Source organism: Colobus angolensis, unplaced genomic scaffold, assembly GCF_000951035.1.
Source record: "Colobus angolensis palliatus isolate OR3802 unplaced genomic scaffold, Cang.pa_1.0 Scaffold101, whole genome shotgun sequence".
Classification (NCBI taxonomy): domain Eukaryota; kingdom Metazoa; phylum Chordata; class Mammalia; order Primates; family Cercopithecidae; genus Colobus; species Colobus angolensis.
In genome coordinates this window covers 1,261,666-1,333,754 of record NW_012111031.1, presented here as the reverse complement: position 1 = coordinate 1,333,754, position 72,089 = coordinate 1,261,666, and the positions used below count along the sequence as shown (strand labels likewise).

General features: G+C 38.1%; 1 protein-coding gene across 1 annotated transcript; it reads left to right on the top strand.

The window, feature by feature from the left end:
• Positions 1 to 14,415: 14,415 nt before the first annotated feature.
• On the top strand, positions 14,416 to 64,127 carry RNASEH2B (ribonuclease H2, subunit B). Its single transcript, XM_011939133.1, has 11 exons — positions 14,416 to 14,850; positions 31,731 to 31,802; positions 33,797 to 33,904; positions 35,307 to 35,383; positions 39,609 to 39,723; positions 50,949 to 51,022; positions 52,959 to 53,064; positions 55,485 to 55,566; positions 56,948 to 56,990; positions 61,491 to 61,571; positions 63,982 to 64,127. Exons 1-11 carry the CDS (start codon positions 14,787 to 14,789, stop codon positions 64,096 to 64,098), a joined length of 939 nt encoding a protein of 312 aa, XP_011794523.1. The 5' UTR covers positions 14,416 to 14,786; the 3' UTR covers positions 64,099 to 64,127.
• Positions 64,128 to 72,089: the final 7,962 nt, after the last annotated feature.

Sequence of the window (72,089 nt, the reverse complement as noted above, 5' to 3'; positions counted from 1 at the left end):
TCCAAGACCCGTGCTGACACCCGTGCTTGTCAACAACCTCCTGCTCTGATGTCCTCAAGGTGTTTATTTCATCAGCCAGCAGATGCTCTCTTCTCCCACCAGCCCAGACACCAGTCAGAGTCATGGAAGGTGTTCACTTTCTGCAAAATATTCATTAGTACTTTAGAGAACCAAAGTAATTATCAGAAAACTACCTATTTTCCAAATACCTCAGAGGAAACTGACCATATCTGGATCACTGGGGATAGAACCTAATTAGTTGAAGCCAATGGCAGTCTTCCACCCTCTGAGATTAGTACAGGGACGGGCACCATAATCCGAGATGAAATAAGCAGAATAAAAAGAAGGACTCATGTTTCATGTTACATTGTAAACCAGGAAGTATATATCCCCCATGGCCACTGGCAGCCATATTGTGAGCACAAGGAGAACCAGTCTTAGGATGAAGCTAATGCTGCACTACCTTTGAAATCCAGTGATGCAGATAAATGTTCTTACTGCATACAGAAGCTTGAGTCAGGTATTTTGATTCCTCATAGGTGAAACTACTTAATTAATTTAAGTGGTCTTATGAGTAATTTGTACTCCAGTGTCTCTGAAATGTTCCTAGAATTTAACTACTAATCCCAGGGACTGGGCCAGAAGAAGCTCTAAGTAGTAAACAATATAACTCAATGCTGTCCTCTTTTTCCAGTGCTAGAGCACTGTGATTGACCCAAGGGTGTGAGCTCAACTCTTTTAGTGGGTTATTCTCCCAAGCGAATTATTGGGAGAATTATGCAACTAGACTTTTCCTACCCACCTGACAAATAGGCCCTGTTATGCCCTACAATGTCAAGCTAGGCTCATGCTGGAACTCCCAAAACATGAACAAATGTAGTTTTATAAAGTTTGAGTTGAAAAATGTTGTGGTTTTCTTTTAGTTTATTCAGCTTAATCCCCTCTTTTTAGGTAAACCTACAATGGGGAAATGACTAAGAAACAATAGACTAGACCTAGAGATAGGACAGAGCCCAAGGCTTCAGTTCTGTGCTTGACCTGCTGTCCTGGTACACTGAGGCTGCACACTCACTTCCAGCACCCCTTCTCAATGGCACATGAGCATTATATAAACACTGTATTGGGAATCTGAAATAAAACTGTTAAGAGTCTATAGTTAAGATGTCTGAATTTTTTATTTTTGCCATATTAGCTGTTATTACTGTTAGTGGTGTTTTCTGAGAAATAACTAGCTCACAGTGCTCAGATGCAGTGAAAATCTAAAGGACAAACCATTTGGGAAAGAGTTTAAAGCTCCAAGTTAAGGTTCAGCATCAGTTGTCCTACTGATGTTGAGTGTATCTGATTATATTTAGGCTTCTTAAGTGTGTTATAAAATAATCAAGTAGTCAGTTAACAAAGCACCCTACATTTTAATATAAAAAAGCATAAATAGCAAGATGAATTTTATTTTATGCAGAATCCATATGAAATAATTGTGAAAGTTGTGACTAAAGAAGTCTTTGAAATGTCATTTTCAATATATCCTTGACCTACTTAAGAACAGACACTTGTTTCTTTTTGCCATCCTCAAATTTAGAATTCTCTGGCTGATTTTTAAAGTATTTTGTAGATCACATCAAGTTAAAAAGCTTCTGCACAGTAAAGAAAACAATCAACAAAATAGAGAAAACCCACAGAAATATTTGCAAACTACCCAACTGACAAAGAATTCATAACCAGGAAATGTAAGGCACTCAAACAACTTTATAGGAAAAAAATCTAATAACCCAATTTAAAAATAGACAGAAGATCTGAATAGACATTTCTCAAAAGAAGACATGCAAATGGCAAATAGGCATATGAAAAGGTGCTCAAAATCATGATCATTAGAGAAATGCAAATCAAAACTACAATGAGATATCATCTCACCCCAGTTAAAGTGGCTTATATCCAAAACACAGGCAATAACAAATGCTGGCGAGGATGTGGAGAAAAGGGAACACTCACACATTGTTGGTGGGAATGTAAATTAGTACAACCACTATGGAGAACAGTTTGGAGTTTCCTCAAAAAAACTATAAATAAAGCTGCCATATGATCCAGCAATCTCACTGCTGAGTATAAACCCAAAAGAAAGGAAATCAGTATATCAAAGAGATATCTGCACTCCCACATTTATTGCAACACAATTCACAATAGCCAGGTTTTGGAAGCAACCTAAGTGTCCATAGACAGATGAATAGATAAAGAAAATATGATACATGCACACATTGGAGCATTATTCAACCATAAAAAAGAATGAGATCCTGTCATTTGCAACAACATGGATGGAACCAGAGGTCATTATGTTAAGTGAAATAAGCCAGACACAGAAAGGCAAACTTTGCATGTTCTCACTTATTTTTGGGAGTTAAAAATTAAAATCATTGAATTCATGGAGATAGAGAGTAGAAGGATGGCTACTAGAGGCTGTGAAGAGTAGTGGTGGAGGTGGCGGGGAGTGGTGATGGTTAATGGGTACCAAAAAAAATAGTTGGAAAAAATGAATAAAACCTAGTATTTGACAGCACAACAGCATGACTGTAGCCAATAATGATTTAATCATACATTTAAAAACAACTGAAAAAGGATGATTGGATTGTTTGTAGCACAAAGGATAAATGCTTGAGGTGACAGGTATTCCATTCACCTTGACGTGATTATTACACATAGAATGCCTGTATCAAAATTTCTCATGTACCCCATAAATATATACACCTATGTACCCCCAAAAATTAAAAATTTAAAAATAAATAAATAAAAAGCAATCTGTGACCACCAATTATTCAGCTATTTCACTTCATCACTTCCTGTATTCTCTAAAACATCTGCACTATAGCCAGAAACTTCCATTTAACAACACGCTCTGATATTCAGGAGTACTCCTCCCTCAGGTTTTAGCCTGTATTTAGCCTATACCTGAAATGCCCTCTCAACCAACTCTCCCATGACTGCTCAAGTTCCATTCATGCTATGGGGCTCTTTATAAATGCCTTCTCATTCATGATGAGTCTAGCCCATACTGATTGTCCTTACCTTTTCTTGCTTTCACAACTGTGCCACCAATTGTTGTGTTACGGGTTTTTTTTTTTTTTTCAGTATTTAATGTGTGGATCTTTTCAAATTTGATTATAAGCTGTTTAAGAATAAGTAATGATGTTTTTCTTTCTTACATGCATTCTACAGAGCATCTTGCACATATGGAAGATGAAAGCTCCTCTACAAGCTTACTGATTGATGGATAGAAATAACTAGAGTACAAGTGAAGTGATGCCCTCTTTGCCTTCCTCCCCTCCCCAGGGCATTCATTGCCACTGTCCTGTTAGAGTACCATTAGCTTCTAATGTTACAACAGGCTCTTGACGGCTGAGGATCAAGTTTTTTTGTTTGTTTGTTTGTTTTGGTTCTCTTCCACTTCCTTCTTTCTGCCTTGCTATAGAGTCTGAGTAGATCAGTTAAGATCTTCATGTCTATAGAAATGGCAGACAGAATCTCAAATTTTAAAGGACCACTGGGACATTGATAATCTCTTCTAGTTCCAAGTAGGGTAGGGCCTAAGCTGTTTCAGCAAAGTTCTTGTTCTCAAAATCCCCAGGCAGTCTTAAGTGTCTTGCAGAGATATGAAGTTATTTCTAATATCTAATCTAAATCTCTGTCTGCCACTCAAGTCTGTTCCCTTTATCACAACCCTAAGTGAAAACAGGAACTAGGGCTTTCTTTGCTGAAAACCGTGTCCACACCATATAACTGTTTTTAAAAACATGTATTCCCAGCTTATCTTCTTTACAAGTTAAAGACATGGTGTTATGTTTTATATCTGGTCTCTGTTTGAAAATAAATGGCTATCTACAGTACTGGCTATAAGGAAGTAAGCTCTTCTTCAAACATACAGAAAGTAGAGACACATTTTGTCACATTTGCTTTAAATATTTTCTTTTAAAATTTGAAATATTATAGATAGAGGTGAATGATGCCTTTGTACCATTGCCTGTTTTCCCTTCCAAAGAGTAATGACTATTCTGAAGTCAGGGACATTTTTTTTCCTGGCAAGTTTAAAAATAATATATATGTATATTCACAGAAATACATATAATGAACATATCTCATACACACATGCATATCATATACATGTTTATGTCATGGGATATCTACATAAATTCCATATACAATATGCACCATTTTGAAGTGTTCATATTATTTATGTAAATCATATCACAGTTTACATATCACTCTGGAATCTTCTTATACTTAAGACAGTATTTTTTAAGATTTCTCTTATGGATCTACAGTAATGTGTTACTTAACAACAGGGACACATTCTAAGAAATGCATCATTAGGTGATTTTTATTGTTGCGTGATTATCATAGAGTGTACTTACACAAACCCCAATAGTGTAGCATACATACCCAGGCTGTGTGGTGTAGCCTATTGCTTTTAGGCTACAAACCTGAACAGCATGTTACTGTACTGAGTACTGTAGGCAATTGAAACACAATGGTCTTTGTGTATCTAAACATATCAAACATAGAAAAGGTCCAGTAGAAATACAATATTATATTCTTCAGGACTGCTGTCATATATGCAGTTTGTTGTTGATGAAATGTCATCACGTAGTACATGACTATATTAAAAAACTTGAACCCATCTTATGGTAAATCTAAGAACTTTCTACAGCAGAAAAAAATATCTAAAACCAGAATCTAGTTGAAAATGAATTTTGAGTTTTGAAAGGGCAATTTAACAGTTTGGAAAAGTACCAATGCTTATACACTCGTAAAATCATGCTGCTTTCAAACATTTTAAGAAACTCTCAAAATATTTTGAGGCACGGTTGTAAAGTTTTCACTGTTTTCTAAAAATAAATATATCTAAAGATTGGTCTGGAGATAATGAACCAAAATCTATTAGTAAATTTACTAATTAGGGTCATGTCTATGTGTTTATGGAAACATTAAACATTTGTTTATTTGAAGTAAAATCTCTTTAGCCAACTACCATAAATATTGGCTGCCTGTCAGAAATGAGGTACCCGAATTTCACATGTTTTACATTTCCTCATGGTAACCCAGCCCACACAATATTTTTACATAATGACAGCTGTCAGGAAAGCAGAATATCTTATATATACATTGTGTTTTGATTAATGAGCTAATGGTGGTTCTCTGTTTAAAGTAATTAGCCCCAATGTGGTTTTTAGCCAAAGTGTGCTCAGGGTTGACAATGATGTGATTATGTTATCCGGTTAGCGTATAGCCAAAATGATCACATTGCCTATAGCAATGCTTTTTGAAGTGTCATTACTAGGTTATAAAATCAATTTAATAGATTTTATTAGGGTTGAATAAAGAAAAGAAACCTAATAGATTAGAACAGTACCAAACATACTAGCATACATTGAGCACAATGTGTCTAGGTTTATGAAACCTTTGTTTTAATAATGTATGTATCTTTTGTGTGACTGCAAAGTCATCCTAAAAATGTATTTCTGACTGTGGATTACAGTAAAAACATTTTGAGAAGCCCCAGGCTTCTTTTAGGTTTTTTATTGCAACTGAAATTGTTCTAGCTTTGGCCCTTGGCTGCATAATGATTGAAGTTGTTCTCTTATACACACTTATGCTTCCTTACCACCCCTTGGCCAGCCTGTTGGTGGTGCCCATTTCATCCCTGCCAATGGCATGTGAGGTCCTCACTTCTCCAGCCTTACCTTTTACTGCCCTTTCCCTCTTGTTCAGTTCACAGCCTCCTTTGCTGTCCTTGAACGTGCCATGCAGGCTGCAGCTGCAACGCCTTTCCACTGGCTGTTCCCTCTGCCTGGAACCCTCTTCCCTCTGGTATTCACACACCTAACTCCTTTTCTTCCTTCAAGTCTTTGCTCAAATGTTAGCTTCTTTATGAAGCCCACTGTGACCACTTTATTTAAAATAGTGACCCTCCTCTTTTTTCTCACAGATCTCCTTTTTCTGCTGTATTTCTTTCCTCCACAGCACCAGCCACCGTCTATCTCATTGCAGAATGTATTTATTATGTGTATTGTTTGTCTGTCTCCCTCTACTAGATATAAACTCCAGGAGGGTAGGTATTTTAATATGTTTTATTTATGGATGTAATTCAAGCAACTAGAACAGTGTCTGGCACAAAGTAGGTATCATTAAATATTGATGAGCTAATTCAGGTCCAGATCATGAGAGAGAGAGAAAAAGAGACTGGCCAAGCATCAAATACAAATTTACAGGAGATTCTAGTGCATTCTTAAGTTATGTCCTGTCTTTTATGAAAAACTTCTAACTCTCATTTGAAGTAGCTAGTCTTTTTACATTTCCTCCTTATAGGGCCCATTCCCATCTGGCTCTACAAGATATTAGAGCAACAGCTTCTACTAACTTCTAGGAATTCATCCCAGAAGAGTGTATTGAAGGTTAAAAAAAAAAAAAAAAGGAGTCTCTTTACAATTTATAGTCTTAATATAGCTAATCTAGGCAAAATCATCAAAACATGTGCTTCTGCTGAACTTATTTATCCAACATGGAAAACGAAATAGTAAAAAAAAGATCAGAAAATAAATCTCGGGGATAGTTGGTTTACAACCTAAAACTAAGGAAGAAAAGTAACAGGATCAGTGCAATGGGCCCAGAGTTTCCCCCGCCCCTGCTGGAGCTACCACATTTAGTGAATAAACTAAACTGTGGAGTTGGCTCTGCTGCTGAGGCAGGAGTGTTACGTACTTGGGCCATCTCATTTATTTCCTGCCTGAAATTTTCCAGCACACCCAGAAAGACAGGCTGCTATTTGCACCTAATGAAGTCAACAATGCCTTTGTGTACTGACTCCAAAAATGATAGCTTGATCTGGACATTGCTATATGAAGCATACGTAAAGTAGCTTCTGTTTTTCAAGAGTTTGATTATTATTAAACAAATCATTCCCTGAAAAAAATGGTAGAAAATCACTTCTGAGTTGTACATGGTTACCACAGTAACGTCATTTGGATGTTTGCTCACAGAAGACACATCTGAGGTTAGAAATAAGAAACGGAGGCAACTTCAAATACACTGACATCATAAAATAGCAAGCGAACAAACAAAAAATGCTCAAAAGCTCAGCAAGGGATGTCTAAAGATCTGGCCACTCCTTTTAATTATTGTCCTAACCTCTGTTATTTATTTAAAATACTGTTCAGATTATGTAAAAAACAAAAAAAGTTTTTTTTTCTTCTATCCCCAAATTTATACCTTCTTTGTCCCAGTCTATACTTAACGGTCTGAGCAATTTGAACATCAATTCAGCAGTAAAGCTCCTTTTAACTCAGTGTTTAACTCTGAAACCAGAAATGTTATGCCATAGCTTGTTCATACTTCTTGATTTTTTAAATCTTAATCCACATTTTAATTAGATATCAATGTCTGGAGAGTTCCCATCCACAAGCAGGTGACAAGGAGTCTGTTTCATTACAGGCTTGCCACTTTTTTGTCAATTTAGTTACAATTTAATCAATTACTGCCATTGCTATGGAAATTACTACAGAACAAATAGTGTAGTCCTTAAGTACAGAGCAATCCTTTTACATTTTAACTCAATATTAAATCCTACAGAACGAATATTGTAGTCTTTAAGTACAGAGCAATACTTTTACACTTTAACTCAATATTAAATCCTTTTTACATCTCTGGTTTCTTTCCAAATCCAGAACAAAGGATGCTTGCTTTGTTACAATCTTCACCTCTAGTATAATCTTAATAAGAAATACAAAAGACTCATTTACTCTGCCTAAAGGTTTTGATAAAGATATTTTTTTAAATGTGCTGCATGTTTATGCTAAAAATAGAGAAATTATAAGGACTTTTAAAGAATAATTTGTTTATTAATTGAATTACACTCTCAAATAATTAGAGATATGTAGTGAACAAATGAAGAAGACTAAGTTTTCAGAAATGTTGCTGTTGCAGGATCAACATAATTGCAAAAGTCAACATGAAATCGACATTATTCTGTAGACGTTACAACACTTTCTCTTTAAATACTCAGTCAATATTACCTGTTTTTGCTCTTAAGCAAAACATTGGGTGAAATGCTCACATTACCAGAAAAATTTGTTAATCTTTGGCAAGCAACAAACCATATTTAGTACTTGCATTTCCTGTTTTACAGATGTTTTGTTAGCATGAATTAATAAAATATTACTATTTGAAGAGTATTTTACTTATAGTGAGAAAGCAACAGATATGAACAGCTTTGATTTTAGTAATGCATGTCTCCTTAAGCCTCTTAATTGTAGAGACTATTGGTAAAAGTAATTAAGATTTACCAAAAGCGAATCAGAATATCATTGTTTAGGCACCTAAGAGGAAGAACAAGGTAAAATGAAACTAGAAATTAATAGTATTTCCACCATCAAATTAAAAATATTAAAAATGTTAGAAAATATATCACAGTTGAAATGATTCAAGTGCAACTATGGTTAGACTTTAGTAATCACCCTTTTATTCTTATTATTCTTTTTACCTGTGATCATATTTTCTATAAAAGTTTATATCCTGCTTCGAAAAACAATTTTTTTAAAGTAACCAACATTTTGGTTTCTCCATTTATCATCATGTTAAAAAATGCATAGCTTGAAAAAAATCTTGAACACACTGCATTGTAGAAAATATTAATAGCATATGTAAAAGCAAATTAGGTGAGAATAACTAGGACATCAAGTTATTAAAATTATATGAATTGTATGATGGTTACTAGGGTGCCAGGCAGCAACATATGTAATTATCTGAATATCTGATTTAATTCTGGTAGTCTATCTCTACAGATACTTCAGCCAGAAAAGTATACTTTGGAGTTTGAATTGCCTGAATTTCTAGTTACCTTGATTTTATATAAATAAATGTAAGACTTATAACTCTATACACACATATACGCATATGGAAATGTGTAAACATAGCATCAATACTCTTCAGCCAAGGAAGCCAGAAGTCACCTGTAGTTGAACACGTTTGGCTCATTACTTGTTGCAGCAAGGGAGAACACACGTCACGGGAATCACGAGTGTTTCAGTAAGAGGGTGTTAGAAAAGACCTTACAGGATCTAGGCTTTGATTGGGTGATTTGAGGCAGAGTCAAAGGCAGCAGGGATTCCCTCTAGATTGGATGCTGTTAGAAAGTGGAGCAATTCTGTAATGGGGGATCTCACTTACTCTTACAGAAAGGGGAAATTATAGTGAGAATAAAGTCGTCACTGGTAAAAAAGTAGCACTCATTTTGGCCAAGAGATAGGGTGTTTGGTATTTCATGGGTGGTACAGTGACTTGCTTTTGTCTGTGCTTAGACAAAATTACGAATTGGCCTTGCTTGGTCTTATTTAATCATAGTCTCAAAGTAGCCTGGTCAGAGGCTGGTTTTCTGTGAGATGGTTCATGTCTAATAGGAGAATCACAGGGTAGGCCTGTGAGAGCCAGGCCAGCTTCTGGGTGTCAGGGGCTGCCCTTTTTCCTTCCTCAATAGCTTCAGTCATTCTTATCCTATAATGGGCAGAGCTCACAGGTTTATGTGTGCCTTTTTGTCACACTGCCAACTACAGTTCAATTTTAGGTTGGGTTGGTTACGAGAGAACAGAAAGGGAATATTCTTCCCAGAAAGAATGATTCAGTGCTACTCATACTCCCTGGTCCCCTTTCTACAGAGTTGATGCGCTTGACAGCGAACTCTTCTCCCAATCTGATGCTTGAGGACTATAGTGCTTTCTCTATTGTCACTCGATGAGCATTTGATGGCAGGAAAATTTGGTAAAAGAGAACAACCGTTTCTCCTGAGAAAAATGGTGATAAACGTGGATTTTAATTTTAATTTTGTTTTGAAAGAAGCAGTCTTACAGGTTTCTAATAATATAGAGGAGAAAATATTATTCCACTACCTTTAATACAATGTCTATCTGCTCTAATTCCCACTAAGCATTCCTAAAGGTTATTTGGCACTGACTTCTTCTCCTGTGCTCCACCCAGTTTTTCTTTTTCTCTTTTTTACTAAAAACCAAACATCTACTGTTTCCAGCATTTAGAAGAGTCTCAAATATTCTACTCAGAGGTGTTAAAGTTGCTGCTCTCTTTTTATTGTTTGAAGAACCACCTGCTTGTCTCTCGTTAGTGTAACTAGTACAGACTAGCACTGCAAGTAATTCACAGACTATTTTATGATCAACTGGATATAATCAATTTGTTTTGATTTATAAAATTAGGAATACCACAAGCCACGACTGCCTAGCTATCTGCATAAATATTTACTCAAAAAATATTTGCTGAACACACGCTATGTTTCCATATTACTTTGTCCCAGGCATGGGGACACCAGGGAGGGAAGGAAGGTGAAGAGCCCAGTCTCTGGAGTCCTAAGGCCCGGGTTGGAATTCCTGCTCAGCCACTTGCTAGTCATGTCATCATAGGCAGGTACTTGATCTCTCTCGACTCTACATTCTTCCTCTGTAAAATGTAGGTGACCCAATAATACTCACCCTTAATGCTGTTGGAGGGCTGAAAGAGGTCATTTGCATTAACTGCTCAGTCCAGTGCTCAGCATAGTTAGTACTCAGTGAAGCCATTGTTATTTTTTGACAATATAGTGGTGAATTACTAGATGCTATTCTTCCCTCAAGGAACTGACTGGTTCCTCTAGCTGGTGAAATTGGAGGCATGTCACTTATTCTTGGGGAGGGTATAAGGAGGCAGGAAGAGAAGGCACTTAGTGAGACCTGACGGATCAGTGAGAGTTGTTCTGGCAGTGGTAAAGGGTAAGGGAGAAAGGAAGGAATGAGGCTTGTGGAGAACAGAATGGCCTCAGCATTGGGGACACAATACCAAGTGCTAGATGTGACAGAAGAGAGAACCACAGGCAGTTCCTTGTGGCCACACTGTGGACTGGATGGAGAGCGACGCAGGTAGTGGGAACTGTAGCTGGGGATTCCAGCCAGGACCAGATCTCAAGGGCCATGTGTTCAGAGTTTAGCACCTTAGACTTTACCTTGAAGACAACAGGGATCTGGAGTCAGTCTATCATTAATGGTACCCTTTTCAAAAAGGTACTTATATAATTTTTTTTTAATGATGAAATTATTTACAGAGAGGGCAGAGTTCATCGTTTTCTCATTCACAGAGTATAGTGACCATTACCCGTATGAGCCTGGCCCTCTCATTTAATTTCTCCTGCCCCTCATTCCTTACCCATTCCTTTCTCCCATTCCTCTCCATATTAAAGACACCCATTTTTTGTTTGTTTTTTATTATTTTATTTAAGTCCCAGGGCAGATGTGTAAGTTTGTTACATAGGTAAACGTGTGCCACGGTGGTTTGCTTCACCTATCACCCCATCACCTAAGCATTAAGCTTAGCATGCATTAGCTCTTTTCCCTAATGATCTCCTCCCCCAACACCCTCCCCCTACAGGCCGCAGTGTGTGATGTTCCCCTCCCTGTGTCCATGTGTTCTCATTGTTCAGCTCCTACTTATAAGTGAGAACATGCGGTGTTTGGTTTTCTGTGTCTGCATTTGTTTGCTGAGGATAATGGCTTCCAGCTTCATCCATGTCTCTGCAAAGGACATGATCTCATTCCTTTTTATGGCTGCATTGTATTCGTGGTGTATACGTACATTTTCTTTATCCAGTCTATCATTGATGGGAATTTGGGTTGATTCCATGTCTTTGCTATTGTGAATAGTGCTGCAATGAACATATACATACACGTATCTTTATAATAAAATGATTTCTATTCCTTTAGGTATATATCCAGTAATGGGATCGCTGGGTCAAATGGTATTTCCTGCTCTATATCTTTGAGGCATCACCACACTGTCTTCCACAATGGTTGAACTAATTTACATTCCCACCAACAGTGTAAAAGCGTTTCTATTTCTCCCCAGTCTTGCCAGCATCTGTTGTTTCTTGACTTTTTAATAGCCACCATTCTGACTGCCATGAGATGGTATATCATTGAGGTTTTGATTTGCATTTCCCTAATGATCAGTGATGCTGAACTTTTTTTCATGTTTGTTGGCCACATGTATGTAAAGACACCCATTTCTTTATGTGCTTGACATGGCCTTAAATACACACGTATCCTTGCAAAATACATCGTGTTGTTCTTTATGCCTTTTAAATCTACCTACATGGTATTCTGCTAAAAATAATTTCCTGCATCTAAATTTTTTCTTTTGATACAAAGCATCTGTTTGTATATGTACATCAATCACTGTGTCAAACTTCTGTATACATGGCCCATACACAATACACATTGTAGCATTATTTATAGTAACAGCTTGAAATAACCTAAATACTGCACACTAGGGAATGGATAACTAATCCTGGTACACCAGCAGTGTTAAATATCATGCCTCCATTAACAATGATAGCTCTCAATATGAAGGGGCACATGCTTCTGACAATGTTAAGTGAGAAGAGCAGACAAAATAGTCTAAATTGTGACAACAACCACAAAAATACACATTCATACAGCCAAGGGCTGGAAAGGATCAGAGAAAAATGAAACAGGTATGTATGTCTGAGCACGGGAATAAGGGGTAACATTTCTCATGTACAGTAGCTCCCCCTATTCGAAGTTTCGCTTTCCAAGGTGTCAGTTACCCCCAGTTGACCTTGGTCCAAAAATATGACATGGAAAATTCCAGAAACAAACAACTCGTAAGTTTTAAATTGTGCAGTGTTCTGAGTGGTGTGAATTCTTGCACCATCCAGTTTTATCCTGCAAAGGACCTGAATTCTCCCTTCGCCCAGCGGATCCACACTGCAGAAGTCACTTATGAGTCACTGCAGAAGTCACTCCTCATGAGTCACTTAATAGCTGCAAGAGTAGTGATGCTGGCATATTGTGAAAATTGTTCTATTTTATTATTGTTGTTGTTAATCTCTTACTGGGCCTAATTTACAAATTAAACTTCATCATAGATATACATGCAAAGGAAAAAACAGTATATATAGGGTTTGTACCATCTGCAGTTTTAGGCCTTCACTGGGGGTTTTGGATCCCATCCTACAGGAATAATGTAGTGAGTGCTTCTGTAGGAATAACGGGGTGCTTCTGTAGCTGTTAGTAAGATGATGGTGTACCTGGGGATTTGCGCTATACACCACAGCATCTTCTACAGTAGTTTTGGGGAAGAGGGAAGATCAGAGCGGTACCAATCTGCTGCTCCTTGCCCCAAAACTGGCAAGAAGCGCCTTTCCTCAGCCAGAAAGGCCTCTTCTCCACCAGCTGTGTCCTGCAATCAACTGCAGCATATTTGTCTCACCCCATGGGAAACAGGTTTGAAGTTAAAAACCTTTTCAGAGGGCGGAGATAAATTTAGTGCTGCTAAATTTAACTATCTTCAAGATTAAACATGAAAAGCAAAGTGCATGAGTTATGTATATTATTCTTTCAATTGTGCAAAAATAAGACATTAACTTGTTTTTGCATGGAAAAATTCTGCAAGAATAGACAAGAAATGTTAACAGTTACGCCCTGGGATCTGGGATAAAAGAGAGACATCACACTTTTCTTAAAAAAAAAAAAAAAGAAAGAAATTTAAGTTTTTGTGGATTTTGTGTGTGTGTGTTTTTTTGGACAGAGTCTAGCTCTGTAGCACAGGCCAGAGTGCAGTGGTGGGATCTTGGTTCATTGCAACCTCCATCTCCTGGGTTCAAGTGATCCTTGTGCCTCAGCCTCCCTATGTAGTAGCTGGTATTACAGATGTGCACCACCACATCCAACTAATTTTGTATTTTCAGTAGAGACGGGGTTTCACCATGTTGGTTAGGCTGGTCTCGAGCTCCTGACCTCAGGCGATCCGCCTGCCTCGGCCTCCCAAAGAGCTGGGATTACAAGCCTGAGCCTCTGCGCCTGGCCCATGCTTTTCTCTAAAGTATGAAAGGAATATGTACTTTCTTCTTAAAAACCATGTACCAAACAAACATCACTTTTCAATTAAAATGTTATTTTTAAAAGTTTACACCCCCAAATTTCATGGCTCTAACTTTTTAAATAAATGTCTAAATTTTTAACTCATTACAGCGTTCTCCAAAACAACAAATTCATATTCTGAGTCTAAAACTGTGCACCTTTTTAGTGATGAGGATGGAGTCCAAATTGAGGACATCCCTTATAACTCACAATGCACACATATTCTGACATCAATAGCGACACAGAATGCAACTGATGACCAATATATATTCACAAATAATTGAGGACCATGCCTAAGAGTTGGATTCGGATTCCGACGTGACTGCAATTGTCCCTAACACGGACTAGCTCCAGGAGAGTCCCCCGGCCCCGGGGGTGCGGCGGGCGTCACCCGTTGTCCGGGCCCACACCACGCAGACCCAGTCCTAGCTCGCTCGCTAGACCACGGAGGGCGGCTGGGTGCAGCGACAGAGCGCGGGACCCGGCGACCCCGCCCCGCGCCGCGTCACTCGGCGCCCTGCGGCGCGCTGTGAGCACCTACCACTAGCGGAGATGCAAGGGAGAGGCCGCAGCCCCTTCCAGTTGCCTGCGGCCCCGCGCCGGCATTCAGAGCCCCTCGCTTGGCGCTAAATTTAAAAACGTAACACCAGCAGCAGGCTGGTCCCGGAAACGAAACGAAACTCGGCCCCCGGGCCTCCTCCCGGGCGCTGCTGGTCCCTCAGCGCGCCGCGCCACCCGGAACAGACCCTTCTCCCGCCATTTTCGGCAGGGCTGGGAGACTGAGGCCCGCAGCGCTGGGCCTGCGGCGCCCCGGAAGAGGCGGGCGGCATGGCCGCCGGCGTGGACTGCGGGGACAGGGTTGGCGCCCGGCAGCACGTGTTCCTGGTTCCAGGTAAACACGCGCGCCCGGGCGGTGGGGACTGCCCAAGAGCTGGTGAAGCGGCACGCCACCCCGGGCGCGCTGCCCCCCACCGCAGCAGCTCCCATTCCCCGGCCTGGCGCGGGATGGGATCCTCTCTGGGACAGCTGGCCCCGCATCTTGGTCACACGTCATAGCAAACCGCGGTTTTCAAACCCGGAAGCGCCGAAAAGGACCGAGCGTGTTTCCCGGGCCCTGATCCCCGGTGGCTCGGGTGGGCGAGTGGAAGCCGACTCAGCCTGCGGGGAGCCACGCGGGTTCGGGGTCACCGGTGCTCTGCGGGCCCCGGAGGTTTCTGCCCTTGGTGTCTCCCACCTGGCAGCTGGCCCTGCTTCTGTGATCCTACTGGGTTGGAACCAGGGATCCAGTAGGCTCGAAGTGGCCCCAGACGGTGCGCCGTTTTAACAAGAAAGCAGAGGGACAGGCCTGCGGTGGCGAGGCAGGAGGGAAGCGGGATGGGAGTCGCGGTTAGGCCTAGGGTGGTTCAAAGCGACTCAGCAGGATAATGACCACAGGACTGCTGGAGCCGGGCCTTTCAGCCCCCGTGTGGATGATGACCGGCCATCCAGGACATGCGAGGGCTTGGAACAATGGACAGCCAGTGCCACACAAGGAAGGATCAATTAAATGACACAGTTAAAGGAATTTGGCCTAGGGAATGCAAGCCAGAAAGTTTTGGTCGTTTTGTATATGTATAACACTGGAAAAAAGGAAAATCTCCTGTTCCTTGTATTAAATTTTGAGTTTAGCTCAGCAAATGCAGCGTGTTCATTGCATAAATATACTCCGATACCAATATTCTTTCCCAGGAATTCAGAGTTTTATGATGGTTATTGAAAATGTTTACATGACAGGCTGTGAAGAATATTTTTTGCCTCTAAAAAAAATAAAGTGTACGAATTTTACGTATGCAACTCAGTGAACTTTTCATATGTATACATCACCCTAGTAACCATCCCCCAGTTCGAGATGTAGACTGTTTCCAATAGGTCCTTACGCCTGTTCTTAGATAGCCCCAGGGACCTCTATGCTGACCTCTGTAACCAGAGGTTAGTTTTGCCTGTTTGGATAAGAGTGTACCCCTTTGTGTCTGGCTTCTTTCACGCTGGAAGATTCATCCATGGTTTGTGAAATTCATTCATGTTGTAGCAGTTGTTTGGTTGGTTAGTTTTTTCATTGCTGCTTCTGTTTAATTGTATGAATATCCAAACTATCTGCTCTACTGTGGATGGACATTTGAATTGTTTCCAGTTTGCAACTATTACGAGTTACACTTCTCAGAGCATTCCTTCAGGCGGCTTTTGGTAGACATAGGCGCTCCTGTCTCTAGAGTGTATACCCTGGAGTGAAATGGCTGGTTCTAAGTACTTGTGTGTAGAGCTGTAGTTGACACTGTTAAATGGTTTTCCAAAGTGGTTATACTGATTTATATTCCCACAAGCAGGGTATGAGAGTTCCCATTGCTGCACATCCTCAGTAAAGACGTTTGGGTGGTAAAACAGCTAATGCAAAATTCAGAATTTTGACAGTCTCACAAAGGGCTACCCGTATACATGCTTTTCATTAGAAAAATCATCCCTCTCACTTTGTCACTTCAAGACAATTAGATTTTCAGGGTAGGAACTCTAACCATTCTTTCAGAATCAAGTGCATTGTTATTCAGATATACACGATAGCTGATGATAATTTGAGCTTCTTATTTTGTTGTTCTGTTTAATCAGTATTGACATCGTCGTTTTAAAAGTGTGTTTGTGTCTTTATTGTATTAAACACAAAACCCTCAAAAGAATTAAATATTGATTGTATCCCTGAAAAATGTGGGTTTTAATATATCTACTGCTGGGTTGTGAGAAGAGTTTCTGTTGAGTTTCTGTTCGAAGCTGAGATCTACTGTGACCTTTTAAGGCGTTGGGGGAGGCAAGCAGCTGTTGGGAACTGCTAGAAAGAGCTGTGTGGTCAGGCGGGCAGGAACTCTTAACAGTTAAAAACTTGAGCCACCAATTCTGCAATTCTTCCTTCTGGCCTTTAGTGCCACCTGCAGGCTCTGAGGGTACAACACGGTTTGATAGCGACTGCAGTGCAACAGTAGTTCTCAAACTTGAAGGCATCACTCACCTAGGGAGGTGGGCCTCAGCCCCCACAGGTTCTGGGTCAGTGGGTCCTGGGCTGGGGCCGGAGAATGTGCATTGGTAACAACATCCCAGGAGATGTTGATGCTGCTTGTCCGGAAATCTCTGCCCCCACCCCAGGAACCACTGCAGTAAAGACTTTGGGAACTAGATTGGGATATAGGAATGACCAGCCTCATGTTTGGCCCTCTTTGTGGTGGGCCAGAATTTAAATGGTCAAGGAAGTGCATGTAAGTGCAGAGTACGAGGTTCATCTTCCCAGTTGTCGTTTCCAGAAGGTGAGAAATCAGCCTGCTTAGTTACACGTTTGGGAGTTGGAAATGATATGCCTTCGGCTGAGGGAGCACCGTACCCCAGTAAAGTTGGGCCCTTAATAAAGAAACCAAAGATTATTAAACATTTTTCAAAAGTATTTGGTGGAGGTGGCCTGTATTCAGTTTTAGAAAACTTGGAATCTGAAGAACTTACTCTGTGTACTGAAAAGTGAGCACATGAACCCACAGGCCAACAGAACTTTAAAGGGATTTATCCATGAGACAAGGGTAAAGCTGCCTAACCTTGCAATGATACATTTTTTCAACATTTAATTCATGCTGTTCATCGAGTTGCCTGCCACAGCACTGTGTTATATCTTGAAGGATATATTTAAATGTTTGATTTAGGTATTTTTGCCTCTAGTTTTCCATTTGTTTGGAGAAGCTGACTATCTCAGATAAACAAATCTGGGACTTGGAAGAGAGACTTGTGAGATATTCAGACTTGGGACGTTGGTTTTCATAGGCTGGTGAAGACAGAACCATTTCCCATTTCAGCAAAGGCAAGCATTTCTTTTAGTTGGGGTCGTCTTAAATGTTTCTGTAAAATGGCCTGGGAATACTACCCTGTTTGCAATTTTAATTTATATAAGAGGCCTTTTAATTTCTATAACATCTTTACTTTTTCGAAAGTAGTGTAAGTTTCTGTCCCTCTTTTTCTGCCCTAAAAGTAAATGTTTGAGTCATATTTTTAATATTTTTCTTAAGTCCACTTTTCTTGTTAATGCTAGTAAGTTGGGATGTACCCAGGTGTGAGAGGTCACCTGATTCACTGTGTATAGAAGACTGCATTTATTGCTGTTGGGGGCTGAACAATTAATTGGGTTCATCTCCAAGGAAATGTTAATTGGGAAACTCTCACATTGTGTATGGAAAAAAAAAAGAAGAAGAAAAATCATTTCAGGCCTATTAAAACAAAACTCATTTGGGTTTACTTAGGCTGATTAAAATGTTCCTTAATCAGTTCCCTGATTAAACAGTCCTGAGGTGAAACTGGACCTCAACTCAGATTTTCAGTTAGAAACAAGTTTTGCAATAAAGTTATCCCCCTTTATTTCATGAATATACATGTTAAAAAGTATTTTAGGAAAGATTGCGCTTATTTATTTCCCCACAGAAAGCAGTTTCTTGGAGGTAGAGGATGGGTTGCTTTTTGGGAGATAAGAATCACTGTGTACCTTAGACATTTCAAATACAATAACAGCTTTTTTTTTTTTTTTTTTTTTTTTTTGAGACGGAGTCTCGCTCTCTCGCCCAGGCTGGAGTGCAGTGGCCAGATCTCAGCTCACTGCAAGCTCCGCCTCCCGGGTTTACGCCATTCTCCTGCCTCAGCCTCCCAAGTAGCTGGGACTACAGGCGCCCGCCACCTCGCCCGGCTATTTTTTGTATTTTTTAGTAGAGACGGGGTTTCACCATATTAGCCAGGATGGTCTCGATCTCCTGACCTCGTGATCCGCCCGTCTCGGCCTCCCAAAGTGCTGGGATTACAGGCTTGAGCCACCGCGCCCGGCTAATAACAGCTTTTTATGTGAGGCATCATGATAATCACAAATGCCAGAGCTGTCTCTCCAAGTGGAATGCAAAAATAGATGTAGAAGGATTGTATAAATTCGTGCATTAGAACTATGTTCTAATTAAAGGATTTAAAAAATAAAAGGAAAAGCTAATTTTCTTAATGATGGAGAAAATTTATTTCTGATTATAGTCTTGAAGCTTTTTTTTTTTTTTTTTTTTAATCCACCAACTGGCATAATTGTAGCTTTTTGTAAGTCCAAAGAAATGCCTCTTGTTTTGGGGAAGAAAAAAAAGTAAAGGTTTAAAGTATATGGCAAAGGAAGAACTATTATAGATTTAATTAACTTTTCAGTGACACTAAAAAAGCACTCTTTTCTCTTCTTTACCTAATGGCACATGGTTAATCTCAGAAGAAAAACTTAGCAGGATTTTTGTTCTTTGTCAAAACAGTATGTATGTATATGTTTGTGTTTAGAAATACACCTGAGGGCCAAAAGCTTCCTTATTTTCAGAAGAGATGAACTTCACTTGGCAAATAATAGAGAACCTGGCCAGTTCAAGTGCTGATTTTAGACAACCTCAGAATAGTTGAGCTCACCTTTTTGGAAGATGTGTCATTTACCGAATAGTCTACTGCAGGCAGTCAGCAATGCAGGAATCTCAGAGTTTTCCAGCATAGAGCATGTTTAACATTTTCTACACGAATCCTCAGTCTGTTTTTGTTTTTGCAAAATGTTTTTTGGTGGAACCCAACTGACCTTTCTCAGATGGCCACTGGATTCGCCCCTCTTGCTATCTGTCCGAGCATGTTCTGAAGTGGATGGACTTCAGTTGCCAGTTGGTATAATTAGGCTGTTTCCAGGGTCTGATCTTGTCCCTTTAGTAATTGTTCCAAAATACTTGGGACATTTATAAGTAAGAACTCATGACTCCCACATATTTATTCTCCAGGTCAGAAAAAAATATATTCATTAAAGGAAAGCAAGCAGTGTTCATGATTTTTTGTTTGAGTAATAGAATAGGGACCGCATGGATTCTCCCACATCCTCTGAGCTTTAACTGTGATGCTAAAAAACAAACAACTCAGTCAGTGTGCTCCAAAGCCTGGCTATAATAACACACACTTAAAAGCTAGATTTATGCTATTTATTAGCTCTGTGTCCTTGGACGGTTTACCTCCTCACCATAAAGCCTCACTTTCATCATCTCTACAGTGGGGAGAGCAGTACCAGTCTCGTGGGGTTATTATCTGTGGTTTGAGTTACTCATAAGCTTTCTTACACCTCAGGCTTTTAGCCCTGGGCCTTGGACAGAGTAGATATTTCAATAAATATTTACTGAACGAATAAAAGTCTCACATTCCATTTCTTCCTGCAATGTCTTTGCTTATTCTGCTTTTTCCTCCCCTTCTACTTCTATCCAAATTCTACCCTTTCCTCAAGGTTCTGTTCAACTTTATTTTCCACAAAGCTAAGCCATTTGCTCCAGCTCAACTTCTCTGTCCTGACTTTGTGTCTGCCTGGAATCCTGCCTGCTCTTCACTTTATCTGCCTGGCAAATTCCTACTTATCCTTTAAACCCAGCTCAAGTATCACCTCTACCAGGAAGCCTTCCCATGGGTCTCTCCTCTTGTTACTGCCCAGGTTCGTGGTACCTCTGACCACCTACACATTTCATCATGATTATTCATTTAAGTGCCATTTTTATGTAAATATGTATTGAACACCTGATACATGTCAGGAGCTAGAGAGAGTCCAAGTGTGTTCTCCCTGAGTGGCCATTTCACTTCTCAGTGTGGGCACCTCAGCCTTCAGCTTAGAGCAGAACCTCCAAACAGGAGACCATGTCACGTAGGATTTCCAGGCCTTTGTTCAGAGCTACCTTTATGACTTCCTTGTCTAAAGATGACTGTTTGCTAAAGCGGAATGGGCCACCCCGTGGCAAGGGGATGTAAGAGATTTGGGGCTGCATGTTCTGGTCTCTGTTTCATTATCTGTCCCCGAAACAACTAAGCTGGAGGCTGGCTGAGGTCTCCCCAGTCAGTGCTGACTCCTCCGAGGGCCTAGGTCTCAGCATTTGGTGAGGCTCTCCTGCATGCTTGGCTACCTTTGCCTCATTGTTTTTCAAGTTTTGTGTTGTTGTTGTTGCCCTTTTAACCAGTTAACTCTACATTTACACGTTTTTCTCCTAGAGTTTTTTTTTTTAAATAACTTTAAATAATTAGAATAGTAATACTTAACCCAGTATAGAAATTATAGTAATACAGGAAAAAAAATAAAGAATAAAATAATTTGTCCATCATCCTGCCACCCAAAATAAAAATTTTGGAGATACTTATTTCCAGTCTTTTCAGGTTGTTTATATTACAAAATGAATTCCAGTGTTGTTAAATTTTTTTTCTTATTTTTCTGTTTTTGCCTTTATTTCATTGTTTACTCTTACTACTTATTTAATGTAACACTAAAACACTCAGGGAGATTGGGGTTACATAAAAGTTTATATGGTGCTGTTCTACATAAAGTCGGAGAAAGACAGTTCAGCTGATTTAATAGAGGTAGGGACTGTTTTTTTCCTCTTAATTTTGATAAGGACAGAAACTTACACATGATATGAACCAAGTTGACAAAAAGAATTTGTATTTTAGGCTTTGAACATTGAAGAGGTGTATTACTTATTGCTTCACACAGTAGACAGTACATATTTGGAATGGGTTATCTTTGAAAGTGGATAAAGATTGAAAATACAAATAGGTGCAAAATAGGTAAACATACATTTACAGAGCTATGTTGGACACAGTGGCAAACTAGGATGCTTCAGAAGTCATTCAAAGCAGGTTGCATTTTTGAGGACAACCATAGCTTCCTGCAAACATCCCTTGGTGTGCTTTCCTGAACGCAGATACTGGTTTGAATAGCCTGTGAGTCTGCCTTAGTATGGAAATTGCCATTTTTTAATGTGGGATCAATGCACCTGGGTTGTGTGTTACAAAACCAGACTTGAACTTCTTTGGGAGTTCCTTAGCAGGTTCACATCTTCCCAGGAAGGAGCAGGGGTGGTGGCGTGGGGGAGAGCATAGGACCTCTGGCCCTAGGGTGTTGCAGCAGCAGGAGTCCAGGGTTTCTGCCTGAGTGTTAACTTCCTCTTCTCAAACCGACTTCCTCCATTTAGTGGAAAACTGATTTCACATGATTCCCAAGCCTCAGATCCCCTGGTGTGTCTGCTGGGAGGGGCCTCTCCTCTTAGTTCCAGTTTGAAACCTTTCAAAACAGCCTTCTGACCAGTCCTGCTGTGGTCACATGCAGTCCCACCCTCCACCTCCAACCTGTTACTTCAGTAATCACATACCTACTGTAGCCAGGGAGGGCAGGCTTCACTGTAAGCACCTTTTTCCAGGACTCCTGCATGTGTCAGAGGCCACTCTGCTGACTGAATAATGATACCTCACCACTATGGGAGAGGCCAGAGGACCAGGAAAGGCTGGTTTCAAACTGCTCTCAGTTTGATGACTGGGGACTAGATATACCTCCTTCCCTGGAACCAAACCTGGTTGCTCTCAGTCACCCCAATTGGGTCTGTCTTTTCTAGCATTCCAGAATTTTTCCTGCTTCCCACATAGTTCATGCTCCATCTCAATATGTTTGCTGGTCTTTGTGGCTCTGAGTTGGCTATGAACCTGAATTTTTTTACTAGCTGCTTCTCCAGTGCACAGGTCGTTCCTAGAAATATGGTTGTTGATAGGGACAACCCTGAAAGAATGGAGATTTTGTCTTCTGTGGTCCTGCTGAAGGCTAGTTTTCTAATTTTTATTTTTTTCTCCAAATCTTCAAAAGAAATTATGCTTAGAGGAACCTATTACTTCAGTAATCACATAATTTTCCTGGTGTATGTCTCTCTTGCTTTCTTGGTTTGCCTCTTGTAGTCTTTGAAGAAACAAAGAGCTTCAAAGCCAGGAAAATGACCCAGATGTCTTTGACAGCAGTGCTGATGTTTTGGGAAGGGAAGGCATATAGCTATTACTGAAATTAGTGTTCCTGGAGGCTGCAAGTTACTTGAAAATTATGCTGATTTGTCTTGCATGCATCGTATTTGTGTCCTACCAAAGTGTTTCCAAGGAAGTATCTGGCAAACAGGCAGGAGGGTGCCAGGGGTCGGGGGAAGGGGAGGGTCTGAATATGTTCTGATGGCCGAAGTCTAAAGAAAATGAACTGGAACCTATTTAGGACGTAGTATTGCATAAGCATGAGAGTGATAATCTCATCTCTCTTTTTCTTTTTTCTGTTGGATCTTCTTAAGAAACCTGAATAGCCTTGATATGGTATCTAAAAATAAAGTGAATGGTGCTTTGATGTCTGTACTTTCTCCTCTATGTAACAGTGGGTGTATGTTTCTCAGAGCGTATCTCCTATGTGCCAAAAATCAGACAGGCTTAGGAACAAATGTCCATTGATTCCAAGTCATAAGAACAATTGGCAAAAATCACTTGTCTTTTGTCTTTGAACTTTAAATGCAGTGAAAAAAACTTGTCTTAACCAAGCGAGGGATAAGAAAGAGCTGCCAAGTTTGAAAAACCTGCTTGATAAATAACTTCATATCAGCTGTACAACAACCTGTACTGTATAGGCTATAGATGAAAAATCATGTACCATTTTGGCTTGTACAATACTTTGTGACTAACTTTAAAAAATACAGAATGGTTAAGTCTGTGCATTGATACGTGCTGTGTAACCTAATTTTTAAGCATTAAAATGTCACAGATATCTGGGGGTGCTGGGGAGAAGTACATGCAGCTATGTATAGAATATTGTAAACTCTAATAGGAAGATCAGTTTTCTTTTCTTGCCATTGGTCAAATGTTTCATCTGTTTTTGTCACTAGGTGTTTCTTATATCCCACAACCAGTTGCTCTCTCTTATCCTTCTTACATGTATTTTTGGATCCTGCCCCTTTCTCTTTTTAGCTTTCCCAGCTCTCCCTCCTTTCTCTTGCTTCTGCCCCATGGCTGGGTCTACTGGCTGGATTACGGTAGCTGGAGTGCAGCTGATTAGATGACTCTGCCAGTTTTTGAGGATGAGGAGGACAGGACAAGAGAGGGAAAGTTTTAAATATTTACATCATAGGAGAATAGTCATGTCAGGATCATTGTGTTTCCAAGCTGCAGTTTGTGGTTTTTAAGTTAAGAGGTATGGGACTTCAGATTAAGAGTTTCTTTACAGTATTATAGTTTAAAACGTTGGCTCTGGATAATAGTTGACTGAGCTTAAATCCTGACTCTATAGTTGACTTGCACTCTGACCTTCAGGCAAGTTTTTCATCCAAAAAAGTGGAAATTAATATGGCACTTATTATGTGACCAATATAAAGGACTTAAACAGTGCCTGGTAGACAGTAAATGGCCAATATATATTAGCTGTTATTTTTTATTTTACATTCATTAGACACAGTTGTCTCTTTGTCACTAGTATGTTTTCTTTAAAGTACAGATGTCAGGAAAGTAGCAATCAGAGATTCCTTGTTTTTTGAGGGATTTTTGTTTTGTTTTGTTTTGACAGAGTCTCGCTCTGTCGCCCAGGCTGGAGTGCAGTGGCATGATCTCAACTCACTGTAACTTCTGCCTCCTGGGTTCAAGCAATTCTTATCAAGCGATTCTCATGCCTCAGCCTCCCAAGTAGCTGGGATTACAGGCATGTTTCACCACACCCAGCTAATTTTTGTATTTTTAGTAGAGATGGGGTTTCACCATGTTGGCCGGGCTGGTCTCTGACTCCTGGACTCAAGTGATCTGCCCATCTCAGCCTTTGAAAGTACTGGGATTACAAGTGTGAGCCACCGTGCCCAGCCTGTGGAAGTATTTAGATCAGGATAGTAAAGAGATGGAAGATTTGCTGCCAGAGTTAATGGTGACCAGTGGGACATACAATTGAATCTTTACAGAGAATATAGAGACCATGAGAATAACTACTGTGGAATCAGTTACTTTTAAGGAACCAGAGGGGCAGAGCTTGAGATAATTGGGAAGTTTAACATATTATTAAACCTAAAATGGCCAGCAAGACTGATAGCTGCTTCTCAGTTGTCTGAGTTTTTTCTTTTTTTGTGAAAATACTTTTTTAGCCAGCATGACTATGTCATCTCTTAGATAAAAGAGTAAAAAAAGACAAAGTGTATAGCTACTCTTTTAAAAATAGAGTCGGAAGCATAGTTTTGGAAAAAGGTGTCTCATATGAGTAAATTTTCTAGACAAGTGAAATTTGGCTCTTTTAGTATCAAAACTTGCTTTTATAATTTCTTATTGAGTTTTTTCTAAAACTGAACAATTCATTTATGTTATGTTTATTGAGTATATCTCATGTGCCAGAAACACCACTGGAACTTTACATTATCTTGATTTTTACATATAAAATGCATTGTGTTCTGGCTTTTCAACAAGATACACTGGTTCTAATTTAATATTTTCTTGGAAGACTAATTGTTAAGCCCTTATGTAACTCTGTGCCTAGATTTTGTGACTTTTATATTTTGATCTTATTATTCCCTACATATTCCTGACTTTTTCCACGTAGTTGAAGGAAGGGAAACTGATTGTTAATTGATTGCTTATTATGTGTTCTAGGCACTTTCACATACATTTCATTTCAATCTAACAGAAACATGTAAAATTATTATTATTATACCCATTCTATAGATGAAACAACTGAACCACAGAGAAGTTGAGTATCTTGCACAGAGTCACACTGCTGAGTCAGGAGAGGAGCTGAGATTGGAGTATGAACCCATCTGACTCTAGGTCCAATGTTCTTTCTGTGCTGACATCATTGAAGAAATAGACATAAGTTAAAAGTAGGTTTATAGATCATGACCCTTCCTCACACTCCTTCTCTCTTTTCTAATTCTTTCCCATTACTCTAAAAGCAGGGTTTTCTTCTCTAATTAATTTAGCTATTCTTCACTTGTGCTAGATGTAAGTAAAATATAGCAGAAGTTAGAAAAAGGATGGAGCTTCCAAACCTGTTGGGTGAGAAGCTAGTCCGTAAAATAACCCAGGATTTTCTCAGAGTAAATGGAAGCTCTTTAACTTTGATAGAGTTAATTTATAGTTACAAGTAATTTTGTGTGCCTAATACCAGGTATAGACTAAGGAATTTATCAGAAATATTATAGTAAATGAACTCTTTTTCTCATACCAAGTCTTCAAAGTTCAGTCAGGGTAAATCCACCCTCCCATAAAAGCAGTGAAAAAACTGGCAAAGATAGCAAAAAGCAACTTTTTCAGAACCCCTGAAATTAGCCAAAGGCTTCCAACAGTTTGAGAAGTGTTTATTCAAGAAAACTTCTGAATCTTATTAGGAACAGCAGGGTTTGTGGGATTGTAACTTGAACTACTCCCATTTCCTCTCCTCAGCTCTGCAGTAGCCTTGAAAACCAGCAGTCTTGCAAACACGGTACTTGTAAAAACCAACAGCCTTCAACCATTGGATAGGATAGGCCTAGATGGAAGATCCTTAAGAAGTCCCATTCCCAGAGCATTGTCCCTATTTGACTTTTCTCACAGCTCCTTGGAAAAGTCTCATTTGCAGGGCATAGTTGTTATTTGACCTGCCTTGGAGCTCAGAGCTTGCTCTGTTCCCTCAGAGCCCTATGTTCAGGGTATTTGTCAAAAACAATCAGTGACAATCGTTTAATATTGTAGCTTCTGAGGGGTCAATACCAGTTGTGCAAATAAAAACCTGGCCAAAAACCTAAGGGTAAGATATGAGGAACAAGATGTACATAGAGGCTTTAAAAAACTCTGTCATATTCCTAGGGGATTAGAAGGCCACACACATATACAGGGCTATGTGCATGCTCAGAAGGACCTGAGAGGGCCTCAGTGTCTCACCTCTGACTGACCATGAGGTCCTGAGAAAGCAATAAATACAAGCTAAGGCAAGAAGATTAAAGTGCCCAGGTGTTGAAAGTATGCCTCAACCTACACACACAGCACCCCTCAGCAAAGATTGGATCACTTATTGGTTCACAGCATCAGCTAACCACTAAGCTAACTAAACAGAGACATCAGTGGCTGCACACTGCAAGAAATACGGACTTTACAGAATTAGTCCAGAAAAGTCACTAAACAAATAAACAGCAACAACTGCAATAACTACAAAAACAGCAACAACAAATCCTGGGGAGTTGGGAGAGGAGAGTCTGATTTCCAGAACTGCCACATTTATTATTATCTGAAGTACTCAGTTTTTTTGTTTTTTTCTTTTTAACAAAAAGCATGAGACATACATCCACAAACAAGAAAGTATGACCCATACACAATAGAGAAAGTAGTCAATAGAAACTGTCTCTGAGGGGGCTGAGATGTTGGATTTATTCTACAAAGATTTTATTCAGCTACTATCAACATAGTCAAAGAACTAAAGAACACCATGTCTAAAGAATGAAAGGCAAGTATGACAATGAAGTTTCACCAAATAGAGAGTATCAATAGACAGATAAATTATAAAAGGATCTAAATTCTGGATTTGAAAAGTATAATAACAAATGAAAAATTCACTAGTGAGTGCAACAGCAGATTTGAGCTGGCAGAGGAAAGAATTAGAAAACTCAAAGACAGGTCAGTTGAGATTATCCAGGGTGAGGAACAGAAAGAAAAAGCATAAAGAAAACTGAACCTGAATGTAGTCCCAGAGACCTGTAGGACACCATCAAGCCTACTATTATATGCATTATGGGAATCCCAGATGAGAAGAGAAGGGTGGGAGAGGAATATTTGAAGAAATAATGCCAAATACTTTCCAAATTTGATTTTAAAAATATTTGTCTGTACAACTAATGAGTGCAGGAAACTCTAAATAGGATAAACCCAAGGAGATCCATACCTGCGTGTATCATAGTCAAACTGTGAAAAGACAAGGAGAATCTTGAAAGCAGTAAGATAAAAATGACTCATCAAATAAAAAGGATCCTCAATAAAATTAACAGCTGACTTCTCATTAGAAGCTATGGTGGCTGGAAGTGAATGGGATGACATATTTAAGGTGCTGAAATAAAAAGAGTCTCAACAAAGAATTCTATATCTGTCAAAATTATCTTTCAAAACTGAGGAAGGAACCAAGACATTCTAAGATAAAGGGAAACAGAATGTGTCACTAGCAGACCTGTCCCACAAAAATTATGAAGGGAGTTCTTCAGATTGGAAGGATAAGGCACTAGATGATAACTTGAATCCACATGAAGAATAAAGAGCACTAGTAAAGATAAATACAGAAATAGACGTAAAAGCACAAATATATTTTTGTAACTCTTTTGGGTGATAACTACATAAAGCAATAACTATAAACTGTGTTAACAGGCTTATAATGCATAAAGATGTAGTTTGTATGACAGTAGCACACAGGAAAGGAGAGGAAAAGGAATATGCAGAAAACTTACTAAATACTCTTGAAACTTAGTTAATACTAATCTGAACTACATTGTAAGTTAAGATACTAACTGTAATTCCCAAGATAACCACTAAGAAAATAACTCTTTTAAATGAAAGAAACAACAAAGGATCAAAAATGGTACCCTAGAAAACATCTATGTAACTCAAAATAAGACAGTAATGGGGAACCCAAAGGAATATGACATACAGAAAACAGAGCTAAATGGCAGATGTAAATCCTACCTTATCTATAATTATATTAAATATAAATGCACTAAGCACTTCCGTTAAAAGGCAGAGATTGGCAGAATGGGGGGAGGAAAACTCCTGACCCAACTATATCCTATCTACTAGACACACTTACACACACTTTAAATTTAAAAACAAAAATAGGTTGAAAGTAAATGAATGGGAAAAGATATACAATACAAGCAGTAACTGAAGGAAAGCTGGAGTGGCAATACTAGTATCAGATGAAATCAACTTTATGATAAAAGTTATTACTAGACATGTGACAGTCTATTGGGAAGATATCGCAATTATAAACGTATACACCCAATGACAGAGCCCCAAATTACATGAATCAAAAACTGACAGAACTGAAGGGAGATGTAGACAAGTGAACAATAACAGTGTTTTTTTAGAGAAAGAGTCTCACTCTGTCACCCAGGCTGGAGTACAGTGGTGTAGTCACAGCTCACTGCAGCTTTAAACTCCTGGGCTCAAGTGATCCTCCCACCTGAGCCTCCCCAGTAGCTGGGACTACGGGCACATGCCACCACACGTGTATTTTTTGTAGAGACAGGGTTTCACCACGTTTCCCAGGCTGGTCTTGAACTCCTGGGCTCGAGCAATCTGCCCACCTTGGCCTCCCAAAGTGCTGGAGTACAGGCATGCACCACCATGCCCAGCCAAGATTTTCTTTTTATTACTGATTTCAAAGTATTATTGTGATGTATAGTTTTATTCCTGTTTCTTATGCTTTGGGTTCATTGAGCTTCTAGGATTTGTAGTTTTCATCAAATTTGGAACGTTTCAGACTTATTTTCTTCAAATTTTTTTTCATTCCCTCTTCTCCTTTTGGAAACTCCAGTTATACATATATTAAAATGCATAAAGTTGTCCCTTAGTTTACTAATACTCTTTTTTCTTCAAGTTTTTTTTCTCTGTGTTCCCATTTTAGACGGTTTCTATTACTGTGTCTTCAAGTTCATTTATCTTTTCTTCAGCTATTAATTTTATCCAGTGTGTTTTTCATCTTTAGAAATTCAGTTTAGGTGTTTTTTTTTTTTTTTTTTTTTGCAATCTTCTGTCTCTAATTAACTTGTCCATGAGGAATGTTGTTTTTAAAGCCTTTGTCTATCAATTCTATTATCTTGTATATTAATACCCCTCTTTCAGTAATTGATTCTGTTTGCTCATTATGGGCCATATTTTTCTGCTTCTTTGAATGCCTCATAGTATTTGATTAGATGGCAGACATTGTGAATTTTGTCCTTTTGGGTGATGAGTATTTTTGTGTTTCTATAAATATTCTTGAACTTCATTCTAGGACACAGTTACTTTGAAAGAATTGGATACTTTTAGGTCTTGCTTTTATAATTAGTTTGGTGGGACCAGAGCAGCAAATAGGGCTGACTCTTCCCTACTACTGAGTACCCTTTTGAGTACTATACCCTTTTGAATTGTGAGGTTTTACAGTGTGTCTGGGACTAGGCACAATTCAAGACCCTGAGGGAGTGTAAGGTACTCTTCCCTCAAATCTGTTTAGATGGGTTTTCTCCTGGTTTTTGGGTAGTTTTATCACATGCCTGCACTGATCATACTTAAGTGGGACCCTCTGCAGATCTTTGGGGTCTTGTTTCTTTTTAGCCCTCTCCTTTCCTGTGTGCTGACCTGTGAACCCTAACCACCTTGGTGTCTCTGGAATTCTCAGCATCATCTCTTCAATTCAGCAAGTCAGCTAGGCTTTACTGGGTTCTCCCTTTCTGCACTGTGGCCTGGAAACTCTTTTAAAGCAGTAAGCTGGGCAGTCATAGGGCTCATCTAATTTGTTTCCCACCTCTCAGGGACTCCTGCATGGCTTGTGTGTAGTGCCTTGAGAATAATTGTTTCATATGTTTTGTCTGGTGTTTTGTGGGTTTTTGTTGTTGTTGTTTCAGAGGGTTAATTGAATTCCTGTTATTCCATCTTGGTGGAAAGTAGAAATCTCTTTTTTTTTTTTTTTTTTTCTGTAGATACTTAATGTCACTATTAGTTTAAGAAAAAAATGGTCGTATTTTAACCATTCATGGGTAAGCCAACTTCTAAAATATGTTTGCTCTATTTAAGCTTATGAAGATCTGAAGTAGAGTAAAGGGAGTGGGAGCCATAGAAAAATAAAAGAGAGTAAAATCTCCTTTCTTTCGTCCTTTCTCTTTTGCTCTTTTGGTAAATTGTTGCTATGCCCCCTTACTAATCAGAGCCCCATTGTTCCTTTTGGTAATAGGGACATTTTGAGAGTTCCATGAATATGCCACTCAAAATATATGATGAGTGTTACCAATAAAATAGTCATGGTTATTATGTTTTAATTTGTGTGATAAAAACTTGATGGTTTTGGTACAACTGGTTAACTCATCGAAAAAAATATTTAAATTGGATTTCTTCTTAATATCTTATACCCAGATGTAGTCCAGATAGGTTAAAAATATAATTTCTAAATATTAGATGAAAATATAGGCAATTCTCATAATCTTAAGAAAAGGCCTTTCTAAGTGTGATATAAAGGATACAACCATAATGAAAAAAATTGATATGATTGCATGAAGATTTTTTATCTTTTATATGGCAAAAGTCATTATGAGCAGGATTAAAAGCATAGTTGATATCCTTAGTATATAAAGATACCTCACAAAGTAGTAACAACAACAAAAAAGCCAAATATCCCACTCGAAAATTAGGCAAAGGATAATTGTGTAAAAAATATGTTTCAGGTAAATATGTTTACAATTCTCTACTTCATAATAACAGTAACAATTACAAATGATAGTACTTCTAATAATAGCTATCATTTATTTCATGTTTCTGTTTGCCTGATTATTTTAATGTTTTCAGTAGATTGGCTAATTTGATACTTTGAAAAACAAGTATACTATTATTATCATTCTATAAATGGCGTTTGAGACAGGAGATTAAGACTCTTGCCCAAGGTGACAAAGCTGTCCAGGTGGCTAAGCCAAGATTATCACCCAGGCCTTCTGATTCTAGACCCCTGCTTCTCATCATTCCTCACAGAAATAAATTTAAACTACCTGAATATCAACTGCAGCTTGCAGAGAAATTGGTAATTTGCTCAAGATCACATCATTTGTAAGTGATAAATTGAGTTAAAAATCTTAGAAAAGTTATGTAAGTAGAAGAAAGGAAAACAGGATAAAGTAAGGTGAGCAACAAAGCAGTTGTATGTTTTAATTTTAGATATTCATGGTTTATTTTCAGAATATTTAAAAGATGCTTCAAAGAAGATGAAAAGTGGGCTAATGTTTGTAAAACTGGTTAACCCGTGTTCAGGTAAGTTCTCTTCTCGTAACTTGAATGTTCTTAAATGTTGTGGCTAATGAGTATATATACTTTTATGTCTTTGTGTCCTTGCTTTTGCTCTTTCTGAATAGCTTTTAAAGCTAAGATGGCACCGTGACGAGAAGAAAACAAGCTGATGACATTACTAGTCTTCCCAGATAATTCATTTGACTTAAACATTTAAACAATTTCTTCTCATAATTTTAATTCACGGAACTATCCAGCCATCAGAAATACTGGCAAAACAAAAAAGTAGCATGTTTGAGTTCTCTTTAAAAACAGATTAATTTTCTTTGGCTTCTTTAAGCCAACTTTTCTTAGAGTAGTTATTCAACATTAGCCTCCATTTTTATTCATTTTATCTTATAAAGTAAAATAAACAACCAGAATTAAACAAAAAACAAAAACCTTTTACTTGACATGCCGAGATTTTGATTAGTTTCAGTTTTAGCTATACTTCCCTATTTTCTTCTGACCAAAAAGTAGTACATTTTTTTCTCTGTCAGGGGATGATTTTTTTTTTTTGATGATAAGCATTGTCTATTGAAGAGATTCATATTTTATTGAAAAACAATTTTATTTTAACTTTATATTCAGTGCATTTTCAGTTTTGTCTTCACATTTTTTAGGCAAAAATATTAAAGTGTATTCTAAATATGGAGTGATATGGGTGATAGTGTTTATCTCTGTGTGTAATTGTTTTTCCATTAATTTATAAGGTTTTGCATAGACACCTGATACTTGTCATATTAGAGCTTTCTCCTGGTGACAGTAATACTGAATAGTAAAAGTACGGGAGGGCCAATGGGTAGTGCCTTGTTGTTATAGAGACATGTAAATAGAAGCAACAAGAGAAGAAACACATTCCTGACTTTCTCCAGCGTTCTTTTCTTCAAAATGAAATTGACTGTAATTGGTCAGCTATATTTAGAATTCTTAGTTATGTATCAGACTAAGTTGAGGTGAGAAATATTTCTTCAAGAGAAGTTTTAGGTAGCAGTAAAGGTTCTAAAGCATTTAAGAAAAGTACAGGTACAGAAGAAAGCCAGCCCTCTTTTAAAATTTCTGTTTTATCTAAATGCTCATAGACCACAGAGGAACAAATGTTTTTATTTGCTACATTGGCAGTGGGAAAGTAAAGGCTAACATTTGCTGAGTTCTTACCATGTGCCAAGTATTGGTTCAGGAAATTTACATGTGTTCTTTTTTTAATTCTTATAAAAACCCTATGAGGAGGTTCAGTATTGTCCCTATTTTACGGATGTGGAAACAGCCACAGGAAGGTTTATGTAACTTCCCCAAGGGCATGTGCCCAGCATATGGTGGAGATAGAGTTAAACTCAACATCCTTGTCTCCAGAAATTGTGCTATGGTTAAAAGAATTTTTTTTTCATTAGTTGAAGTGATAAAACATGCAGATGTGCACAGTCTTCACCCTCTTCTGCCTCCTCCCTTTTTTTTTGTTTGGTTAAGAAAGAAAATGAAAAAATTCATTCAGTTGAATAAAGCTTGACTCACTCCCTATGGCTTCAAGCATGTCTGTCTTTCTCACTTAGGGTTGGCCTATGGGGTCCATGGGCTTGGTCCCTGTCTTAGACCCTGTGTGGGGAGAGCCACACACTACCCAGAGGCAGGGGCCCACGTGCCAGCTCATGTCATATGGCTGAACTATTGTGTTTTGATAGTTTAGGAATGGATATTCCCTCTTGATCTGATGGAGGATTTAAGGACAGGCTTTGTAGCAGTTAAGATAAATGACTTGCACTTTCTGATTTTTTGGTTTAAGTCCAGTGAGGATTATGGAGCTGGAAAATTACCATCTATGTATAATAGCTATAAGCTTTCCTTGGAATCAAGGAAATTTTAGAATAGACCTGTGTATGTTTATGTTCATATTAGGAACATTCCTCAGAGATATTGGATAGTCTTCTGGGGTGTGTGTGTGTGAGAAAACTTACAAATAAAAGACAGATTTGTCTTAACAGGAGAAGGAGCCATTTACTTGTTCAATATGTGTCTACAGCAGCTGTTTGAAGTAAAAGTTTTCAAGGAAAAACACCATTCTTGGTTTATAAATCAGTCAGTTCAATCAGGTAGGTGACTAGTGTAAGCATTTCCAATAACTAAACACATACTGCAGCTTTTCTATTCTTCACACGTGGGGTTGTGGGTCTGTCACGGGGTTTGGAGTCTGGTCACTGGTTTAGCCTTCCTTGGCATCACAGCAGGTTTAATCAAGAGAAAGGAAAGCTCATTTGAGCACTATGGTTAGGTCATCTCCTGTGTGTCTTAGATGGTAGGAAATTTTAAGCTAGCAACTCTGATTTGTCTCCTAAAACAGTGACACGTCCTGAGTTAGAAGTTAGATTTGTACATGGGGCACATATCGTGTTGATTGGAAACTCTTTTGAGGATCTTTGTGTTTTTAACATGTTACTTCCTTGAAACTGAATACTGATATGGCTTCTAACATAGGCTAGAACTTAACAAAGTTTCTTTAAAATGCTTTGTCATATACCTGCCTGCCCACCTGCTCCCCCACCCCCATACACACATACACCCCCCAGCACCAAAGTTCTGTTTCTTGTGGTGTTCCCTTAATTTGGGGACAGGGCTGACTAAAGGAAGAGTAGGCCAATGGAACTGTTCTGCCTCATGTTCTGGGATGGGGACAGTCAGTGGGTATTCAAAGCATCCCACATCCCACTGCCCACAGACTACAGAAGGGACTGTGTATAGAGAGAATGGCACTGCTTTCCCATGGCTTTATCCTCAAAAGCACAGGAAATTACATTTTACTGCAGCTTTATAGATAGACTGATTATACAGGTTTCCTAACATTGCTGTGTTCTCATTCTGTCTGTGCTTCCTCCTAACCCCTCTTTTTGCAGGGGGTTGGGAGGCTGTGTTAAAAATGATTTCTAAAGAAGAAATGGAAAGTTAAAGATCGACTTCAGGGTCTTGATTCTCTCCACACAGGAATTTGAAGCTCTTTGGAGTAAAATCTCGTAGAGCACATTCTGCCTTTTGAGAGAATCACATAGACTCTCAGACCTGTATAAGAAGAGATTTGGGCCGGGCGCGGTGGCTCAAGCCTGTAATCCCAGCACTTTGGGAGGCCGAGACGGGCGGATCACGAGGTCAGGAGATCGAGACCATCCTGGCTAACACGACGAAACCCCGTCTCTACTAAAAAATACAGAAAACTAGCCGGGCGAGGTGGCGGGCGCCTGTAGTCCCAGCTACTCGGGAGGCTGAGGCAGGAGAATGGCGTAAACCCGGGAGGCGGAGCTTGCAGTGAGCTGAGATCCGGCCACTGCACTCCAGCCTGGGCGACAGAGCGAGACTCCGTCTCAAAAAAAAAAAAAGAAGAGATTTGAATTTGGAATTTCACATATATTTTTCAACACTGTTTTTCACTTTGAGATTAAGGTGAAATAGCCACATTGTCTTTCCAAGACGTTTAATTCCATTCGTCCTTTTTGTGATCTGCAGGAGGTCTTCTCCACTTCGCCACACCCGTGGATCCTCTATTTCTGCTTCTCCACTACCTCATAAAGGCTGATAAGGAGGTGAGTTTCCAGTTTGGGGCATCCACAGTGAGGAAACAGAATCAACTATTTTTGCTTGATCTCCTCTCTCTGCTTTTAATGATCCAAAGGTGGATTCTACTTTCAAATCTAATATAGTAACTGGAAAAAACATGAGTCATATGGGCCAGTGCAGGACAGAGCACTACTGCACAGCCAGAGAAGCAGCACCTTACTCTTGATCCAGTCTGACCCTGGCTTGCTTGTGACCTCTGACTTGCCTGACTCACTGTGTTATGCACCTTACTGCTTGACAAAGCCTAGCAACTAACACTCCTTTATCATTAAGTATTCCTTACCCTTGGAATACAAAACAGGTATTTAAAAATTGACCACATGTCTTAGGAGAGGAAAAATTTATCTTCTTTAGTGAGAGACTGTGGAATAGGTAACCTGGGGCAGGTCCAGTAGAAGCTCATTAATGGGGATGTGCTAGTTGAGACTTAAGGAATCCTAGATGGATAAAATTTACCTTTGGAATAGAAATAAAGACACAGCTTACTAATAGTAATAATTTTAGCCAGAATTTCTGTAATATTTCAGTCTCAGGATACATTTACAATTAAAATTATTAAGGGTTCCAAAGAGCTTATGTTTCTGTGGGTTCTAGCAATACTCACTCTTAGAAATTAAAGCTGAGAAATTTAAAAACTATTTATTTAAAAGTTAAAAATAGTAAGACCATTACATGTTAACATAAGTAACACATTTTTTATTGAAACAACCAAATTTAATGAGGCATGTGTCATTTTTGCATTTTTGCGAATCTCTTTAGTGTTTGGCTTAACTAGAAGACAACTGGATTCTTATATCTGATTCTGCATTCAGTCTGTTTCCATATGTTATTTTGGTGAGATTATATGAAAAATATGCTGCCCCATACATCTTTGTAGTTAGAAAAGGAAGAAATAATGTTACAGCCTTTTTAGATTATTGTGGATATTTTTCTTTAATACTACCTAAAAAATCAACAAGTGGTATTTTTTTAAAGTTTAGTTGCAATGTGGAATCTGAAACTTTGTCAGTTAACTTTTTATGCTCTGTTACATTAAAATCCATTGGTCTATCTTGCACTTAAAATGGATCTTTTTTGGCCGGGCGTGGTTGCACACACCTGTAATCTCAGCACTTTGGGAGGCCGAGGCCGGCGGATCTCAAGGTCAGGAGATCGAGACCATCCTGGCTAACACGGCGAAACCCCGTCTCTACTAAAAATACAAAAAATTAGCCGGGCGTGGTGGCAGGCACCTTCCAAATGTTGACGTATCTCATTTTATGCACACACACACACACACACACACACACACACTCCCTTTGGTTAATGTTACCACTGATCTCGTCAGAAAGCTCTTTAGGTATTGAGAAGCTGTCATAGTGGCAGATACAAATTTTCTACAATTCTGATTTTTGCTTCAAAGCTCAAATTTTATTATTGGCTGCAAATACTGTCAGTCTTTCCCTTGAAATGACAGGCTCACTTCATTCATATTCGGCCTAATACCGGGGCCTGAATCACCATAATTCATAGTGGGTTTTTCAAATAAAAATAGTATCCGTGAAAAACAGCTGGTTCTGCTTGCAACTAAGCCAGCCCCAGGAGAACATGCTCTTGTAATCAGCTTACCTTTGGTTAAGCATCCAAAGGCCTTTAGCCATACCTCACTTTCATCACAGATAATTTACAAGACTTGTGTTCAAGATTCAAGATTTAAGTAAAATTAATTGCTTTTACTACTTACTCAAAGATATTCTTAAGTGATACTGGCATTTTTTAAACTGCACATAAATGACAATGAGGATCCAAATGATAACTAGGACAGTCTGGTGCCACCACCAGACTCGTGCTAAGGAGCCAGCAGTTTTACCCACCATTGCATTTGAATCATCAGTGCAGATGTCCACACAGTGAAAATGCAGATAGCATCTTAGCAGTATTAGGAAAATAGCTTTGAGCTTGGGTACTTCATGACCCAGGGATCCATCAACCATAGTTGGAAAATCTTTTAATTAATAATTTTAAGTGATAAGTGTTACTCAAACTGCTTAGAAGAATCTGGTTTTTTTGTACTCTCATGTTTGCATAAAGTTTGAACACTTATAAATTTCTTGCTTAATCCTTAGACCAAATTCCCGAAACCTCCATTTGGTAGGTAAATTAATTTAAGTTGCTATAAATGCTGAAAGTCATAAAGTATCAATGCATGCTTTCTCTTGATGCAGCTTAGCCTCTTTTAGCCTCCTCCTTCCCTGCCCTCTGCCCTTCACTGTGGATTAGTGAAGTTTTATCCCTTCATTTAATCATGTGTCCGTTTATCTGGAAGCTACTGTGATGGCCAGTATAACGAGGGCACACAAGCTGTGAGGCTGGTAAGCCTCGTGTCTTTAAGGAACAGAAATGGTCCTAATCACCACCAGGAAGGCCCTGGGGAATATTCAGTGAGGAATTTGAAAACCTCAGTGGCTCACCTATGTGGTGTTTTCTAGGATAAATTAATGAGCAGAAAGACACCAACCAGCCTCAGCACATGTATTGATCTGCACTTAAGGCTCCCCTCCCCTTTTTGATAGCATTTCTCCATCTCCCATTAGGACCATGACTCTGGGGGATTAACCCTATCCTGGCGCTCTGGGCGTCTCTGGGGTGCTGTGGAGCTCAAATTGACAGGTGCAGAATGAAGCGGAAATGCTGTTCAGGATGGTCTTTGACTTTCGTTTTAAACCGTCGTACCTCCCAAACACGTCTTCCCAAGTGCCAGAAATACCCTTTAAAGTAACACTTGAGATGTTTGGGTATTTCCTTCCCTGCATTTTAGACATGATCATTTCCTATTTAGTTAAAAATTATGATACACACTTTTGAAATGTGACCTTTTCTTTTAAACTTTATTTTAACATCAGTAAAAATAGCTTTTTTTCTGGGCATCCCACTGCTACTAGCTTTATAGTCAAGGCAGGTTGCTTATTGCATTTCCTTCAATGTATATATGGTAAATAAAAATAAGAACGAAACCCTAGTTAATTATGAAATTATTTTATATCATGACTGTGTGGTAGTCCATTACATATAAATATTGTTTTAGAGTAGTCAAATGTTTAACATATTGATTGATCATGGAAGACTAAAGATTTAAGGTAGAAATCTCAAGACAGTAAGACTTGGGAAAAATCTGTGCATTATTCTTACTATTTGAAGGAAAAAGAATATTTAAATTGAGATAGTTCATGGCACTAGTTAACCTAAGAGAAAGTATGGCAAGCTATCACATGTGCTCCTAAATGATTGAAAAGATTTTACCCTTAAAACCCAAGAGAGCTGCATTTGCAGAAATTGATGAGACACAGTTTTTGTGTCTTCAGGAGGAGTTGTCAGTACACGAGAGACAGAGCGAGCTAGAAGTGGGACATGGGCAAGGCCATACATCTGGTACAGTCTGGTGTCCCCAAAACAGGGGGCTAATACCTTAATTTAGACAAACTTCACCTCTACTTGCTACTAGTACAGTTAAGAAAAACTGGACCTAATTCCGAAGATTGATGTTGTGAATCCATATGGTCAGCACTTCTGGCCCACTGGCACCAAGGCCGTATAAACTTCTGTGGCTGAGCCTGATTTAGCCTGTCTGCAGCTTCCCAGGACTTCTCCCTCTGGCTGTCTTTTCTTTTATTCTGGTCTAAATTTGGAAGCATTGTCAAGCAGCTCTGACAGGGGTAGATTCACTTTTGTATTTTCTTTTTGTGGTGAGTGCTTCTTTCATCATCCCTAGAGTGACGATGGGGAGGCAGATGTATGTCTGGGCCTGGTCTGGGCTTGTTCCAGTGTGATAGTCAGGACTCTTGCTCTGTGACCACAGCTGGTTCTTCAAATTGAATGGGTTGGACCAGCCCCAGGCAGTCTCCACCGTCTTTGCAAACTTCTGTGGCTTCCAGTGCTTTTGTAGATTGATTTTGTTCCCCATTTCATTTGGGGACTGTACACCTGAGGTAGATGGTGTGCTGCGTGGGACCCCAGTGCTCACAGGTGCTTCCTAAAGGGATCTGGGGTCCGTCCTAGACCCTGTCCCATTGTAGGGATTCCTTAGATGGAATAGGTGGCTCTGCACTAAGTTTAAAGGCCCAGTCATGAGTAAATGTGTCTTTTTCTCTTTTTTTCTGAATGTCTTTGTTGAATGAAATGCTTGCTTTCCAACTAACTAAAGTGTTTTTTCAGGGGAAGTTTCAGCCCCTTGATCAAGTTGTGGTGGATAACATGTTTCCAAATTGCATCTTGTTGCTGAAACTTCCTGGACTTGAGAAGTTACTTCACCATGTGACAGAGGAAAAAGGTATGGTATAACTTAAAGATTTATGGCTGGTAGAAAGGATGGACTTTGCCTAAGAATGTGGCTGCTTACAGGCCCGCTGAATGTAAGGCTTATTCTGTGTCCACCATAGGGAAAGTTGTCATTCAGATTTGCTAACACTGCCAGCACTGTTCCTCTATTGCTTTGGAGTGTTTAGTCTTTGAAACTACCACCAGGGCAGTCTAGTGCTATGTCCCACAGAGCAGGAATCACAAGGTGTGGCTTCAGTGTCACCTCTTCTTTGAACTAGTTCTGTGACATCAGGCAAGTCACTCAGCTGCCTTCTGCCTCAGATTTCTCATTGTAAAATTACATAAAACCTGTACCTTAATAGATGGAAGCATTTATCGAGCACCTTCCAAAAGCATATGTTGCACATTAGTGCTAAGCTCTAGGTACTTATGAATAAGACATAGTCCTTTTCTTCACTTTGCGCCCAGTCTGACGGGGGTCAATGACAAACTGAGCAGTGACTGCACAGTGTAACGGAAGTGGACTCTGAATTTGCTGGGGATGCACAGGACAGGTTTCTAATCTGGCGGGGTTGGGTGAGGGGTGCAGGTGGGTAGATGTTGTGTTGCTTTCCTGGGGGAAATGACTGCTTTATAGAGTACTGAAGGATAGTCAGAGAAGCAGTTTAACAGAGGCTTAGATGTATGGAAAAGTTTGTCAGGTTCAGGAAGTTCCAAGAAGTTCAAAGTATAGGATGCTGGGGAAGGATTTAGGTTGGTAAGGAAGGAGGGGGGAATGCTGGGCATGAGTCCAGATAGTAAAGGGCACTGTGTGTGTTTGAACTTTGCTTAATGTTAGTGGAGTGTTTGTGAAGTTTTAAGCATGGCAATCTGCAGTGTGGAGAGTATATTGGAGAACCCAGGTCCACCAAGGCTGTTGCAGTGATCCAGACAGGAGATAATGGTGGCCTTGATCTTAGGAGACAGAACAAGAAAAAAGTAGCCATTTAGAGATGAATCCAACTGCATCTGGTGGTTGAGTGGTGGTCAAGGAGAAGGAGCAGTCAAGAGTGACTTCTGGGTTTGTGCCTGACCTAAAGGATGTGTAGTGGTGGGATCCTAGACACAGGGAACATGGGCTGGAGAAGCAGGATAGGGTAATGAAGAGATGCATTTTCACTGTCATTCATTTAATTTTTCAGAAGGGAAAGTAAGGCAGTGTGTGTGAATGTGTTTTGACAGGTTAGAAATAGTATAAAAACTTGACTTCAGTGTCTCGAAAAATCATCCAAGTAGTTTCAGAGTTAATACGGAAACCAAGTGTGGGAACCAGAACATTGGGTTGATAAGTAGTGGCTGTTTGGGGTCATAGATGGTTTGGCCAACTATGACAGTTCTTCTGGGACCAAGAAAGTGGTGATTCCAAGAAGTGTAAGCTTACAGTGGGAAAGAGGAGAACCTATTGATTGCATTTTATGTTTAAGGGGTCCAGTAAATTCATATTTGGCCACACTTGGAGCTCCAGTTTGGAACTGAGGGATGTGTGGTGCCAAGGTTTTATCAAAGCAGTTCCATTAAAGATATTCTCTGATGCTGAATTTGGCAGAGGACAGCAATCTTTTTGTGGGTGACAAATGAAGTAACCCATAACCACTTTTAAAAGATAAAGTAATGAAGAATAATTTAATTAAGCCATGTTAATTTTTGTCAACTTAACACAAGCTGAAAATGCAATTAACTAATTGTCCAGAATTCTGCTATTAGCTGTATAAGAACCATCATCTTAAAACCCAGAAATCTGGATTTAGAAACAGTGTTAGTGCCTCAGCATTTGTTTCCTTACAGTCTGCAGCCGAGAGCAAGAGGCCGTCTCTGTCTCATCCCTTCCCTCTTGTACACTGAACCCCTGACCATTTATTGCATCATTATCTGAACTTCTGTCTTAGTCTCCTTTGCTTCTCAATATTGCCTAACTTTTGGAAGTTCTGCACTTCCATTTTCAAAGTAGCTATATTATTGGCCTTTATATTTGCCAGATTTCAAAAACTCTAGGTGTCAATTTTTTTTTCTTTATTTTTAAGTGATGGGCAAAACATAAAATACATTAGAATAAATTTCACACAGTAAAAGATGTATTCAATCTCTAGAGGTTTGGCAGTTTCTTTTTATCAAATTCTTCCCTTCATAAACTGCAGCCTGTGAATCTCAAAATAATGGAAGGTTTAAAAACAGAACCAAAAAGATTTTTAGTTTTATTTTTTATTTTTTTAAGATAAGGTCTTGCTCTGTTGCCCAGGCTGTAATGCAGTGGCACAATCACGGCTCACTGCAGCCTCAATCTCTGGGGCTCAAGCAATCCTCCCACCTCAGCCTCCTGAGTAGCTAAGACCACAGGTGCAAGCCACCACGCTTAGCTAATTTTTTCGGGTTTTTTTTTGTAGAGATGAGGGGGTCTCTGTGTTACCCAGGCTGGTCTTGAACTCCTGGACTGAAGGGATTCTCCCGCCTCAGCCTCCTAAAGTGCTGAGATTATAGGTATGAGTCACCATGCCCATTCTCCAAAAGATTTTTAAATGAGGGGAAAAAATAAGTAAGATTCTCAAATGCCTCATCCTCAAAAAGACCTTTTCATCAAAATACGTACAACCATTTTCACATTACTTGCTTTACCCCTTGACCCAAAACATAAATATGTGAAATATGTTTCTTTATGGAAGATCTGTGTACAGGGACAGTGTACTGAGATAAACATCTTTTCCATGAAGATCTACAGGGATTAGCATTCAGAAGTTTACCACTGCCATAGAGTCCAAGGCAAGTGCAGTACATGCACTTGTATGACGGCAAAACTTCTGTGGTTATTGGTTTACGTGTATTATGTAGTCCTTGCAGTAATTTTCTTTCATTATATATTATAACCTGCGTTCTCACAAATGAGGAAACCGAGGCTTAAAGAGTTGAAGTAACTTGACTGACACTATAGAACTTGAAGTAGTAGAAGCAGGATTTGAACCTATAGTAGAAGCAGGATTTGAACCTATGTCTGTCTGACAGCAACTCTTTTGCCTTCCTTCTTATAGCTGTGTATGTAACACTTCCAAAATACTCTATAAGCATTTATGTGTGTGTATGTGTGGTGTTTCATTTGAAAATAAAAACTTGACTCTTTTTTTTTTCTTTTTTTTGAGATGGGGTCTCACTCTGTTGCCCAGGCTGGAAGGCAGTGTTGCAATCTTGGCTTACTACAACCTCTGCCTCCTGGGCTCAAGTGATCCTCACATCTCAGCCTCCCAAATAGCTGGGACTACAGGCGGGCGCCACCACGCCTGGCTAATTTTTGTATTTTTAGTAGAGACAGGGTTTCACTATGTTGGCCAGGCTAGTCTCGAACTCCTGACCTCAAGTGATCCACCCACCTTGGCCTCCCAAAGTGCTGGGATTACAGGTGTGAGCCACTGCACCCAGCCAAAAACTTGACTCTTTTAAAATTTATTTTTCTTTTAATTTTTTTTAGAAACAGTCTCACTCTGTCACCCAGGCTGGAATGCAGTGGTGTCATCATGGCTTACTGCATCTTTGAACTCCTGGGCTCAAGTGATCCTCTCACCTCAGCCTCCAGAGTAACTGGGACTACAGGTGTGCACCACCATGCCCAACTAAGTTTTTTTATCTTTAGCAGAGACAAGGTCTTACTATGTTGCCCAGGCCAGTCTCCAACTTCTGGGCTCAAGCAATCCTCCCACCTCAGCCTCCCAAACTGCTGGAATTACAGGCATGAGCCACCACGCCTCGCTTTGATTTTTCTTTTTTAATCTCATATATTCCCTCTTAACATTTTCCCTTTGTGTGGCAAAAGGAGAGAGAGACAGGGAAGCAGACAGAAAAAACTTCCATAGCTTAAGGAAATGTCCATTCTTATCCCTCCAGGGAACTTCCTAGAGCTTCTAGGCACTATGTGACCCCACGGGCCTTCTTCTAGTGATTGCGTTGGGTACTGGCTACTTATGTGAATGTGGATTATTGTTCATTTATAAATTAGTGTTTGCTTCCATTCTCTGTAATTTATTTCCAGATTTTCTAAATAAGAAAGATGACTACTAAAGAGTGGTCAGTTACTATCCATGATGGGGAGTAAAGGTAAAGAAGAAAGCGATATTTTTTAACTTCCATTCTCTCCATAGGCACTTGTGCAGATAGAGTAAAGCCTGAAATACTCAAATTCCCCAGCTAGCTGTTTTGATATTAAACTCCAGATGCTGTCTTAAACATCTGTGGCATTAAAGACCTGGTAAAGGCTGCGAGGCCTGTGAGAATCTTCCCCTTTTGCCTTCTCCCTGGTGAATGAACCTAGCCACGGTTGTTTGTACCCTGAATGATGATGGCTGTGACTTTAGCCCTGCCTACTTTATTAGTGAAAGAAATGATGTGTCTCTGTTTGCTCGTTGCGGGGCTCAGAGCAGGTTTCTTGCCAAAGAAGTGCACATTCAGTGGAGAGATGGTATGGGAAAGGACTAATGAAGGGTCAAGAACCTTATCTTGAATGTAACCCTTTGTTTCGTATTGCCAGCCCAAGCTGCAGTGCACTGTCTGAGGTGATTAACAGGAAGAGCCAGGAAAACTTACCTGATTAAAATATCCCAAATACAATTGCCAAGTTTCTTTCCCTAGGAAGCAGGGGAAGAAAGCGATCATATGAGTTTCTCAGTTATGGAAAACATTGAGAAAGTAGAAGTGAAAATGTGCTCGAGGCAATTCAACAATACATCAGGGAAATTCAAGTTTGTGAGCTGATTACCCAATTGCTGAACATGTTACTTAACTGTGAACTCACTTTTATTCCATCTTTATTTTGTAAACCCCGTCTTTCCAGATGTTTGAAATCCGTTTTATAGGCACCAGGCACATAAGGGAAAAAAAACCTTTCCAGCATATGCATGTTTTATCAAACTCACTGACTCTCACAAATATTAAATTTAGGACACAAATGAGTATGCTTTGGTATTTTTCATAATTATGGGTAGTCTGTGGCCTTCATGAATATTTTAAACCTCCTTGTTTTTCTAAATTTGTAAATTTCAAAAATAAGCAGTAATTTATACACTGGGTCCATGTGTAGCCTTCTGGGATATAGTAATCATCTTGCCAGGGAGTGTTAACTTCCTGGCAAGTGTCAACTTTCTGTGAAAGTTGAGAAAAAAACCTCCAGACCCAGCTAGCTTCACTAATAAATTTTACTATACTTTAAGGAAGAAATGATAGTCAAAGAAATAACACTTGCTCAAACTCTTTCAGAAAATAGATGAGGAAGGAATGTTTCCCAACTAATTTTATGCAACTGGAATTGCCCTAGTACCAAATCAAAATTATTACCAAAAAAATTAGACCATTATCCCTTATGATTATAGACTGAAAAATCCTAAGAAAATATTGGAAAATCAAATATCTAAAAATTAAATATGTAAAACCTAAGTGGGGTTTATTGCAGGAATTCACAGTTGGTTGAGCATTAGAAAATCAATTAGTGTAATTTACCATATTTATGCATCACAAAATTGTATGATTATCTGAAAAGACACAGAAAAGGTATTTGATAAAATTCAGTCATGATATGAATTATCAGCAAATGAAGAATAAGGCATCCAAGGCATCTATGGCAAACTCACAGCGAACATCATCTTCATTGTAAAAGACTGAACACAATCTTCCCCCAAGACTGGATACAAGAGAAAGATGCCTGCTCTTACCACTTCTATTCACCATGTGTTGGATGTCCTAGCATGTGCAATACGATAAGAAAAAGGCATACAGATTGGAAAGTCAGTAGTACAACTGTCTTTATTCATAGACAATATTGTCATGTATGAAAAAATCCAGAAGAATCTACAAAAGAAGTTACTAGAATTGATAAGCAAGCTTTCAGGATACAAGCTCAATATACAAATATTAGTTGTGTTTCTATATACTGTCAGTGAGCAACTGGATAATGGAATAAAAACATACCATTTATACTACCATTAAAAATAACATTCTAGTGCTAAATGTAACACAATATGTACAAGACCAATATGCTGAACATTACAAAATATTGCTGAGAGAAGTTAAAGAAAAATTAACTAAATGGAGAAATAGGCCATGTTCATGGATTGGAAGACTCAATATTTTTAAGGTGTCTATTTTCCCCAAATTGTTCTATAGATTCAATGTAATGGTTAGCCAGCTTCTTTTTTTTTCTTTTTTTGGTAAGTATTGATAAACTGATTCTAGAATTTCTATGACTACGTAAAGCAGCAGAAGCAGCAGTCTCCAGCCTTTTTGGCAGCAGAAACTGGTTTTGTGGAAGACAATTTTTCCATGGATGGGGTGGGGAAGGGGATGGTTTTGGGGTGAAACTTCCACTTCAGATCATCAGGCATTAGATTCTCATAAGGAGCACACAACCTAGATCCCTCACATGCGCAGTTGACAATAGGCTTCTCTCTCCTATGAGAATCTAATGCCATCACTGATCTGACAGGAGGTGGAGCTCGGCCAGTAATGCTTGCTTGCCCGACACTCACTCCTGCTGTGTGGCTCAGTTCCTCACAGGCCACAGATCAGTACCAGTCGATGGCTTGGGGATTGGGGAGCCCTGATGTAAAAGACCTGTAATAGTCAAAACAATTTTGAAAAAGAAGAATAAATCTGGAGAACTTATACAAACTGAATTAAAGACTTACTATAATCAAGAAACTGTGGGTGTAAAGGACCTGTAATAGTCAAAACAATTTTGAAAAAGAAGAATAAATCTGGAGAACTTACACAAACTGAATTAAAGACTTACTATAATCAAGAAACTGTGGGGGCCAGGCACAATGACTCATGCCTGTAATCCTACCAGTTTGGGAGGCCGAGGCAGGAGGATTGCTTGAGGCTGAGAGTTTGAGACAAGCCTGAGCAACATAGCAAAACCCCATTTCTACAGAAAGTTCAAAAATTAGGCAGCTGTGGGCCGGGCATGGTGTCTTACGCCTGTGATCCCAGCACTTTGGGAGGCTGAGGCAGGCAGATCATGAGGTCAGGAGATTGAGACCATCCTGGCTAACACGGTGAAACCCCATCTCTACTAAAAATACAAAAAAAATAGCCAGATGTGGTGGCGGGCACCTGTAGTCCCAGCTACTCGGGAGGCTGAGGCAGGAGGATGGCGTGAACCCAGGAGACGGAGCTTGCAGTGAGCCAAGATTGTGCCACTGCACTCCAGCCTTGGTGACAGACTGAGACTCTGTCTCAAAAAAAAAAATAATAAAAAAATAAAATAAGTTAACCAGCTGTGGTGGTATGCACCTGTAGTTCCAACTATTTGGGAGGCTGGGTAGGGAAGATCACTTGAGCCCAGGAGGTCAGGGTTACAGTGAACAATGATCACACAATTGCACTCCGACTTGGGTAACACAGTGAGACCCTGTCCCTAAATTTAAAAAATAAAAAAAATAAAATGAATGTGGTATTGGTATAAGACAAATGTATAGATAAATGGAATAGAATAGAGAATCTAGAAATAAACCCACACTTATATGGTCAATTGATTTTTTTTTTCCAAAGGTGTGAAGATAATTCAATGGGAAAAAGGATAGTCTTTACAACAAATGTTGATGGAAGAATTTGGTATACATATGAAAAATAACATTGATCCTCACCTCATACAGAAAAATTAAATCAAAATGGATCACTATGTTAAATTCAAAAATGAAAATTATTGAGCTTCTAGAAGAAAGCATAGGATAAAATCCTTGTTGCCTTGGGGATGAGGCAAAGATTTCTTAGGACACAAAACCCACTAACTGTAAAAAAATTATAGATTGTATTTTATCAAAAATATTATCTTTTGTTTTTGAAAAATGCCATTAAGAAAAAAAGGAGATTATGAGTTGTAGGACAGTTGGAACTTACCTACCAGGCTGTCCAAGGCTTACAATGATAAAGCCACTTGACAGTTTCTTACAACTCAGGAGTTCTACTACTACCTAGTACAATGGAAGGAACTACTGCTAGCTGCAACAAAAGGGATAAATCTCACAGAAATAATGTTGAGCAAAAGAAGTTGGACACGGAAAGTATGTACTGTATCATTTCATTTCTATGATGTTCCAGAATAGAGCAAGAATTACCCTGTAATGATGGATGAGTGGTGACCTGCGGTCTGGGTAGCCATGGGAGAATTTACTACATAAGGGTTCCAGGGAACTTTGGGGATGATGCTTACATGACTGCATACATTTCTCCAGACTCCTCAAATTGTACATTTAAAGTGGGTGTGTCCATTGTGTGAACATGAACATTGTGTGAACACCTAAATAAAATTCATTTTTAAAAAAATACTTACTGATCCAGCACTAGAAACTAAGCCTCCTGATTTCTAACACAGTTTTTTTAATTCCCCCTTTCCCCTAAAATAATATTGGCTCCTTTTCTCTCCACACTTGCTACCTCCCATGGGATGGAGAGATGGAATGTGGGAGGCAAGGCCGGTGTGAGCACTGGCTCTGAGGTTTAGGCCTTGATATCCGGGAGAGTAGTGTGGGAGGAAGATGAACCACTGGGTTTTAGACACATGGAGCCTTAGTTCAGGGCTTTGGGCTTCCTGGTTAGTTTGTTTAGTCTTGTTGAGCCAGGAGGGATCACACCAGATGAAAGGATACAGTTGGCTTTGGAGGAGGGTGAAGCAGAGCTAGGAGAAGAATCAGGTAAGTCATTAGAGACATAAAAAAATAGCAATTTTATATATGCCATGGAGGAGAGGTTTTTCCCACAAACTGGTTGTTAGGAGGTACTGAGGAAAGTGTAGACCTAGTGATCTTGGTAAAGTGAACATCAGATCCACAGCTTTGATGTCAGCGTGGATGGGAGTTGGGTGCTCTTGCCTACTTCCTCAGTGACTTAGGACAGTTTACTTCATGTCGCTTAGACCCAGTCTTCAAAGATGGGTACAAATCATGGTTTTTTAATTGATTCTGAGATTCATTCTGACCAATGAGAAAATGTGTATTATGTACCTAGCACAGACCTGAATAAACATTAGTTTCTTATGTTTTATTAATAAATCATCTTTTGCATCATGATGTCTTTGCTAATATTATGTATTTGCTAAGTGGCAGGTGTTGTGCTATGGGATTTGTATGGATTATCACATTTCATGCTCAGAATAGCCCAGTGAGAAAAAAGCCTCTCTTTACACATGGGGAAACAGGCTTTGAGAGCGACGCAGCTTCCCAAGGAGACAGCATGTGCTGGGATATGCATGAGCCCTGGTAGCATGGCTCAGTCTGTGCTCTCTGCCCCTTCTTAGAGAACAATTCCCAGAGGTAGAGGAGAAGCCTCCTGGTGGGGCTCAGGGAGTGGGAGACAGGAAGGAAAATAGCAGCAGATGGTAGACATTCTTTCAGAAAATTTGGAGGTAGAGGCAAGAAAGAAGTGAGATGCCAGATCAAGGTAGGATTTTCAGGAGAACCTTGAGCAGTGAGCTTCTTTTGGAGTTGTTTTTTTTCCTCAGGCAATGAATATAACTTCTAAAAGCCATTCAACAGCATATATTTATTTAGTGATTGCTGTATGCTCTTAGAATTCCCCTGGTTTGTACATAGGTTGGGGCATAGTCTTCAAGGAAGTTGAGTTCAGTCTCATTGGCTTTGGTTTATAGTAGGCTGTTTGCCCAGGTAGTCCTGGCTCCAAAACAGCAGACATTGCACCTTGGAATTCTCACACTCCTGACAATGCTATTTGCACCTGTCCCTCTTTTTTGTTACTGTAGTGACATGTCCCAAGGAGATGGCTGTAGATGTCCAGCCCTCCATCCAGCCTGCAACATCTTGCCTACAGCATTGACAACTATAGGCTGACACAGGAAGGAAATTCACAGGAACTAAGGCCAGGGACCTCCCAACCTCTCTCCCATACAATTTAACAGACTGCAGAAAATGACCCCTGAATGGGCAGTTTCCATTTCCCATCACAAGGTGGAAGGGAGAAAGAACCTCATTCTATATAACTCAGAGGTGGTGAATTCACATCAGACCCAAGGGTTACTAGTGGTCATAAAGATAAATCCTGCATGGACAGAGGAGGCTGGAATGGAAGTGCTGCCCTTGCTAATTGCACAGAAAGAAGAAATCCCATGAATGAAAAAGGTTACAGAGGAAATCATGGTTTAATGGCATGGTATATAATAAGGCTGGGTGGATTGTGAGGAGAGTAAGTGTAATTTATAAAAGGTGAAACTTTTATCCCCATAAGGGGCCAGGTTGAGCCTACCATAAATCTAAATCTTCTGAAATAGCTATGATTATGTTGGTAATGTGTTAAAAGATAGATAGATCTTTTTTTAATGCTCCCCCAATCCCACCAGGCCACTACTGAGTAGTTACCAAGATTTTTTTCCTGAATGTATGTAGTAAACTTCATAGATACCTGCATTTAGTTTCAATTTTCTTTATTGGGATTTTCATTTTTATTTTAAGAAAAAAAAGTGTTTCATTGAAAACATTGAGATGAGCTTAAAATTATTCAGAACAGTTAAGACTGCTTAGTATGCTAGTGTGAACACGAAGTATCTGAGACAGGTCTCAGTCAATTTAGAAAGTTTATTTTGCCGAGGTTAAGGACGCACCCATGACACAGCCTCAGGAAGTCCTGAGACAGGTGCCCAAGGTGGTTGGGAGTACAGTTTGCTTTTATATATTTTAGGGAGACATGAGACATCAATCAATATGTGTCAGGTATACATTGGTTTAGTCCTGTAAGGCAGCAACAACTCAAAGTGGGGGCTTCCACATTAGACATAGAGAAGAGAAAAAAGGTTGCATTTTTTTGATCAACCTTCCACTGAATACACAATTTAGTCTGGCTTGAGGGTGGGGCCGTGGCTAGGGACCGGCCCTCTTCTGCCCAGAATTTCCCTGCCTCCTGTCCCTATCACCAAGATTTATTTTCCTTTCACATTAGTTTGCTGAGGTTTTAAAATTACCTTTTCTACAGAGTTGTGTGTATAATTTGAAGGTGTTCTTAAATTCTTACTCATTTAGTGGTTGATGACTCCTGAGGTAGCCACATTACTACTAACATTTAAAAAAACATTTCAAGTATGTTCTCAGGTTTGTAAATTAAGTTTTTCAAGGATATAAACTTATGAAATATTTTTAAATGGTTAACTTATATGTGATACAACCTTATGAGTTTATTTTTTAAATTCATTGTGCTGAGTCTTTTTTTTTTTCTTTTAATGTAATCCAGAAATAGACAACAAGAAATATTACAAGTACAGCAAAGAGAAGACATTAAAGTGGCTGGGAAAAAAGGTATAGTTCCTCTCTAGTGCCTTGTGGTAAAAGAAAAAAATTCAATTCCCTAAGAAATTTTCAAAGAAGGCAGTAAGTCTGAATCCAGAGACCATCCTGTATATTCAGTGAAAAGAGGAAAATTGTGTAGAGATACCAAGTATGAGAAGAAGGCTTTGACTTTTCAATCCTCCCTAACTTGTGTATCTCTGAAGTTAACTTTATGTTTTCTCATGACCTGCATTCTCATTTCTCCCTGATCCTACTACGGAATGAAATAATTTGTTGGTATAGATTTGAGTCTTCCAAGTAAGAGGATACCAGGCCTGGCACTTGTTGGCCACTGTCAGTCCTGCAGGTGTCTCCAAGGGTGATGTTGCTCGCACACAGCCAGGCAAAGGGACCCAGGGACACAGCCAGGCAAAGGTGTTCAGGTTTAGAGGAAGTATGTCCTGCTTTCAGGGTCTGGATGCTGAGGAGGGGTCATCTTACAGGCAAAGCCTGTATCTTAGTGATTCTAAGAATCTTGACCTAATGGAAGGACTGGGGCAGTGAATTGCAAATCAATTTAGTAGGTCACAACCAGTATTTCTCTTGGAATGAAATAGATTAGGATGGGATGGGATATATTAAAATATAGCAGAGGAAGGGCAAATATTAAGTATGGCTCTATGAAACATATTTATATGTGTTTAAGTATTGGATTGCTGTATATTTCTTACCATGGGGTTGTGATTAAAAAAAAAACTTTGAAAGCCACTGGTCTAAGGATAATATGTACTTTCACATTGATTAAGAATCTCACTAAACCAGATAGAATAATGATAAAGTTTTTGCAAGATCAGTGCATACCAGTAGTTGTAGTACTGTTTCCTAAGATTCTCTTCCATCTTTTATGTGAAAAAATCGTGTTTGTCTGCACGTGCTCTCTCGTAAGTGGGAGTTGAACAATGAGAACGCATGAACACAGGGAGGGGAACATCACACACTGGGGCCGTTTCGGGGGTCGGGGCAAGGGGAGGGAGAGCATTAGGACAAATATCTAATGCATGTGGGGCTTAAAACCTAGATGATGGGTAGTTGGGTTCAGCAAACCACCATGGTACATGTATACCTATGTAACAAACCTGCACGTTCTGCACATGTATCCCAGAACTTAAAGTATAATAAATAATAATCAATTAATCATGTTTATTTGTCATATCATGTTACCAGGCTTATTGGAAGCCTGAGAAGCTGGAAATGAGTCCAGTAGAATAATCAGGCTCCTAATGTGCAAAGTAGTGGAAAGATTTAGAGTGCCATGTTTCACTTTTCATTTGTGATATAGTAGTAGTAGTATTCCAGGTAGGTGAAGAACGAGTATCAATGCGGAGCAGAATCCTTGATGTTTACTTTTGCTCTTAGCCAGGGAAAATGACATGAATAGCGAAGAGGAGTTTATACTTACTGATTATATTTCCTAGGAAGTGGGAAATTTATATAATTCTATTTAGGAAATTATTACATATAAATTTTATGCCAGGTGCTATTTGGGCTTTATTTACATGTATTACCTTATTTAATTTTCACAGTAGTTCTATGAGGTGGATGCTATTTTTTTCCCCATTTCACAGATAGAGCCACAGAAAGGTTAAGTAACTAGCCGTGGTTACAGAGCCAAGCCCAGCAGCCTGACTCCAGAGTCAGAGCTCTCAGTTATCAGAATATGTTGCCTCTCATATTGTGTAGGCCATGGCAGTCCATGTAGTGAGATCATCCAGAGATATTGCTGCCACTCAGCCTTTCTTCAAATGGGCAGCCATTTCTCATCTTCTGGTGTCTGGTGAAGATACTTCTAGGTTCTCAAATACTTCTTTGCAGATCTCTTAAATGGTTTGAAGGCCACCTGTGAAGTCATAGATTTCTAAAGTTAAGTTGAAAATACCCTGCTTTTCCCCTCTTGGTTGCTTTGTAGGTTAACCAAACTATAGCAGCATTAAAAACCAATAATGTGAATGTCAGTTCCCGGGTACAGTCAACTGCGTTTTTCTCTGGTGACCAAGTTTCCACTGACAAGGAAGGTAAGTAAAGCATTTTATCAGAAATGATTTTTGTCTGGAGTAAGTTGCTTATGTGTAAATGTCTATCTTAAGATTTAAAAATCTTAATGTCACAGAAGCCTCATATTCCTACCAATGCCTGGTATACATTGTGGCAGGTGTACATCTTGTTTCAGAAGCAAAGAATATTTCTACCATAGGTTACTTCTGTTATTCATTGATACTTAAGTTATTTATTCAGCAAATATTTCTTTTACACTGATAGTAGTAACAACCCTGGCTATCATTTATTGAGGGTGTATTGTGTGCCAGGCCCTTTGCTAAGCTGCCACTATACAAACATGATCTCATCCAACCCTCCCAGTAAATTTCATGAGTGTCTTGAGGCCCTGTCCAAAGTCTCGCAACTAGTAAATGGCAAAGCTGAGCTATTTATGGAGCTTGTCTCTCAAGCCCACACTCATAACCTTTTTGTGATACTGTTCCTGTGACACAGTTGTACTGTTCCAGTGGCTGCATCTGTTTGTATTTTCTTCTCAAGACGCATGTTTCCTGATACAGGGATCAATATACTTTGATTTTAGATGAAAATTGATTTACTTGGCAATTTTTCTTTTAGGTTATTCTTTCATAATCTCAAAAAGGTATATTATTTTCTTTTCCAAGTAGAGTCCTCTTATTTTTATATGTATAGTTGAATATGACAGCTATATAATACAGTTAATCTGAAATGGTGAAACAGAAATTATTCTGATGTTAAACTCCAATTCGTTGTTCCCTTGTTCAGGGTATACATATGGCTTTAGTCATTACATAAATAAAAATTAGGAATAGCGGCCTGTTTGTGATTGATAGTAATTCAGGCAATCTGATTTGCAGGAATCTGCCTTGCATGTATAGCTAGTTGACTACTGCTATTCTGGGAGTGGTGGACAGCACCTTTGCCATACTGAGTTACCAGCTGTCAGTGCTATAACAATAGAAGATGAGGGATTGAGATAGATGATTAATGGATAGATAGGGGGGTGGATAGATGCATCCATGGATGGATGGATGGAACCATAGATTTTGTTTTAAAAGTAGAAGAAGGGATGTTAGAGGTTATTTAGACAGATCATCTCATTTTTAAAATGGAGAGATAGTAACTTATCCTCAAGATCTTCTGTTCTAAGTCTAGTGCTTTTACCAGTACTCTACATATTAAGGTTCTGGGCTTGGCTATATATTGCCATTTAGTGTCCTGGCCGTAAAGTAAGCTTTACATATTGTACATTATTTCCTTTTTTAGATATTTAGCTTGGTTTGGTACCAGAGGAAGCAAATGAACTATATGTTGACTTTCTTAAAATAGTTTTCTTTGTCTAATCATGACTCGTTGGATAATGACTATCCCAGAACCACGAGCAATTTTAAGAAGGGTCAAATGATAACTTTCAGTTCTACATTGACAATGAAAATCTCTTACTGAAGAGTTTTTGACGTCAGGTGATCACCAGACGGCAGTCATTTTCTATGTAATACTAAGGCAAATTGTTACTTTGACTTGAGAGCAGAGGAGAATGGAAAAAAGGGAGTGAATGAATATCCCAGCAGCAAACCTGGGGTCTGCTTTTGGTGATTTATATCCCCGCATGGTTATCCCATCTTATGATTAAGTTTGATTATCTGCTTGTATTCTACATAAAATACTGAATTCAGGAAGAGAGTTTTGAAACAGTTTTTGTTGTCTTCTTATGTAACTGTATTTCTAATTGCTGCCAGAGCTGCATTTTAGTAGTGAGAATCCAGATGCTTTAGAACTAGTGATGATAAATTCTGCTGAGTTAGTTGGTTTTTTTAAGTGTTTTATCAGTTTGGGAGTGTGTATGTGTGTGTGTATGTAGAACTATATAGAACCATATGTACATATAGAACTATATATATATATATATATATTTCAAGGTTCTTATAAAGCAAATACCTAGTAGTAGAGACATATGGTATTTTATTTCTCTTAAATGAGTATGCTCATTACTGTTGAATAATTAGATTTATTCTTTATTGAAGCAGGCTTAGAAAAGATTACCCTTTTAACAAAGACATGACTATTTCATGTTGTTATAGCTGATTTTTAAACTTTATTTGTATTCAATGGTTTCAACTAAGAAAGCAACCCTGAGTTTTTCTTCTTACTGTCATTTAGGGAGCATCTACTGTATTATACTTGTTTTATCTTTTATCTTTGGTATCATCCCATGTCATATCTCATCCATCATATCTTCCCACTAGTCTGGCAGATAGATATTGCTATCCCCATTTTACAAATGAGAAAACTGAGGCTAGAGCTTAAGTGAGTTCCCTTTATCCAGATAGGGTCAGAATTTGAATTCAGGTCAATTTGACTGTAAAACCACCATAATTACTATTTTTTTTACTTTCACTCCTCCTTCTGTTTCTTTCAGAGGATTATGTTCGTTATGCCCATGGTCTGATATCTGATTACATCCCTAAAGAATTAAGTGATGACTTATCTAAATACTTAAAGTAAGTATTGATTATCTTCAGTCATAATGAAGTACCATCTGCTTCTTGGTTTCCCCAGCAGTGGGGTTTCCTTATGGCTTAACATATCACTGTTTATGATACAAGATTATTCTTGAGCTGTATCATATTACTTTGTGCCTTGGAGGTGATTTTTAATGGATGATTGGAATGAACTGATGGATACAGATTGCAGGAACTAGTTAATGTCAAGATTGGAATTATGGCTTGGTCTGATTTTAGAGGATTAACTATGTTAAAATTTTATCCTCAATTATACTTAACTAATTTGGTTCTTTATGATCATTTTAAGAGGTAGAAAGGAGGGATGGAAAGAGTAGATGGAATATAGAATTTTTTAAAATTTATAAAATATTTGTATCATTTGCACTATTATCACTAGATGTTCACTAAAGGGACTTTACTATGCCCAAGACTTGGAAGTCAAAGTAATATGAAACACAGTCTGTGTCTTTGAGGGGCAGAAGAAGGATTTTAAGAATGGTTTAATGTATGTTCCTTTCTTTATAAAGAGTTTATACATTTAGACTTTAAGTTGAAAAAAGTGTTTGTTTTCTAGATTTTTGCAAAATCATTACTTAATTTTGTTGTTAAGATTTTATGCGTGTGATGATTTAATAGCTTTTCCTGATCCTTATAAATCCTTTTTATCCTCTGAGTCATGAAGATAAAATGACTTTTTAATAGATATAGTTACTGGTTTTAGCAAATTCCAGAGGTCCTACTTTAAAAACAATGATTGGAAGCAGGTTTCTATAATAGTTAAAGTGTGTTGAAAGCCTGCTTCAAATTGATAATCATATCCCTCTGCTTAATATCCCCAGATTATTCTATGCTGCTTGTCTTGTTAGAGACCTTATGTCTTTGTACTCCATTATTTGTATAGATTCCTTTCTTTCCACTAACATTTTTAAGTTTTGGTTGAAGAGTTCAGAAGAAAGGTATGCCAATTAAACTGCTTTCTAATGGAAGAGAAGTTGAAATTTATGTGGCTTTTTGTGAACAGTTAAAATAATTTTCACCTTTAAATATATGTTAGCATCTTTATTATGAAGAAAAAATACTCCAACACCCAAACACAAATTTATAGAGGCTAAAGAAAAGCAACTCTGTTCCAACAGATGGGTTCTAATTTTATTTTTTAGTTCAGACAACTCCAAAACAAGGAATTACGTATCAAAATAAAGACTCTTTTACTGAGAAAACTTTCATTCTTTACACTGAGGTGATTGAACAGGAAGATATATGGAGGTAAAGCTGTAAGTTGAAAAGCAGGACTTACTAAGTCTTAAGTTGGCCCTGTCTTTCTGTTTGTTTGTCTATGAAAAACCATGACTTTGATTCTTATTTTTAACTTCCTTAGGCTTCCAGAACCTTCAGCCTCATTGCCAAATCCTCCATCAAAGGTAAGAAGCTGTGACTAAGATATCTTTGGGGGACTTAGAAAAATATTACACTCTTACCACATGAGTTTAGTTTTTTCTAATATATTTTAAAACATACTAAATCCATTTTGCATGGAGTGATGCTGTGTGGAATAAAGATTGTAGTGGGCTGTCCATCACTATTTTTTATTTTTGTAGATTCCACCTGAATGGTAAATAAAGTGCCATGGAAACCCAAGAAGAGTTGGTTTTAGCAAGGTACCCCTGTGAAAATATTAAAGACATATAGTTAAAATTAAATCTTCCTGCATTAGTTAGATCACTTAATTAAATTTAGAAATCACTAAGCATACTGTATATATAACTAAAACTCATTTTGCCAAATCTAATTGTCAGTGGCACACAAAGGTGAACAGAAAATGATTTCCATAACACAAAGAATCCTTTGAGAAAGGATGATCACTTTTTTGCTGAATTTGAAATGATTGATGAATTTACGTGTAATCTTTGTTAGTGGAAAATCTTTTCCTCATTCATTCTCAGGCTGCTACCCACAGCTCCTCTGCAGCTGGTGTGTTTATCTCCTAGATCAAGAGAATGGAGAATCCAATCATAAACCACACCTGACTGCAAATTGCAGCATTCCTTCAGCCCAGACCAGATCTCAGATGAGTTAAATGCTGCTCCAAGACAGGGAAATAAGCATGCACACCAGATTGTCAGTGAGGTCATTTCTTCAGCCAGCAAAGTAAAGGATGCCTTGAGAATGTAAAATGGACATATTGTGGATGTTACAAACTTTCCTTCTCCCTTGCATTCGTTCCTTGGCCTATAAGGTAGCCAACATGCTCAGAATTTTTTATATCATTCCCTTTATAGAGGTGGTGGTGGCTCCAAAAACATTGTCCTTAGAAAAGGACAGAAAATTGAAAGTACAGCAGTGTTTGTCTGGGGCTATGTTCAGCATGTTGTCAAAAAAAAATGCATTTTTTACTCTCTTGGAGAATGCACTGGGCGGAAGTCTGTTGCTGTAAGATCTAAGGACTGCTCTAGGCCAGACCCATGCTTCTTTCATTCCAGTAGTTAATCTCTGACAGTAGCTCTAGAGGACCTAGACAGGCACAGTTGTGTTGCTGAAACTAAGAGGGTAGGTTCTCTGAGAGTGTTTCTTATGTTTCTTCATCCAAAAATTAAGCAGATTTTTTTCTCCCAAATATCTATCTTCCTTAGTAACTTAGAGATCATTCATGAATTGATCTAAACCTATTCCTGAAAGCTTTAGCCTTGGGTACCTTTTGGAGTAATATATTTCATAACTTTATTCTTCTCTGCTCCTGATTTCTGTTTTCTTATTTTAATTTTCGGAATTTAAGTTGTTTGTGACTTCATCATTTATGATTTAGATCAGGAATCAGCAAACTTTTTCTTCTAAAGCCCGATAGTAAATATTTTAGGCTCCATGAAGCAGATGGACTCTGTTGCAACTACTCAACTCTGCTGTTTTATTGTGAAAACAGCCACAGATAATACATAAACGAATGAGCATGGCTGTGTTCCAATAAAACTTCATTTATAAAAGCAGGCAGCCAGCTGGATTTGGCCCCTGGGCCATCATTTGCCAAGCCCTGATTTCGATTTTGGCATCTTGCTCTTCCTAAACCCCAGCCTTTCCTTCTATATTATTTGAGTTGCTTTTCGAGGTCTTCTACTCTGTGTCTTTCTGGGGTTCCAGTGTACACATTATAAACTATACTGGATGATGTACCATCATTTAAACAAGCATAGGACATATCTTCTGGTAGCTTTCCTGTCTGTATCCAGGATTTGATTGATTTTTACAGTAATACAGTTGACTGTTTGCAGGAAATATATTCCAGTAGCTGTTAGGTATCTTTGTATCTATGTTGTAATCGATAGCATGGAGCCTGTCATCCTTAATATGTTTTATGTTATTTTCCTTTGCTATCATATGTCTGCCTTTGTTGAAACTCAGCTTCCAACCCTCACTCGCTCCAGTCTTTTCAATTTGTCACTGTCAGCAAGCAGAGTTGAATACAACCAGTGGGTTTGGAGATGTTCCCGAGTTCCTTCTTGCAAATCATTTGTAAGAAGGCCTAACATTAATCCCTGTGGTACTCTGTAGTTTGTTCTCTTTCCAGAACTGTATCCATCTAGTCATTTGTTACTGTCTTTCTGAGCCACTTTTCTGCTGAAACAATCTCCCAAATCCATAGTGATTTGGTCTTTTAAATAACAAAAATTTTAGTAAATGCTTCAATCATCTTTTTTTCCAATATATTCAACAGTGCACTAGGAATAACATAAAAACTAGTTATATGTAGAGACTACCGCAATCATTTTCTTTTTTTAAATACTTATAACTGGTATCTTGTTTGGTTGTGAGCTATTAAAACACCTGAACAAATCATTTCTCCAGTTAAACATTTTATGTCCATACAAAATTACCTTTCATCTGAAGTTCTTGTAATTAACACTTTTTATTTGAATTATCAGTGAAAAGTGAACCTCATCAGTGCAGTGGAACACACTTTAGTCTTAGCTACTCAGGAGGCTAAGGCAGAAGGTTGCTTGAGCCCAGGAGTTCAAGGCTATAGTGTGTGATGATCACAACTATGAATAGCCACTGCACTCCAGCCTGGGCAACACAGTGAAACCCTGTCTCTAAAGAAAAAAAAGGGAATGATGTCTAAGTGTTTATAATGACATCTATGTTAGGAACATTTTGCCACAGCATCCTCATAACTTCAAGCTTTTTGTGTTTTAAAAATATTTTGGCCTTCAGTATTATTAGCTGTGAGTTCCACACTCCTAGCTGAAGATACTTTTCTAGAAAAAATGTGCATCACCTAAACACCCTTTGCTGTCTTAATTTAAATAGAAACATGTATTCTTTTTTTCTTTACTTTTTTTCTTTTCTCTTTTTCTTTTCTTTTTTTTTTTTTTTTTTTGAGACAGGGTCTTGCTGTGTCATCTAGGCTGTAGTGCAGTGGCACAATCTCAGCTTACTGCAGCCTCTGCTCAGGTTCAAGTAATTCTCGTGCCTCAGTCTCCCGAGTAGCTTGGACTACAGGCACATGCCACCATGCGCAGCTAATTTTTATATTTTTATTAGAGATGGGGTTTTGCTATGTTGGCCAGGCTGGTCTCAAACTCCTGACCTCAAGTGACTGCCCACCTCGGCCTCCCAAAGTGCTGGGATTACCAGCATGAGTCACTGCAGTCAGCCGAAACATATATTCTTAACAAAGTTGCAAATATACATTCACTTGGTGCTGATAGGTGGTTCATTTGTGATGGATTAGTCTTTGTCTTTTAATGATTAATTTGCTAGAAGTTGCTGTGTGGCCAAGAGGTTTTCCTATAGTATGTGGTATATTCCCAGGATGAGCCTCTGTTTTTCACAGCAAACAATTTCAAGACATGATGTTTTATCCTCTTGGGTTATGGCATAAAACACCATGGGCTGTGGAATCTTTTAGCACCAATTCTACCAGTTCTTAGTTTAGCCAAGCAGGGGCATGAAGAATGAAGTTGGGAAGAAGTCTGTTTCCTAGGGTAGATCCATGTTGGGTCTGGTCAACCTGGTGTCTCCACAAACAGCCTGAAAATTATAAAAATCTGGCATGTGATTACCATGCAGTCAATTCTCCATGCTCAACAGCAAGACTTGTCTTCCCTGCTATTGTACCTTTTACATAGTAAGTGTGGCATGATTTCTTCTATATTGTGATCATGAAGGCCAAAGTCTAGCCCTTGACAAGATTCTCACATTCACTGGTGTAAAATGTTCATGTGAAAGGAGAAAATGTTAAGTAAAGGTCTGACTTAGTTGCACTGGGCCTAATGGAAAGAACACTGTATCAAAATTGAAACCTTGGCCGAAGTCGTCTACTTGGTGACCTTAAGCTATTCATTTAGCCTCTCTGTGCTTCCCTCTCTTGCTGGGCTGCTTGCTTGTGCAAGGTTGTTCTTGCATGGATAAAGTAAGATAATTGAATTGAAAGGAGGGAAGGACATGAAGCTGTACAAAGATAGTGATTATAGAATAATATTGTCCCTTCATTCATAAGTGAACAATAAACCAGCCCAGGAGATAAATGAAATAGGATTCTGGCTGGACACCTGGCCTCCTTCGAGAGACTATTCTCATTTTGACTTCTGTGCTTTGCCTTCATCTGGTAATTAGCAATCCCCTTGTGCCCACCATACCTGGCACCTACAAAGCCTGTGTTTGCTAGACCAGCTAAGGAGCTCAGCCATGTACTTATACCCAATCGTATCCACCATCACCAAGGCTACTTCTTAGAAGTGATGTGTGGCTTGATTCCCTAAATGATTAACAAAATGTAAAGGAGCCTGTAAAAAGTAAGCCCTTTGCTGTGTCTTCTGTTCCATTCGCCTCTGTGGAGGTCTAAATTATACATGTCGGTTTTTTTTTTAATGGATTGATGTTAGTGTCAAGGTGACATTTGACACCACTTCACTGCTCTAATGTTGCAGAAAATAAAGTTATCAGATGAGCCTGTAGAAGCAAAAGAAGATTACACTAAGTTTAATACTAAAGATTTGAAGACTGAAAAGGTATGTGGGTTCAGGAGTAGTGGCGTATTTGTTTGTACTCAGTGAGTGATGTGCATGAATACACGCGGAACAGTTGCACGCTTGATTGTGATTGCAGTTTTGACCAGGAAGAATTATTAACTTGCATTTCTGTGACTTAATAATTAATTCAGAATTGTGTATGACAATGAAAATGTTAAGCATTTATGATTTATTAATTAAGTTACTAGTTAATTAAGACTTATAATGAGTCAAAGAAAAACAATATACTACTTATCAAGAGTGTGCCTAAATTTTGCTATATATGCATAGAGTGATAGGGTGGGAAAGGAAGGAGGAAGCTCCACAGGTAATTTTTTATCAACCCTGCTGCCCAGAAGCAGAAATTATGATGATGATAAAAATTATTAACAGTTTCACCATTCAGCACTCACCCTGGCAAATGGCATTTTGGTGACATTCCTTACTGAGTTTTATACATGCCTTGTAAATACATATGTGGCCTTTAACACTGGCATTATAATACTCAGTTCTGCCCTTTTTAGTTAGCATTAAATTGTGAAAATGTTCACATGTCATTAAACATTCTTTGAAAAATTATTCATGTTTTTATGATATTCAGCCATGGGTGTTTATTTCACCATATGGAATGTAATAATTCCCCTATATTTGGACATATAGGTTACTTCTGTTTTTTTATTTTTTGTTTTTATTGAAGTGATAGACATTCTTACTTATAGACTGTATCTCCAATCATTTCATTAGACACAACTTTGAACTAAGTAAGAGCTTGGAGAACATGAACTCTTTCATGATAATTGAAATATATATAGCTAAAGTGCTTTTCAAAACTGTAGAAATTTGTGCTCCCAAACATTATTGCCAATGAGTATTTATCTTGCATTTTTAACGGCATTGAGTACCACTTTTATTCTTGAACATTGCTGCCTGTCAAATTAGGCTACGTTTCTTTAACTGGAAAGATTGTCTTTCCAAATGCTTATGGCCCATTTGCATTTTTGCAAATTGTTGATTCCTGTCCCTTGCCTGATTTTATGTTGAGATAGTAATGTTTCTCTGTTGCTTTGTATGAGCTCCTTCTAAATTAAGGCTATTATACACTTTTCATGAAATATAGGATACAAACAAACTTGTTTTAACCTTTTCATTTGATTTTTTAATAGTGTTAAATTTTTCTGAGGATTAAGTACAGAAATTGTTTCCCTTTATGATTTTTCCATTGTTTTTATGCTTAGAAAGGCATTGCCCATCTCAAGATAAGTTAACTTTCACTTAGATTTTAAAAATACTAACTCCCCTTTGAGTTTAATGTTTTTTAGAACTGTTATTCTTGAATCAATATGTAATTTATTTGGGCATATGATATTGGGGATAGTTCAATTTAAGATCTGCCCAAATAGCTAGTTATCCCGATACTGTGTCAGCAGGGACATTGTCAGTTTCTCTGAGAGAAATCTTTGTGCCCCGCCCTTCTGTGTGAGTGCCACTTATTGTATCCACTTGGGCACAGCATGGGGAATGTCTTAAATGCAGAGAGAACTCTGAAGCAGACTGTTGCTTTGCACTATTGAGTCAAAAATAAGCCTACTAAATCATAAGTGACTGAATGTGAAAAAGCAGAATTGTGGGAATCATATACTGTGCCTCTAAAAAATACTTTGGCAATGACTTTGTCTTACAATTCCCAGGTAGACAGGTGGTTTTTTGTTTTTTGATTCCCATCATTTATGCTTCTTCCAAACAAGCTGTGGTGCATCTGCATGAAAGTTAAATCAGCTGCTATTTACCTTCTGCAAGTGCTTTATATAAGACATGGAAGAAAAAAATTCAGTGACCAGAGAGAGAGAGAAATGTACAGGGCAGAATTATTTGGAGTCAGCTTTTTGGAAAGTATTGCTTTGTTGGAGGAAAAATAAGGCAGCTATCCTGCTGGTCTGGGATGCTTTGCAACACAAGTCATCTTTTGAATATCATGGGGTTGTCCTTGGTTTCCCATGGAGCAAATGAATGAAATCAGATGGTAAATTGGTGTGAATTATTCATCATGTGGTAATACAAGGCTGTAATTCCTACCTCTGACAATTGCGGCCTGTGTCAGTTCTATTGTTTGTGTTATTGCACTTTATGCGCCCTCCAGAATTATCCACCCCCTCTCTAATGTAAACCATTGGTTGGAACATTCTGCTCCTTAGAAGGCGGCAGTTTTGTCTTCCACCTCTTTTAACATATTCTGTCTCTTAGGTCTGAATTCTGAATAGAAATCAGAACTTTTTCACTCCCTTATGAAGCATGTTAGTGGGGGACGCTTACCTTCCTTAACGAAACTTGAGACATGCAGTCTCCTTTGATTTGCATGTGTGATTAATAAATGTTACATTCATAACAATTTTTCTCTCATTTTCATTAACAGAAAAATAGCAAAATGACTGCAGCTCAGAAGGCTTTGGCTAAAGTTGACAAGAGTGGAATGAAAAGTATTGATACCTTTTTTGGTGTAAAAAATAAAAAAAAAATTGGAAAGGTTTGAAACTTTGAAAATAAAATCTAGCAAAAATATTTGCTTTTTGCATATTTCAATTTGTCCTTCCAAACAAGGACCATTAATGACTACCTTTGATGGGGAGAAGGAAGAGGCCAATTTCATGTTCTCTTAAACATTTCTTTGCATTTGGTTTTTGTGTTCCTGAATGAAATATGGGAAAGTAATTGTGTAACTTCATGGCTATGGATAAATTAACATATAGCATCAGGATTTTCTCAATAAACTGACCTGTGACAATGTTAGAGTGTATGACTGTTTCTTAATGCAACTTTGCACCCAGTAGGTATAGTAATAATATTTTTAGTATACTGAGGGAAACTGGATTGCAAAACTGTCAGGTAAATTATGACTTTTAAAAAGACTTTAGTTTTTGGTAAATTTTTTTAATGGTGTTTCTCTGTCTTTATGAATACATGTTCTTTGTAGAAAATAGAGAAAGTAATAAAATAAGAATTTCAATCTCCCATTTCTTCATTACCCAGAGATAATATATTTTCTTATAATACTTTTTAGAAGGGAATTATAGTAACTTTATGACTTTTTTTTTCAACTTTTATTTTAGATTCAGGGGGTACATATGCAGGTTTGTTACAGAGGGATACTGTGTGATGCTGAGGTTTGGGATGTGATTGAACCTGTCACCCAGGTAGTGAGCATAGTACCCGATGGGTAATTTTTCAAACCTGGCTCCTCTCCCACTCTCCATCCCTTTGAAGTCCCCAGTGTCTATCTTTGCCATCTTTATGTCCATTTGTACCCAGTGTTTGGCTGTTACTTATAAGTGAGAACATGTGGTATTTGGTTTTCTGGGTTTTGCTTGTTTGTTTGTTTGTTTTTTGCATTAATTCTTTCGGGATAATGGCCTCCAGCTGCATCCATGTTGCTGCAAAGGACATGATTTCATTCTCTTTTAGGGCTGTGTAATATTCCTTGGTGTATATATACCATATTTTCTTTATCCATTCCACCGTTGATGGACTCCTGGGTTGATCCCATATCTTTGCTGTTGTAAGGAGTGCTGTGATGAACATACAGGTGCATGTATCTTTTTGGTAGAATAATTTATTTTTCTTTGAGTACATAGCCAGTAGTGGCCAATAGTGGGATTTCTGGGTCGAATGGTAGTTCTGTTTCTAGTTCTTTGAGAAATCTCCAAACTGCTTTCAATAGTGGCTGAACTAATTTACATTCTCAACAAAAGTGTTCCCTTTGCAGCCCTGCCAACATCATCTGTTATTTTTTTACTTTTAAATAATACCTGCTCTGACTGGTGGGAGATGGTATCTCATTGTGGTTTTCATTTGCTTTGCTCTGATGATTAGTGATGATGGGTATTTTTTAATATGTTTGTGATCACTTGTATGTCTTCTTTTGAGAAGTGTCTGTTTATGTCTTTTGCCTACTTTTTAATGGGGTTATTTGTATCTTATTGATTTGTGTAAAATTCCTTATGGATTCTGGATGTTAGTCTTTTGTCAGATGCATAATTTCTCTCACTCTATAGGTTGTCTGTTTACTCTGTTGATACTTTATTTTGCTGTGCAGAAGCTCTTTAGTTTAATTAGGCCCCCACTTGTCAATTTTTATTTTTGTTGCAATTGCTTTTGAGCACTTAGTCATAAATTGTTTGCCAAGGCTGATGTTGAAAAGGGTATTTCCTAGGTTTTCTTCTAGGATTTTTATAGCTTGAGGTCTTACAGTTCCAAGTTTTTAATCCATCTTGAGTTAATTTTTGTATATGGTGATAGGTAGGAGTCCAGTTTTATTCCTCTGCATATGGCTGGTCATGTATCCCAGCACGATTTATTGAACAGGGAGTCCTTTCCCCATTGCTTATTTTTGTTGAGTTTGTTGAAGATCGGATAGCTATAGGTGTGTGGCTTTATTTCTGGGTTCTCTATTCTCTTCCTTTGACCTATGTATCTGTTTTTGCATCAGTACTATATTATCTTGATTACTGTAGCCTCGTAGTATAGTTTGCATGGGTAATGTGGATACCTTGGATAATGTGGATAATGTTGGATAATGTGATGCCTCTGGCTTAGTTCTTTTTGCTTAGGATTGCTTTGACTATCTAAGCTGTTTTTTAGTTCCATATGCATTTTAGAATAGTTATTTTCTAATTCTGTGAAGAATCACACTAGTTACCTTTTTGTAAACATTATTTTGTTACTGTTTTCCCAGACTACTAACTCTTCTTTGTATATATGGTTTTTTTTTAATGACAGTGTAATTTTTGATTATTTGGATATTTGATTGCTTAACAACCATGATCCTGTTTGGACATTTGGATTATTCACAAATGTTCAGTGTTTGAAGAATCAGATTGTAAGTAAATATTTGTCCACATCTTTTATTTTTTCCTTATAATGGATTTTTGGATGTGGGCTTATTAGATTTCCAGATATATATTTGGGGGAATATATTTCATGGAAAGCTTATAGATTCTTGCATTCTAACAAACAGTGAGTGTGAAAGCTTAATGCCGCCTTGTTAGCACTGGTTGTTACCTTTGGAAATAAGTGAAAAAATATTTTATTGTGGTTTTAATTCATTAGTAGTGATTTTGAACATTTTTTCGTACTTACTAATCAATTGTCATCTTATAGAGAATTGTCTTTTATATTCTTTGCTAAATTATTAGAGTATCAATATTTTTCTTACTGACTAAAAGTATTCTATAACTTAAGGACATTAATTTTGTCTACTGTGTTTGTTGTAAATTTCTTTTCTTGGTTTATACTTTGCCTTTAATTTTGCTTATGATTTTTGACATGCCAGTATTTTTAGTTTTTATGTAGACATATATACATAAACTTTTCCTTTACACAGATATTGTACTTAGAAAGATATTTCATTTTACAGGAAATTTAACTAGACACTTTTATTTTCTTCTGATTTTTTAATAGTTATATTTTTGGTTCTTTTTTGGTTTTTTTTAAGATGGAGTTTCGCTCTTGTTGCCCAGGCTGGAGTACAACGGTGTGATCTCAGCTCACCACAACCTCCGCCTTCCGGGTTCAAGTGATTCTCCTGCCTCAGCCTCCTGAGTAGCTGGGATTACAGACATGTGCCACCATGCCCAGCTAATTTTGTATTTTCAGTAGAGACAGGGTTTCTCCATGTTGGTCAGGCTAGTCTTGAACTCCCAACCTCAGGTGATCCGCCCGCCTTGGCCTCCCTAAGTGCTGGGATTACAGGTGTGAGCCACCACACCTGGCCTCTTTTTGTTTCATATTTAATTACTTAAATCATCTAGAGAATGTATAATTATGTTTAAATATGTTGTGAGGTAAAGCTGTAATTTAATTATTTTCTCACCAGTTTAGTTTTTCATTTAATCTGTAGGATTATTTTGTCAAATTCGAGTACGTTCCAATGGAATTTTTATTGAGATTTTGTTAGATGCATAACTTACTTTGGGAAAACAAACATCTTTACAAACTTAAATATTCTTATTTGCGAATATAGTATTTCTTTTTATTTACTCAAATCTTAAGCATACCTTTCACTAACATTTGGTTCTTCATCTTCAATAGGTTCTAGACATCTCTTTGTAGGAGTATGTGTAGATATTTTCATTGCTATTAATGAAATCTGGTTTTTTCCAGCTAGGTCTACCAACTGGTCATTTTGTGGTAAAGTTTTATATTTTTATGTATTTATCTTTTAAATAACCAGTTGACTAAACTATTAATGGAAAAATTTTCCATTTTATTTATTTTGGGTTTCAGTACATAATATAGTATGTAATTTAGTTTTTAAAAATTGCATGCAATTCTTTCTAATAGTTACACCTCTTTTATTGTATCTTTTACATTATATTACATGGACTAGAATATCCGGAACAGTATTAAAGAGTAATAATAGCTGTCTGCGTCTAATTGGTGATTTTATTGATGTGCTTTACCATTAATTCTGACACTAGCTGTTGCTAATATGATAAAGAATATCCATCCTTTTATACTTAGTTTCCTTAAGGTTTAAATTAGTAATTGGTGTTGGTTGTTATCAGATATCTTTTGGCATCTATTGAAGTGTCCATAAAGTTTTTACTACTATCAAACTGTATCCGCGTGTCTGATAATCTCCCTCTGGCAGTAAAGGATCAATAGCACAGTGGATGCATCCTGTCTTTCTTAGCCTTTGTCAAATGTAGTTTTCAGTTAGACTTTCTATGCTTTTATTAAAGAATTTTGCAGCCATATTCATAAGCAATGCTGCTATTAGGCTTTAGCATTAGAATTAGGCTAGCTTTCCATTTTTTCCAATATTCTGGAAGGATTCATTTTGCATTATGATATTTTATTGCTGGAAAATGTTTAAGAATCTTAGAGGTAAAACTATCTAGCACTGGACCCTTTCTGTTGTTGTTACAGTTTTTTTTAATCTGCAAGAATTTCTCATCTGTTCTTTGTCTTACTTGACATTTTTGAGGAGTACAGGGTAAATATTTGTTGGAATATTTCTCATTCTGATGTTTCTTTCTGATTAAATTCAGGTCATACTCTTAGGGCACCTACAGAAGCAATATGTCTTTCTCAGTATACCATGGCAGGAATCACAATCTATCCCAATATCAGTGTTGTTTATTTTGATCACTTGATTAAGGTGCTGCCTACAAGTTTTTCATTGTGAATTATTGTTGATTATTTTTGTAATTAATAAGTAATTTGTGGGTAAGTATTCTGGGACTTTGTAAGTATCCTATTTCTTATCAGATGTTTGCCCACTAGTTGTAGGATCTGATGATTTTCTAACTTTCATGTCTTCTATATTTATCAATTGGTATTCTTCTGTAAGGAAGAACTTTCCCTTTTCCTTGCTTCCTCACTCATTTATGAATTCTTAACAGTATGGATTTATAGATTTTTATTTTGTCCAGTGGGCTATATTACATTATTATTATTAATTTTAATGCTCATGTTGTTTCAGAAGAGCTAGTGGGAGACCCTTCAGGCTGACTTCTGTATCTTTTGAGTATGTTTCTATCATTCTTTAATACATTCCTACTTCTGTGACTGGAATTTCAGCCTCTTGTACTTTGCCTGTGCAAGCCCTAAATCCACCTTTTTTTCAAGGAACGCTGGTTCCTTTCAGGGAAGAATGGAGTTTAGAAACCAAGATCTAGGCAGTAGGTATGCTCATTGCTATTGGTATGTCATTGCTTAGGAGCCAGTGCTAGGAAATGTGTGTGTGTGTGTGTACAACATGTGTATACACACATATATACACTATATACTCATATCAACATTTCTAAATCTATCCATGTATCTATCAGTATTTATGTATGTAGGTTTTTTGTAGATTCCCTTTATCAGGCTGAGAAAGTTTCCTTCCATGCCTAGTTCACTGTGAATTTTTATCATATATGGGTATTGAATATATATGTAATATCATATGTAGATATTGTCAAATAATTTGTATCTATTGAGATGATCAAGTAGTTTTCTTTTTAATAAAGGAATGTCTTTTAATATATGAATTATAATGATTGATTTTTGAATATTAAACTAACTTTGCATTCTTGAGATAATCCCTACTTGGTCACAGTACATTATTCTTTTTATATGTAGTATGAGTTTTTTTTCCTAATATTGTGTTAAGTGCTTTTGTATCTCTGTTCATGAGGGATATTGGTCTGTGGTTTTCTTTACTTGTAATGATTTTGTCTGATTTTGATGTCAGGGTAAAACTGGGCTTATAAAATGAGTTGGGAAGTATTCTTTTATCACTTGCTTTCTGAAAGAGTTTGTGTGAGGTTGGTGTTGTTGCTTCCTTATATGTTGGACGGAATTCACCAGTGAAGCCATTTGGATCTAGAATTTTCTTTGGGGAAAACTTTTAAATTACTAATTCAATTTCTGTAATAGATGAAGAGCTATTCTAATTTTCATTTTTTTTTCTCGTGCCAGTTTTGGTAATTTATATCTTTCAAGGAATGTATCCATTTGATCTAGGTTGTCAAATTTATCGGCATAAGTTGTTCATCGTATTTTTATTATCCTTTTAATGTCTGTGGATCTGTAGTGATGTTCCCTTTTTCATACCTGATGTTAGTCATCTGTGTCTTCTTTTTGCTTTCTCTATTAGTATAGCTAAAGGTTTGTCAATTTCATTGATCCTTTCAAAGAACCATTGTCTTCTGGCTTGCATAATCTCTGATGAGACATCTATGATATTTCTTATATTTCCTCTCCTTTATGTAATGTGTCTCCTCCTCATGACTTCTTTCAAAATTTTCTTCTTTATTACTAGTTTTTCAGCAGTTGACTATGATGTGTTGATGTGATTTTCTTTTTGTTTATCTCATTTGGGAGTTTATTAAGCTCCTTGAACTTTTGAGTTTTTAATTTTCATCACATATGGAAAATTTCTGGCCAGTATTTCTTTAAATACTTTTTTCTGTTCTTTCCTCCATTTTCTCCCTACCCCCTTAGCTTCTGGGCCTCCAGTTTCGTGTATGCTGGAACACTTGGTATTGTCCTCCAGGTCCTATCACTGAGTTTCTGTTTTGTTGTTTGTTTATGTTCCATTTTTAGACAGTTTCTCTTGGTGTATTTTCAAGTTCACTTTGATTTATAGTATTTCATCTTCTGAAATATCTTAATTTTTAAGTTAAATTAATTTAATTTAACTTAAAAAATTAAAGTTATTTAATTTTTACTTTAAATATTGTAATTTTTTTTTTTTTTTTTTTTTTTTTGTGATGGAGTTTCGCTCCTGTTGCCCAGACTGGAGTGCAATGGCGCGATCTCAGCTCACTGCAACTTCTGCCTCCCGGGTTCAAGTGATTCTCCTGCCTCAGCCTCCCAAGTAGCTGAGATTACAGTCATGTGCCACCACGCCTGGCTAATTTTGTATTTTTAGTAGCGATGGGGTTTCTCCATGTTGGTCAGGCTGGTCTTGAACTCCTAACCTCAGGTGATCTGCCCACCTTGACTTCCCAAAGTCCTGGGATTACAAGCCTGAGCCACCATGCCCGGCCTTAAATATTGTAATTTTTAGTTCTAGATGTTCCATTTGGTTCTTCTCTATGTCTTCCCAGATCTCTTATTATGGTTGCGGTTTTCTTTAAATGCTTCAATATAGTTAAAAAAGCTACTTAAATGTCCACATCTGCTAGTTCTATTATCTTTGTTATTTTCTATCTTCTGGTCTATTTTTTTTTCTCTCTCTCTTTTACTTTTTTATTTTGAAATCATTTTATACTTACAGAAAAGTCACAAAAATAGTAGAGTTTAGATATGACGTTTACCCAGCTTCCCTCAATGTTAGCATACATAACCATACTACAAGAATAAAAACCAGAAAATTTACAACCTTATTGTACTTTCACCTATCTTTCCACTAATACTTTTTTAATTTCAGAATTCAGTCTGTGATTCTACATTGCATTTAGCTGCCACATCTCTTCAGTGTTTTCTAACTTGTAAGAGTCCCAGGCAGGCATGGTGGCTCACTCTTGTAATCCCAGCACTTTGGGAGACCTAGGTGGGCAGATCACCTGAGATTGGGAGTTTGAGATCAGCCTGACCAACATGGAGAAACCCTATCTCTACTAAAAATACAAAAAATTAGCCGGGCATAGTGGCACATGCCTGTAGTCCCAGCTACTCGGGAGGCTGAGGCAGGAGAATCGCTTGAACCCAGGAGGCGGAGGCTGTAGTGAGCCGAGATCGTGCCATTGCACTCTAGCTTGGGCAATAAGAGGAAACTCCATCTCAAAAAAAAAAAGAGAAAGAGTCCCTCAATATTCCTTTGTCTTTCAATGACCTTGACACTTTTGCGAGTACTAGCCAGTTATTTTATTAATGCCCCTCAATTTTTGAGATACTTTGAAACTATGTTAATATCCTATTTCTCTTATGATCATTTCACTATACTACTAACTAATAATACTAATAGTAACAAACACTGCATAGCATTTATGTGCTTGGCATTGACCTAAGCACTTTACATATAATAACTCATTT

What these genes read in the sequence shown, in the direction of transcription:
- RNASEH2B (XM_011939133.1), top strand. Translation starts at nt 14,787, where the DNA reads ATGGCCGCCGGCGTGGACTGCGGGGACAGGGTTGGCGCCCGGCAGCAC. An exon ending in ACTGGTTAACCCGTGTTCAG is followed by an intron (nt 31,803 to 33,796) that starts GTAAGTTCTCTT and finishes TTGTCTTAACAG; the next exon opens with GAGAAGGAGCCATTTACTTG. An exon ending in AGTTTCCACTGACAAGGAAG is followed by an intron (nt 53,065 to 55,484) that starts GTAAGTAAAGCA and finishes TGTTTCTTTCAG; the next exon opens with AGGATTATGTTCGTTATGCC.